Source organism: Telopea speciosissima, chromosome 4 (assembly GCF_018873765.1).
Source record: "Telopea speciosissima isolate NSW1024214 ecotype Mountain lineage chromosome 4, Tspe_v1, whole genome shotgun sequence".
In the NCBI taxonomy this organism is placed as follows: Eukaryota; Viridiplantae; Streptophyta; class Magnoliopsida; order Proteales; family Proteaceae; genus Telopea; species Telopea speciosissima.
This window is the reverse complement of record NC_057919.1, coordinates 29,807,805-29,879,893: the sequence shown is the minus strand read 5'-3', so window position 1 is coordinate 29,879,893 and position 72,089 is coordinate 29,807,805. Positions and strand designations below refer to the sequence as shown.

The 72,089-nt window shown below is 38.2% G+C and overlaps 1 protein-coding gene across 1 annotated transcript; it reads right to left on the bottom strand.

The window, feature by feature from the left end:
- Positions 1-13,798: 13,798 nt before the first annotated feature.
- LOC122659713 (diacylglycerol kinase 7-like) lies at positions 13,799-67,750 on the bottom strand. The gene is made up of 12 exons (XM_043854821.1): positions 67,302-67,750; positions 56,133-56,255; positions 55,451-55,588; positions 55,281-55,366; positions 48,016-48,103; positions 44,968-45,043; positions 39,442-39,524; positions 34,571-34,641; positions 30,166-30,243; positions 24,456-24,543; positions 15,650-15,766; positions 13,799-14,177 (listed from the first exon to the last, which is right to left on the bottom strand). The coding sequence occupies exons 1-12, from the start codon at positions 67,629-67,631 to the stop codon at positions 14,019-14,021; spliced, it is 1,437 nt and encodes a 478-aa protein (XP_043710756.1). The 5' UTR covers positions 67,632-67,750; the 3' UTR covers positions 13,799-14,018.
- Between the last annotated feature and the right edge of the window lie 4,339 nt (positions 67,751-72,089).

Here is a 72,089-nt window from a genome sequence, read left to right as displayed (position 1 = left end):
TCTTTAAAGGACGATTTCTTACTGGTTCCTTTCAAAAAGAACATGGAACTATGGAATAAACCATAGTAACACGGAATATGATCTGAGACGCAATTTGATCAGGATATTTTCTCGATACACCAAAAGATGTACCAATAACAGATCACGAATAAAACCAGCACAACATCCATTTCTCTAAGGGCAACCTTTTGAGTTTTAGCATTGATGATACCTTGCATTCCCTCCATTTCTTGGAATTCTGCTTCCAAAGGGGTAACAATCCTAAACTCAGTAAATCCCTTCGTTATGAGCTTTTCGGTTGGAGAACAAAAACAAGGTCTTTAGAAATTATCACTACATCAGTAATTTCTAAAAATTTCATGAACTGTAAAGCCTCTTCGTCGGTTGAACACCAACTCTGACATTTCTCACTAAATTCTATGCGAAAAATTAGATCATCTGTCATGGTTTTCTATTCCACATTCTCACCGGTCTTCCCAACTGAGAAATAAAGGATTCTCAGCTGGAATTTTGACCTTGAACGGAGGAGGAATGGGGGGTTTTAGATAACTTTTGATGGAGGAGGAATGGGGGGGATTTTAGATAATTTTGGACGGAGGTCTTGGGCGGAGGAGGAACGGAGGGCTTTCAGACAACTTTGAACAGAAGAGGAATGGGCGATTTCAGACAACTTTTTCTTCATAATAAGAGAAAATTTTCTGAAGAACGCCATTTTTCATCCAATACGGGTTCACTCTTCACTCACCAATTATTATAATTGTTTGATTATACTTTGTAATTTTATAGTTTCCTTCCACATGATCATACACGTGTTCATCCAAAGACATGAATGTAATTAAGAAATAGACACCATAGGATTCGTAAAGTAAGGATTTCATACTAACATCATCTGTAACATTTATCATGCTTAACAAGGCAATGACGGAGGTATAAGAATATCTTAATCGTACACATCAATTAAACTACAATATATTCATATCAAAATGATCTCATTATGTCAGATATCGATTCCTCAAGATAGGTTAAGATCCACTCACCTAATATGCTAGTCTGAATGCCTGAGGTGTTGTATGAAGAATCGGGTCCGTCGTAAGTAGTCTATCTTATACAAGTATGTGTATAACACTTAGTACAATTCTAATGGTTATTCAAAACTCTTATTATGCCCTGATTTCCTCTAGAATATTCTAATATGTCTATAGGACAGATCAGAGTAAAATCCTAAAAAATACTAAAATTATTATTTTACCATTTATGACATAAATCTGTTTAATATATATTTGTTTTAAATAGCACATAGGAGGACTGTAAGGCTTAGTATCTATAATTTTATAGGGGCTGATAAGTTATTAGAATATTAACTAGGTTCATATATTTTTATTTAATTTATTATTTTTACAAAGTACAGAGTAGAATAACTTAAAACTCATCATGATGTTTAGTAGACATGGGTGGTTGGACTTGGAGTAGAGTCTAGTCCGTTTAAGACTTACTTAGGCAGTACATAGGAGGGTTGGGGTTAGTTTGATATTTTGATGGGTTTAATCTCATGTGCTCCCGAACTCTATAGATTTCAATTGGCCAAGGGGGTAGGATCGGATCGTTTTGATTTAGCCTATGCATACGTATGCGGATTAGGTTAGTTTGTCATGAAATGGATGGTTGGATAAATGATAATCATATAATTGGATAGCATATACTAACAGAGAGAGTTGGTAGTGTACATATTTTATAAATATCATATCAGTAATTTAACACAATTGTAATGCACATTCATACTATAGTATGCAACAGAACTTGATCAAATTGCTAAAACTTTATATAGTAATAATCACTTTTAAAGCAATATAAATATTTAAATTAATGATAGTCACATATGGCTACATACATCAATGTATAACAATGTACATCATACACTGTTATACTATAAACATCATGAGGATACACATTATAAGCCTTATGTAGACCCATAAAATCGTAGGCATGTTACGTAAGGTGACAATTGGAACCAAGGTTAGAGTCGAATGCTACGCAGAGATGGAAAGAAAAAATAAGAGAGATTTAGTAAGAATGAGAGGAAGGCTACTGTTATACATCAGATTATATACAAGGGATATGCATATGAATTTTAGAGGTATAAAAATAAATGGATCGTTGGTTGTGTTCGGCCAAAAAGTAACTTTATCGTTGTCTGAGTTGAAGATCGAAACAAGGTTAGAGAAGTGAAAATTAACATAAAAATGGAAAAAAAAAAATATATATAGATAACCAGAAGATAAAGTTATGGTTTGAAATGTATAGGCAGACGTAGTTCATCTTAATAGTTTGAGACCTACAAGGGGCCAAGGACAAATAAAACCTACCTAAAATCGTTGACAGATTGGATTTATCTTCTTCGATGAAGGTGTTTTGGATGGCAGATTCTAAGTTATAGCAGCTGTGGTAGGCGACATCTCTTCTTATTATTTCTTCTGTAGTGAAGGTTAACCTATATTTGCTCATAGGTTCCAGATATTGAACAAGGCCACAACACTAATAAAATATGGATCATGTATAATTTTATAGCACGGGATAGTAGTTGTTGTCATCCTTTTTAGAGATAAAATGAACTGAGGAAGCCAAAACAAAGTTAGTGTGCCTACTTTCCTAAGGAACCCCAAAACAGTAACAAAAAACCCAAAACTACCATTCAAATATCAGAAGCAATTGAATTTAAAAAACTAGAAAAATGGAGAGTAACCACCGTCTTGTCACTGATTTCATATAGTGAAAATCACAGTTCAGAGTCATAGAAGGAAAAGGAAAATCATTAAAGAGTTGAATCATGGTGGCTTAAATGATATATTTTCTTTTCAAACCAAACCACGACACAATAAAATCCACCAATAGAAGGTAATCTGTCATTCAAGTTGAAAGTTTAAAATGCATTCCCACCTAGCCCCAGACACTCATTAGGTCCACCGGAGATGATTTGTACCCTTCAAGGCCCGCCTTTTTTTATAGTCCTTGTCTAGGAGAAATGCATTACAACTCACAAATCAATTGAAGCTGGAAGATGGCGTAACCATCGACCACTACTCAGTCCCACTCACCTTTCCCAATTCTCAATCAAAACCAACAAAAGATCTAGTTTAGCATCACTTCCATAGATACACCATCCTCTACTATGGGTAAACACTAACTGTTATTATTCTATTTAAGTTGCAATGATCAGTCAAAGTTTCACATGTGATAACACATGGCGGTGGAAGAAACGATTCGATATAGGAATCCATTACAAAAATTAATGGAACAAGAATATTGATGAACACATGTGATAACAAAATCAAATTGGATTTGTAAGTTACCTAGAATGCACAAGTGGTACTCTTCTCCATAGGAATGCAACATGAGGCTACAATCTCTGTCGACTTACCCAACTCCAATGGCTAAAAGTCTTGCTCTTTTATCTAGAAGAATAATGTTGTATAAGTTATGCTTAGTGTAATTAAGGATTCAATAGTGTTTCTCTTAAATAGAATAAACTAACTTAGTAAATTACAATCTAACGGACAAGATTGCACCAAGTAGTGTGATCCGAAAGGGTAGCTTTTAAATTGTCCTTAAATTCACAAAAAAGATGACACTACAAAATGCGTAACCTGAAAAACCCCAATGGTAGATACTTCTCCCATACAACCAATATCCACAATAAACTTAACTACTATGGAATAAAATTATTGCTCCGTAATTAGGTCCATTGTAAATAATTATAGAAATGTCATGATTAGTGACCAGACCCAAAACAATTTGAAACGCTTTTCAAATATAATTTAATTAATATAAAGAAAGAATTTTTGTAAACTTTTCACAAAACAAAAATCTAGCCAGGACTTTCACTAGTTACAGACTGGCAACTCTCTTAGTTGGATGTTTTCCCTAAATGGGCAATGGAAACTTTATTGAGTGTTATCCTCATCACCATCCATATCACGTACACCGAGCAACCGGTGTATATTAGTTGTATTAGTAGACATCAACTATTGGTTGACCACAAGCGCACAAAATATAAATGTAACAAAAGTGCCTCTTAAGTACGGAAAAAAGACTATAAAAACGATGAACCATCAGGAATTTCAAGTGGATCGATGTTCAACATATTAAAGTTATATTTCAAACCAATCACATTGGAAAAATATACAATATGACAACCTTAGAATAGAGTGTCAAAGTCTGTCCACAATGCTATTATTGGGCTATTGCACAAATTATAACAATTATGACAAGCACATAATGAAAATATAATTAATTAATTTAATCAACTTAAATTTGATTTTGATGGACACACATTAAATGTCAAAATATCCAACAATCTCCCATTTGTACATCATAGCCAATATTTAACTATTCTTGCATCCATATTCTCAACATGTTTACTAAATATAACATTTGTGAGTCCCTTTGTCAAAGGGTTAGACAAATTATTTGAAAATCAACTTTGGCAATAGAGATATTACCATGTTGTATGGTCTCTCATAGATGATATTTGTGCTCCAAGTGCTTGTTCTTTTGACAAGCTCTAGGTTCCTTAGCTTGAGCAATGATTCCTCTTTTATCACATAATAGGAATATAAGGTGTCTAACGAGGTCAGGTACAACCTCAAGATCGATTAAGAACTTTCTCAACCATATGTCTGCTTGGGTTGCTTCATAAGCTGCCAAATACTCAGCCTCAGTCGTGAAATCCCCATTAACTTCTGCTTGGCACTCCCCCATATGACTGCCCCTCTACTTAGCATGAACACCATAACAGAGGTGGACTTCCTATCATTATCCGGCTAGAAGTCAGAGTCTGTGTACCCTATTACTGACATCAAAGTTAAGGAGTCAACTGAGCATCTCAGCAGCGGGGTTGAATACCCAGATCGAATCAAAATTCACGCCGCCCATCCTGAACAAATAGGAGGCATGGGCAACAGGTTGCACAACAGAATCTACACCATAAACAAGAAAATAATCATTTATCCTTCTCAACTACTTCATGATGCACTTGATAATAGTCCAATGTTCCTATCCGGGATTTGATTGTTATATACTTAATATACCAACTGCATGACATATGTCTGGTCTGGTACACTACGTTGCATATATAAGGCTTCTAACTGTTAAAGCATAGGGAGCCCTTTCATAGTCTCTCTGTCCTTCGGAGTCTGAGAAAACTGTGACTTAAAAAATGTAATGTCATGTTTAAAAGGAATTTTTTTTTTCTTAAAATCTTGGATTTTAAACCTTTCAAGAACTTTATCAATATAATTGGCTCACGCCAATCTTAGCATCCTACTTTTTCTGTCTTTGACTATTTTGATGTCTAGTATGTAACTAGCATCACCTATGTCTTTCATTGTGAAATTTGTGGACATCCACTCCATCATAGAAGTATACCCACATCATTCCTACTAAGTAGCATGCCATCTACATACAAGACAAGAAAGCAAATAGAGCTCCCATTGATGCAGGGTTCATCCATGTTCTGATCAAACCCAAACTCTTTGATGGTTTGATCGAACCTGATGTTTCAGCTCCTAGATGCTTGCTTGAGTCCATAATGGACTTCAACAATTCACACACTTTGTTCTCTTCTCCTGGACAAATGAACCCCTCTGGCTAAGACATATAAATGCCTTCCTCTAGATGGACATCCATCTTCCAACTCTCATAGTCAAATGTACTACTATGGATTATAAAATCAGAATGGAATTTAACATCGCAACTGGAGAAAAGGTTTCATCATATTCCACACCCTCACGCTGGGTGTAACCTTTAGCAACCAGTTTGGCATTGAATCGTTCTACGTTTTCTTTGATGCCTTTTTTCCTTTTGTAGATCCATTTGCACCCAATGGGTTTAATACCCTCAAGTGGATCCATTAGAGTCCAGGCATCGTTAGTTTACATAGAATCCATCTAAACTATTAAGTCATATATCAACAACTACATCCTCTATAGCCTCTTAGTAGGTGTTGGGATCCGAATCCGAAGAACCGGTGGGTGAGTTTACATTTTCAAATTCTCCACGTGTTACAACCTCTATAAATCCTCATGAGGGGTTGCAACCAATATCACTCATGGCTCATAACTGTAATCTCATCCATGACACCTCACCCATATTCATAACACAACTACCATCTCTCTCTCTCTCTCTCTCTCATTCACTCACACACACACATACATACAACTCCTTATCTCTTACGGCTCCTTTCTTGCTTCCAACTCAGCAACATCATTTTCCCACTTTTCTCTCTAGCCTGGAAAAGATTGAGTCCCAAATCCAAACACAACTACTCTACATCTTGATATGATCAATCTCCTTCCTTTTGTGTTGCCTCACTTGTCTATGATTTTTATCACTAACTCTCAACCTATGAGTTAACATTTTGGATCAACTCATATACCTATATTGCAAGGTGGAGATAACTTGGAGATGCATCCTGCTACAATGGACACTTCTGAGAATTATGTTGAAATATTAAATGTTGTTCCTACTAGTATGCCTTGTCATGACACAAATAAGAGACCACAAACTATCTCACCCAGTCCCGACGAACTATTGGATGATGAGAACTTAGGTTGTATCCCCATGGTGGCTGAATTTTCTCAACCCTATGGGCAACAATGAAATTTTATAGCTGGAATTGTCAAAGATTTGGTAGACCTTTGACTCTTCGGATGCTTTCTTAGTTCTCCTAATATGATAGGACGTATATTATTTTTTGATGGAGACAAAGTGTAAATGGCCATGTCTGGAACAAGTATGTCATCGTTTGCATTATAATAATCTTTTCACTGTGGAGCATGTTGGTAGTTTAGGAGGTTTGACACTTCTATGGAATAGTTATATCATAGTTCTCATCCCTCCCAGAGAAATTGCCTTCCCTGCCAGCGTTATCAGTGAGTCATGCATTTCGGAATAGATCCCTCCCTCTGGCACCAGGGGGTTCGGGGGGATGTGCCCCCTGATACCTTTCTAAATATATATATCTAGAGGGAGAGAGATCCGATGCATGAGTAACCCGACTGTGCGTTACATGTGCTCTATAGGCTGCACTCAATCTTTCTGATTGCATTGTTTCTTATGGTAATGATGATTCTTTATATATGAATTGTGTTTATTGTGATCCAATTAGATCCCAAAGACAATATGTTTGGGATAAATTGGTGTCATTGGGTTCTTGGAGGAATATGAATTGGTTGTTATTTGGAGACTTTAATTTCCATCTTACATGGTAGAAAAAGCAAAGGGGAATATTAGTTGAGGAAGAGATATGTCTAAATTCCAGTCTATGTTGGATGCATGCCAGTTATAACTTTCGGCAATCATGGCCCTACATTCACTTTGTGTAACAAGAGTTTGGGTAATACAAATGTGAACATTAGATTGGATAGAGCACTATCCAACTATGCATGGAGATTTAACAATAGCAATGTTGCAGTCTTTGCTAAACCTACCATTGGTTCTAACCATTCCTTATTATTTATTGATACATAAGGTGGAAGGTTCAAGGGTCGGCGACCTCTCCGTTAATCAATTTGTTTCCGACCACCCAAATTGTAAATCCATTGCTTGTGGAGCATAGACTGGATTATGTAATGGTACCCCCATCAATGGTCTTACAACAAAAGTTGGATAGTTGTCACACGGATTACATTAGGTGGAATAAGGTGGTGCTTGACAATGTTCAATAAATGATTAAGACCTTGATCCATGACATTGACTCTCTTTAAATACAACCATTAATTGTGGATATTAATACCTAGATTTTTTATCTTAAAAGAGCTCTTGATTTTGAGATGAAAAAGGAGGAGTTATGGTGGCATGAGTCACGTCTTACTTGGTTTCAGGGAGGAGATAAAAATATTAGGTTTTTTCGTGTCACCACCCTACAACAACGACATCATAATCGGATTTTCAAACTTAAACTTATGTATGAGGATTGGACATAGTCAGAAGCGGAAGTGTATCATGAAGTGCTCTCTCATTTTGGTACTGCATTTCATTCAAAGGGTATTGACACAAAATCATTTTCTATTGTTCTTGAAGTTGTCTCTCCTGTTATATCACCAAAGACTAATTATATGATGTGTAGCCCACTTTTTATGGAGGAGATGCATACTGTCTTATTTTCTATGAGTCCTCTCAAATCTCCAGGAATTGATGGCTTTCCACCAATATTTTTTCAGAGATATTAAGATATAATTAAAATATTCATTTAATTTTGTCTCTCCAGTTTCAACGAAACTGTAATTATGTCTCCTCAATTCAATGAAACTCTGATCTGTTTCATCCCAAAGGTTTCTAGCCCAGAGATTCCTGATCAATTTAGGCCTATTACTCTATGCATTATTGTTTGTAAATTGGTTGTTAAGATAATAGCTACAAGAATGAAGGGTATTTTAAATGATGTATTCTCTCCGCATTTGTTCCAAATCATTTCATTTCAGATAATGTTTTTATTGCACATGAGCTTTTTCATTATATACGGAAGCAGAAGAGGAGTAAAAATATTTTTGACTTGGAATTGGATATAAAGAAGGCCTATGATAGATTAAAGTGGCATTTCATTGAGAACATGTTGTTACACTTAGGCTCTAGTTCACATTGGGTGATGATGGTAATGGCTTGTATTACATCAGTCTCATACCAAATACTTATATTTCTCCTACATGGGGGTATTCGTCAAGGTCATCCATTATCGCCAGAATTATATATCCTATTCCCATGAATTGAGTTTTTTATTAATGAAGGCTGATGTTGATGGCAAATTTCGAGGATTAAGGTGCGTAATTATGCTCCATCAATTTCTCCTCTCCTATTTACTGATGATAGTCTGTTGTTCTTAGAAGTTAATCTTGAAGAGATTTGTACTCTACAAGATTGCTCAGCTACTCAATTAATTTGAAGTCTTATATGACTTTCACTCCAAATACACACCCAAAGATGAAGAGATGGTTTTCAAGGATTTTGAAGAGCCCCTATGGTTCGGGACTCAAGAAAATATTTTGGATTACCTACAAGTTTGGTGTATTTAAGGCCTCTTTGTTTAAAGATATTGCCGCCACGGTGGATAATAGGCTATAAGGATGGAAATCCAAGTTTTTTTGTCTCATGCAGCCAAGAAGGTATTATTGAAGTCAGTGGTCTTCTTTATGTCTAATTATGTTTGTATGCACTTCAAATTACCGGCATCTCATCATAAGCATCTCCAACAAGTGACGGCTAATTGTTTCTGGTGAGATAAAGATGGTCATCCAAAAATGCATTGGGTGTCATAGGAACATTTATGCCAATCCATGAAGAAATGTGGCATAGGTTTTCATGATCCTTCAATTCACAACAGTACAAAATTGCTATTGATCTGATATGGATAGATTTGTTGGCTCGTTTCCTTAAGGCTATATACTATCCTATCCTTACACATCATTCCAATTGGTAAAATTGGGACATCAGTCGATTTGGGGTTGAAGGAGCATCATTGAAGGCCAAAAAAGACTTAGAAATTGGGCTGTGCTGGCATGTAGGTAGTGGGGAAGATAAATCAAGGGCTTCAAGGTAACAACTCAAGTCCTAAAGGTTCTTATAATTTCAAAGTCTCACAATTAATTGATCAAGAAGCTTGGGTTTGGTAGCATGATGTGTTGGAAAGTCTCTTTAATCTATCTGATATTAGAGAGATCCAAAGAATTAAACTCTCTTTGTTTCCTCTAATAGATAAACTTGAATGGTATGCTACCAAGGATGGGATCTTCTTGGTCAAAAACTCATATCACCATCTATCCAACTAGATAGCACTTTATAGGCCTCCTCAGAGGTGTCTTCTTGAAGATCACACTCTTGGAGCGCTGTTCCTGAGATTGTTTGGAAGAGAATTTGACATTGCTCTACCATGCAAAAGATTCAAAGGTTTTTTTATGACATTGTTGTGCTTCAAGACTTGCTACTTGTGATGTCCTCCGAATCGACGAATTATGTATGTCGATTCAAAGTGTGGAAAATGTGGTGCCAAAGAATCTATTTCCCATGTCATTCTGGGTTGTTCTTTTGCAAGAACAGTGTAGTTTGGTTGTGAATTGGGATATTTTGCCCCAACTCATGAGGATCCTTCAGTTTTTTTATTGATTGAAGGTTGGTCTTCATTTGCTCACCATGAGAAGGCCATTTCCAAAGGATTGATTTCCTGATATACTAATACGAGATGAGGTGAATATTTTTACAACCTACTTAATGGAGCTATCTTAACCGATAGGATGGATTCAGAAGTGGAGAGGAATAGTCTTGAAGCCAACACAAGTCATGGACATCTACAACGAGTTGGTGAGGCCGAAATTAAAGAGGCCCTACGAAAGATGAAGGTTGGGAAATCACCGGGACCGGCTGAGATCCCAATTGAAGTGTGGAAGAGCTTAGGAGCACGGGGGATATCTTGGCTAACCAAGTTACAAGATTTTGAGTACAAAGAAAATGCTAGATGAGTGGTGGAGAAGCATTGTAGTCCCTATTTATAAAAATAAAGGTGATATCCAGAACTGCAATAACTATAAGGGCATAAAACTAATGAGTCATACTATGAAACTGTGGGAAAAAATCATTGAAGTTCACTTAAGAAGAGAAACTGTTATATCGAAGAACCAATTTGATTTTATGCTAGGGAGAACTAGGACAGAAGCTATTTACTTTTTAAGGAGACTTATGGAAATATTTAGAGCTTACAAAAGGAACATCCATATGATCTTTATTGGCCTAGAAAAGGCCTATGATAGAGTCCCTAGAGAGCTCATTTGGCATGTCCTAGAGAAGAGAAGGAGCTCAAGTAACTATATAGAGATAATCAAGGACATGTATGAGGACGTGGTCACAAGTGTCAAAACTGCAGAGGGCTAAAGTAGTAAATTCCCTATTACAATTGGGTTACATCAAAGATCAACTCTAAGCCCCTTTGTTTGCACTCATAATGGATGATTTAACCAGGCACATTCAAGATGAGGTCCCTTGGTGTATGCTTTTTGCTGATGATATTGTTTTGATAAATGAGACAGTGAAGGGCATTAATGCAATGCTGGAGTTATGGAGATCAAGCTTGGAATCACAAGGCTTTAAGTTAAGCAGAACAAAGATAGAGTATTTGATGTGTAACTTCAGTCAAACCAAGAGAGGTGATGAAATGGTGAAACTTGAAGAACGAGAGCTACCACAAAGTGAATGCTTTAGATATTTGGGGTCAACCATTAACAAAGAGGGTGATATAGAGGATGATGTTTTCCACAGAATTAAAATAGGATGGATGAAGTGGAGAGGTGCATCGGGAGTGTTATGTGACAAACGCATGCCTATTAAGCTTAAAGGAAAATTCTATAGGATAGTTATAAGACCAATCATAACTTATGGAGCGAAACGTTGGGCAGTTTAGAAGAGAAACATAGATAAGATGAGTATAGCGGAGATGAGGATGTTGAGGAGGATGTGTGGCAAGACCAGGAGAGATAGAGTAAGGAATGATTATATTAGAAACAAATTGGGAGTTGCACCAATCCAAGACAAGCTTCGTGAGAACCGCTTGAGGTGATATGGTCATGTCCAACGGAGACCTATGGATGCATCGGTAAGGAAGAGAGTGACCAGGTTCAGTTTGACGGAGCTAAAAGAGGTAGGGGCAGGCCTAAGATGACTATTGGAGAAGTGGTAAGAAATGATATGCATGTGGTAGGGCTCGATCCTAGTATGACCGCAGATAGAGTTGTTTGGAGGACTAGGACCCGTGTAGCCGACCCCTTGTAGGGGAATGTTCCTGGGATGCTGTTTTGACTTTTTTTCCTTTACTTATTTTCTATTCTTCTTTCTTTTACTTCTTGTATTTCTTTTTACTTCTCTTATTTCTTTTACTGTCATAGCCTCTTCGGATCCATGTAGCCAACCCCATTTAGTTGGGACAAGATTATGGTTGTTGTTGTTTTGATTTCCTGATGTACCTTTGTTTGTTGGCTACTCTAGCTGGCAAGGAACGATTATATTTTTTGTTGAGGAGGTGATTCAAGCATCATATCATACTAACTAGGATTATCAAAGTCTCCTATCCCTGTTGGACACTCTGAGATGAATCACCTGGGTTTTCCAAGATCTGATACTGTTGGCTTTTCTGATATTGAATCTATAACACACTCTGGAGGGCAACCTGATGCAGTTTCTATTCATGCGCCATCTATTTCTTGGACCATTCCTTCATCAGATTATGTTAAGATTAATTGTGAAGCAAATCTTATTCCTAGAACAACCAAGGGTGATTTTGGGTTTATTTGTCATAACTCATATGGTCATGCTCTAGCTGTCTTTGATGATGCAGCTGTAGGGGAGGCTATGGCTATCTGCTCAGCAATGCTTGAGTCAATTTCTGAAGGATATGAGAAGATTCAAGTTGAGCCAGATAACAGTGTAATTTCCTATTTACAAAGGAGAGATTAACAGCTTAGTTAGACAATCGTATCTTGTATTTTCATTTTTGTTCCAAGGGAGATTTAACAACTTGGTTGACTCACTGACCAGGAGGGCACTATCCATGACGTGTACGACTTGTATAGCCCAATTTCGATCCATGAATTGTTAAGATGTGTTCCACTCCTGCCATGAGTGACTCAACTTAACATTGAAATAAGTCTTCTTTCTAACCCCCACAAAAAAATAAAAATAAAGTCTTGAAAACTCATTACCAATGTTCTAAACTTGATCTTATTTTATTATGTGAAACAAAATGTCAAGTGGTAGATCTTAAACTGCTACCTATATCTATGCAGCATTTAAAATTTTTTCAAGGGGATCTAGATAAAACTTAGACCAATAAGCATAAACATCCTGGCTTGATTCGGGAGAGGCTGGATATATGTATGGCTACTTAAGGATGTAAATGGATATCCGAAATCCAAATCCAAATTCGTATCTTTTTAAGGACATCCGTATTCGTTTAGAGATATCAGGAAAATAATCCAAATACTCCAATTAAAATCTGTCCAGAAAAAAATCCGGATACCTAATAATAAAATATTAAATAAATAATGCTTTTGAAGATTTTTGAAGATTCAACAGGATCTAGAATATGATGAAAAGAGAATCATGATACAAGAGATATGGATTGAAAGTGAATTGTAACCGCTAAGGGAAGATAGGTCCGGGTTACACAAGGTAGAGATGTAAACGAATGATCGAAAATCCGAATCCAATCCACATTCGAATCCATTTAGAAGTATCTGTATTCGGCTAGGGAATATCCGACTCCAATCACATCCGATCCGTTTACATCCCTAGGGCTACTCCCAATTGTTTTGCCTGTTGGCCTCTAGCTGTTATGCAAACTTGTCCTCCTGTTGGATTTTTTATTTTATTTTTTATTTTTTTGGTAAAATACTTCTATTGGATCGGACCACAACCTTCTATTCCTTTAAACAAATTTTGTCAAGGTCCTACAAAATGCTATTCCATTTCAAGGCCGCTTAGTTTTGCTCTTGATAATTTAAATGCACTATTCTGTCCTGAAAAGATGTCGGTAGCTTATATTTGAAATAACACATCGAACTATTCACAATAGTAAAAAATATGAACATAGTATGATTCCATCCAAAGTCTCCATGCATCTTTGTTCTCTTCCACAACTCAAACAAAACCCAGTTAGGATAAAGGTCAACCATCAATCTACCAGAAACTTTTAATAGGCCCAGTGGCCTATACTCCTACAATATGTGCACACACTAGTAGACCATGCGTAAGTAGTGTCATTTAGTAGTAATTGTTCTTTGCTAAAATGAAATAGAAATATGGAGAATTCACACAAAAAAAAAAAAAACACAAACACCAGTATTTGAGAAACTAGTCATTAAGCAGCAGAACATTAATTACAAGCCCAAGGAGAATTTAAATAGCTTTACATGGTGTCCAAAATTAATTTTAATTTTGAACTTACTTCAATATGTAAACCCTAAATCAATGGTAAGCCAGAAAAATCAATCTCCATTTATCATTAGCGATTGAAAAGGCACCCTTTTTATCTCCACAAATGTTGAGAATTCTCTGTCCATTGGCTGTTTCCATGGTTCCCCATCCATCTGCAAATAAGCTTTTCTCCATTCCCCACCTCTAATTTCTAGCCTAAGTGCAGCAGCCTGAAAGACACGTAGTAATTCCAAAGGAGTAATGTGACATCAGTAATATACTGCTCCCCAACTCAAAATTGCTGATGAAAGTCACAATTATGGTTATTGACTTAGTACTAATCATCAATTCTTTACAACATCAAGCACAAACTTTTGAAAGTTGAGGTCAAAAAATAGTTTCTTAAATATTGGCATGATACTCTTGCATTAAAACATGAAAATATATATTATAAAAGCACCTTGACAACCATAAGAAACTTGTATCTTTCAAAAAATATTGGTCTTTGCATTTAAGAAAACAAAATAATAATTCAAAACAATTAATTTGGGAAGAGCATAAAACAGGAAGAATGAAAAACAGAACTTATTTTGCAAACTGTCACACAGGCAAAACAAAAGAAGATGCATGTTTTTACTGTGGGCACTGTTGTAATGTCTTAATGTACATTTTTGTGGCCCTCAAAACAAAAGAAGATGCATGCTTTTACTGTGGGCACTGTTGTAATGTTTTAATATACATTGTTGTGGCCCTTAACAACTCGAGCTTTTGAGATAAGCGGTTGTAACATGGTATCAGTGCCAGGAGATCGGGTCTTTGATCCCAAGTGCGTGCGAGGGGTTTGTGGTACATGTTGTTGTGCTCCCTTTGGTGCCACATGATGGTGTCACGTGCAGAACAGTGTGTATGTGTGTGTGGGGAGGGGGGGGGGGGAGGGGGCTGTAATGTGTTGATGTACATTGTTGTAGCCCTTACGTAACAGCTCGAGCTTTTGGGATAAGCGGTTGTAACAGGCACAACTTTACTCTTCGTATTTCAGCAAACTTTTCCCTGGGGGAGGGGGGTGGTCTACACACATGAAACGCTTTGGTGCAGGAAAATATAAGGGATGCTCTTAGGACTGTCAGGGAGGAACCAGTTAACCGATTATCCAGCAGGCCAGACTCTGAATGCAAGGTCTGACTCTAATTCCTTTAATGCATCCTGTCAAAAATTTTGTTTATTAGTGAGCTTATTCCTTTGAATACAATTATGAATTGTGTCCCTATAAGGATCGAGCATTCGATAACAAACAAATATACAGGTATATAATATAAGATAACCATCCCCTTCTATAAAACGCAGCCCCTTTACTGATTAAGGAATTTTATTCTCCACCACTTTTATTAATTCATAAAGGTTTGACTTCCCAATCATATGTTTTCACATTCAATTATAATTCATACAGGTTTGAATGGACAATCAAATGTTTTCACAATAAGTCATTCAATAGTAACCCAAAAAATGATACCACTAAATGACCCACTTTAAATCTCAATTGTATATAAAATAGCTATGCTACATAAACAGAACAGAAATTAAGCTTCAACTTCAAGATCCAAATACATTTATTGACCATGAAATAAATTTATGTGCATCATGAAAGTCAAGGTTTCCATGTATCAGACCTAGAATATTCCATACTAAGAGGTGACTGTGGTACCTGCGCAATATGTTTGGCAGAGATAAGCTCCACCATGACGAATGAAGCATGCCATCCTTGCTTTAGGCCAAAGATTTCAAGAAGGCCATCATCTGCATGGGCCTCAACAAAACCTCTCTGAAGAGTAAATAATGAGAAAATCATTAATGACCATTCAATACAAATCAAACCATTTAGTAATAATTCCATGAAAATAAAATGATCCAATTGTTACTAATTTTCTGACGTATTGATCCTTTGGCTGGGAGGAGGAGAGAGATATGTCGGACCAAACATATCAATAAAACTGGGGAACTTCCTGACAGAACAATCCTCTTTCTGACAGAACAATCCTCATTACTCTGGCCCACTTTGACCTACAATCATGAGCTTGACTAAAACCCAAGCAACCATATACCTGGCTATCTTCCACTAAAACCCCAGGTAGTAACACATTCAACGTCTCAAATTTAAAATTTCCGACCATTTCTTCTTAGCATCTGTCTTCCTAACCTTGTTATGATGCAGCAACTAAGAAAAGACAACTAAACAAAATCTAACTGAATGCCAGACAAACAATATTTAAAAGAGTGAATGCCAATGGAAAACAAAACCAGGAAAAAGAAATAGAAGCTTACAATTGAGACAGACGAAAACAGGTGGTGAAGGCGAAGAACAGCCAGCACTTACCAGTGGCCTAGTATGTCCATCAGTGATTCCTTGACATAGGTCAGTCCCACATAGGAAAACAGAGAACATGGAGTGTGGCTTTAGTAAAAATAGGATTGAAATTGGGGTGGTAAGCATTAATAATAGGGAGATACCTCAAAGTAATCATTTTACATACCTAAGACCAATAAAGCTGAAGAGGAAGAAAGAAGGAGAAATAGAGAATGTTGCTGTACATAGAAGTAGAGCAGAGTGGATGAAGTGGACAGGAGCTTCCTGAGCATTGTGTCATCGACACGTTGTTCTAATACTTGAAGGAAAATTTTATATCACAGCTTAAGAGAAAAAAAGATGTGTAGAGCTGAATGTGGGGTGGCGAAGAAACAAATTATCAATAAAATTAACATAGCTGAGATGACGATGGTAAGATGGACGAGTGGAAAAACTAGAAAAGGACAAAAAAAAAAAGAAAAAGAAATGGACACGCAAAAGGTAATTTAGGAGTACCTATGATACATGATTAGTTGAGAGAGTTGTTTGAGGTGGCAGAGACATAGCAACGAAAACCAATGAATGCACAGATTAGGAGCAGCAGCCATGATTCAGATTGGAGGAGCTAAAAGAGCAAGGGGCAGACCAAAAATGACTTTGAGAGAAATGAGAAAAGATATGCATGGATTTGGGTTGACAACAAGTATGGCTTTGAATATTGTTGAATGAAAAAATAGGATCCATGTGGCCGACCCCATTTAGTTGGGATAAGGCCTAGTTGAATTGGAGTAAAGTATAAATATATTTAGTATATATTGGATCTAAAAGTATGAATTTCCAATTTCTAGTGAAAACCTTAGAGATGCTTGAAAGATGATGAGCCAAACTCTAGATAGAGTATCATTATTTCATTTTTTTCCTCTGGTTATTTTAGGTACTGTTATTTAAGTTTTTTCTGTAGTAGATTATCCATAAATTACTTTCCACATGTATCCATTTACATTTGAATCTCCAGTTCTTATTTCTGTGCTTGTTAAAACTCACATTATGATATTAAGTCATAACATAGCAGAAGGCCAGAGCCCTTGTTATTTCTCTGTGTTTAGTTGTATCACCATTGAATTTACTGTAAAAAGTCGCACCAAATCATAACTGTTGAAACTTTACTTTCAACTACAGGATATCCATAAGCATGGTATCAAGTATTGAAACATATTGGCCGTACCAGTCAATAAGTTTTGAGATTGACCATGTTGATACAATATGGAACCGATACATAAAAATATTTATATACAAAAGTGACAAGGGCCGGTCTGATACCTATCCGGACCGATATATTCAATACACAGGCTGCTATAACCCAAAAATCCTAGTTTTAAAAGAATAACTTCTTCCTACTTCGCTTTTTTGGCCAAAACCTAAGTGGATCCCATCTCCACTCAAAAAGGACCTAGGAAAAGTGATTAAACAAGCAATGATTTGCAATTAAGCTCATCAACATCAAAGCCAAGGGTTGAAGTAGGTTAAAATTTTTTTTTTGGCAGGAATCTTGGCTTTTCTTGCTTGTTTTTGTTAAGAGAACTTAGTTTCAGGGGTATATTTGTACTTAGACACTTACTTATGTATTTTATGTGCTATTTGTATTAGGCTAAGGGCCTGAGTGTAATTAGATATTCTTCTCAATATAAGGCTGTTTGTCTCAAGTTGAGAGACATAACAGATTACACCAAATCGTGTTTGAACTTTGCCTCCCTTGGAGCTTTTCTTCTCTCTTCTCTTTCTCCTCTAAAACCTAACATGGTATCAGAGCACTTTCTTCCTGGAGTTTGAAGGTTGTGTGGAAGTCTGGAGTGAGCTGCAATCTCCTTGTTCTTGCTGGTTTGCGAAGGAAACCTTGGGGTATCTTCACCAAGCTTCTCCTTCCTTGTTTGACAACCAAATAGGGAGCAACCAGATGCTCTAGCATCGTTTGGAAGTCTTCTTCCTTATCATTTGATCCTCTCAAGTTTGCTGGTAGCATCAGAGGAGAGAATCTGAGTTTCGGCCAGACAGTTTTTTCTCCCAGTTCCGCCAGACTGATCTCTTGGAGTGATCCAGCTCTTAGTTTGAGCTTTGTTTGCTGCTTTCTTTGGGCCATACAGCATCGTTTTTGGGTAAGGAAGACTTACCCTTGTTGCTCCGCTGCTGTTTGCTGCTTCGTTTGGGTTTTACAAGCCTTTTTTCAGTTTTTCTGGTCTCTGTTTTTGCCTGTTTTTACTGCTGTGTTCAAGGAGCAGCGGCTGTGGTTGAAATACTGTTGTTCGGACTTATTAAGCATTTGATTTGAGTTAAATATGGATGACAAAAATAAGGAAACAGCCTTGCCTTTGTCTGTAGACCCACTTGCTGCATCATCCTCTGTCCCTTCATATGAGAACCCTAATGTGCAGCTTCCCATTGTCAAGTTGGACAATACCAATTACCTAGATTGGTCTCGATCCATGAAACTGATCCTTAGGTGTAGGGGAAAGATCTCTTCCTACCGATCAAGGGTATTCCAAATGGGACACTGAGAACTCACTGGTGATGGCTTGGCTTCTTTTCTCAATGAAGCCTGAGATTGGACGGAGGTTTATGGGTAAAGAGACTGCCAAAGATATTTGGAACAGTGTAGCCCGTATCTTTGATCGTGTTGGAGACTCTACAAAGGTGTACCAACTTCTCCAACAGATTGTTAGCCAACGCCAAGGTAATAGAAGCATCTCTGACTACTATTGTCCTGTTGTGGGCCTGTGGGAGGAGTATGATCACTATAGAGATCTTCAGTTGTGTCCTGATGATGAAGTCAAGGTACACAAGTTGTTTGAGAAGGAGAGGGTATTATTTCTTCTTGGTGGCCTGACTCTTGAATTTAAGCCTCTAAGGGTACAAATCCTTGGCCGACCTAGTCTTCCCTCACTAGAGGAGGTGTGTGGATATCTACAGAGTGAGGAAACCCGTAGGGGTGCCATGGAGACTAGTATCAACACCACTGTTGAGCGCTCTGCTCTTGTTTCTTCCATCCCTCAGGACTCCACTAAGGGAGCTGATAAGAGGGCTGCTAAGGGGTCTTTGAAGAGCCGATTCTTATGTGACCATTGTGGTAAAACTAGACATACGAAGGACTTCTGTTGGGATCTCCATGGGAAGCCCCCACCTGGTTCCACTGGGGGACTGAAGGGACAGCGGAAGAAGGGGCCTAAGGCTCATGTTGGGGTCATTGAAGCTGATTCATCCTCTCTTTCCCCAGCTGACATTGCTGCCTTTCGCTGGGTTGTAGTCCACCTGGACAGTTCACCTGCAGCTCATACTTCTACTGCACTACAGGACTCTTCCTCCTCCGGCATCACACCTTGGGTTATTGACTCGGGCACCACGGATCATATGACTGGTAGGTCCCAGCTGTATAATTCCTACTCTGTTTGTTCTGGGAAAGATAAGGTAAAAATTGCCGATGGTACATTCTCTTCCATCTCTGGTAAGGGAGATATCCAGGTTACACCTTGCTTACCCCTGAAGTCTGTTTTTCATGTTCCCAACTTTGCTACTAACCTTCTTTCCGTTAGCCAATTGACTAAATCTTTGAACTGCTTTGTCACCTTCTTTCCTACCCATTGTCTTTTTCAGGATTTGGTGACGAGGAAGGTGATTGGCAGTGGTCATGAAGCTGACGGCTTATATGTTTTGGAGACTGGTGCTTCCTCTGTTGTACAACCTCAATCCTATGTTTGTGGACTAGAAGGTGGACGTACTCAAGAGGACATTTTGCTTTGGCATCGTCGGTTGGGACACCCTTCTTTTTCTGTTATGAGGAAACAGTTACCTCACTTGTTTACTTCCTTTCCAGTCTCTCATGTTTTTCATTGTGAACCTTGTCTATTTGCCAAAAGTTGTAAAACAATTTATACATCCAATGGTAATAGATCTACTTCATCTTTTCATCTTATACATACTGATGTTTGGGGGCCTTCCCCTGTTACCTCTTTGCGTGGCTTCCGCTACTTTGTCTCTTTTATTGATGATTATTCTCGGGTTACTTGGGTGTACTTGTTGAAACATAAAAGTGATGTCCATGTTGCATTTACAAATTTCTATGAGTTAGTGTATACCCAATTTCAAACCCGGATCCAAATTGTTCGTTCTGACAAAGGTGGGGAGTATATGTATAGTGGTTTGGAAACCTTTTTTTCTGACCATGGCATTATTCATCAGGTGGCCTGTGTTGATACCCCACAACAAAATGGGGTGGCTGAAAGAAAAAATCGCCACCTTCTTGAAGTGGCTAGGTCCCTTTGGTTTACCATGCATGTTCCCAAAACTTTTTGGTCTGATGCTCTACTCACTGCTGTCTTTCTTATTAATCGCATGTCATCTAGTGTCTTACAATTTCAAGTTCCTCTTGATGTCCTACCCTCATGGTCTTCTTCATTCTCTCTCCCTCCAAAGGTGTTTGGTTGTATTTGTTATGTACATGTTAGCAAATCTGCCCGCACTAAATTGGATCCTAAGGCTCTAAAGTGCATCTTTCTCGGGTATTCCTCCACCTCCAAAGGATATAAATGCTATCATCCTCCCACTCGTCGGTGGCTTCTCTCCAGAGATGTCCATTTCTTTGAAACCATACCTTTTTTTCAGTCACCTCTTCAGGGGGAGTGTTCATCGCTTGGTGGTGGTATTGCAGGTGAAGAGGTTCCTGAGTCTGTCTCACTTCCTATCTCCTATCCTGTTCCTATTTCACCTTTTCAGATTGACAAGGGAAAGAGAAGTTCTATTGAGGGGGAGCCTTGTATAGAGAATGTAGTTGAGGGGGAGCATCCTCGTGTACAGGGGAACAAAGAACAGGGGGAGCTACTGGTGTATACGAAGGAAAGGAGAAATCCTACTTCATGGCTGCCTATAAAGAAAACTTGCCAAAATCCTTCTTCATCACCTCATCCTGAGTCTCCATCCATCGAGACAGGTATACCTTCTTCTACTCCTATATCCTCAGACTTGGACCTTCCTATTTCCCACCGCAAGGGAAATCGGGCATGTACTAATCCCATTGCCAAGTTTGTTTCCTATGATTCTATTTCCCTTACAGGTATAGCCTTCTCTGTGGCAATCTCCTCCATATCTATTCCCAAGAATGTAGCAGAGGCTATGGCAGATCCAAAATGGAGAGAAGCAATGAACACACAGATGTTGGCACTTGAGAAGAATCATACTTGGGACCTTGTTGAGCTCCCTAAAGGTAGAGTCCCTGTTGGGTGCAGACGGGTATTCACAGTCAAGTTCAAGTCTGATGGTACCGTGGAGAGATATAAGGCAAGACTTGTCGCTAAAGGTTATACACAGGTGTATGGCATTGACTTTCAGGAAACCTTTGCTCCAGTAGCCAAGCATAGCTCCATCCAGGTACTTCTCTCAATAGCAGCAAATCTTGATTGGCCTTTGTACCAACTGGATGTGAAGAATGCATTCTTACATGGTGACCTAGAAGAAGAAGTGTATATGCATCCTCCTCCTGGGTTCAAGCATACTGGTGACAGTGGGAAAGTGTGTCGTCTTAGGAAGGCTCTTTATGGACTCAAACAGTCTCCTAAGGCTTGGTTTGAAAGATTTAGACAAGCTCTCCTGCAAAACGGATATACTCAAAGTCAAGCTGATCACACATTGTTTATACAAAGGAAGGACAGCACTATTACGGCTCTCATTGTTTATGTTGATGACATTGTGGTCACGGGAAATAGTGAAGCCGAAATCTCAAAGCTTAAACTTTACTTGTCTCGACAGTTTGAGATCAAGGACCTCGGTCCATTGAAGTATTTCCTGGGGATTGAGGTTTCTAGATCCAAGCAAGGGATCAATGTCTGTCAAAGGAAGTTTGTTCTTGATCTTCTTACAGAGATAGGCTACTTGGGATGTAAACCAGTCTCCTCCCCTATTGAGCAGAATCACAGACTAGGGAAAGATTGTGGTGAATCGCTTGTGGATGCTGAAAAATACCAGAGATTAGTAGGCAAGTTAATCTACCTTTCCTTCACCAGACCTGACATTACCTATGCTGTGGGAGTAGTGAGTCAGTTTATGCATGCACCCAAGGTGGGTCATCTTGATGCAGTTTACAGGATCCTCAGGTACTTGAAGTCATGTCCTGGAAAGGGTCTTCTCTTTTCTAGGAATGGTAACTTGAGAATTGAAGTATATACAGATGCAGATTGGGCCGGGTCTATTTCTGATAGAAGGTCCACCTCCGGATACTGTACATTTGTTGGGGGAAACTTAGTCACCTGGAGAAGCAAGAAGCAACCTGTGGTAGCTAGGTCAAGTGCTGAAGCAGAATTTAGGGCCATGGCTCATGGTGTGTGTGAAATCTTGTGGTTGAAGAAACTTGTCCAAGAATTGGGGTTTGAGACGACAGAACCTATGAGCCTATACTGTGACAACAAGACAGCCATAAGTATTGCACATAATCCGGTCCAACATAACCGGACAAAGCATGTTGAGGTTGACAGGCACTTCATCAAGGAGAAGATAGAGTCTAAGACTATTTGTACCCCTTTTGTGAAGACAAGTAAACAAGTGGCAAACATATTCACCAAAGGACTTAGTTCTCATCACTTCAGTTTTATGTTAGACAAGCTGGGTATGTATAACATATACCACCCAACTTGAGGGGGAGTGTTAAGAGTACTTAGTTTCAGGGGTATATTTGTACTTAGACACTTACTTATGTATTTTATGTGCTATTTGTATTAGGCTAAGGGCCTGAGTGTAATTAGATATTCTTCTCAATATAAGGTTGTTTGTCTCAAGTTGAGAGACATAACAGATTACACCAAATCGTGTTTGAACTTTGCCTCCCTTGGAGCTTTTCTTCTCTCTTCTCTTTCTCCTCTAAAACCTAACAGTTTTTGCCAAGTATCAAATATATACTGGAAAACTGACCTATATTTGGACCATCTAGAATGATTTGTGATTTATACTGTATGCGAAGTACTTATTATTAGTAGTTACCAAGGTTTAAAGTATCGGTATCACCTATCGTATAGGTGAGGTGATTTTAAGGGATGTATCGTATCATATTGTATCGTATCGTATCGTATCGGAGATACGTATCGAACATTACAGATACGCATGGAAAAGGTCAAGATACACATAGAAATACACTTTTGGAGCAAAAAACAATTTAAATAAGCAATATTGCAGTTTGTTTCCTTGATTTAATTTTTTTTAGCAAGGAATCAAAGCCCCAATCATGAAATCTGAAAGATGTCAAAAAATTGAAGTTTTGGGTGAAAACTTGTTCGTCCATGTGCTGTTGACGATTTCTGGTTTCTGGAATCACAATTCTAAAGTCACATGTGCCTTTTAATGTGCGTATCATATTGTATCGCAATGTATTGGCCGATACAATGTGATACCTACCAATACTTTAAAAAAAAAATTTCAACCCCTAAATCAATCGTATCGAGAGTATGGATACGTATTGAGAGTGTCGTATTGTATCGTATCGTATCGGCCGATACAATGTGATACTGATTGATACCATTTTTTTCAAAAAAAAATAAAAAAGAGACATCTCATTATATCGTATCAATACCCTACGATAACAATACATATCGGCCGATACGTAATGATACGGTGCGATACTTAAATCCATGATAGTTACATACTACATGTTTGTTTAAAATATTACTAGTAGAGTCGTAGCATGGTTAATGTATATATTCTTAGTGCATGTTACTTAATACTTAGAAAGTTAAAAGTATGTTTATACTTACATATTGCTTGCTTGGTTTAGACCTTATCCTAATTCACAAATAATTTTTCCTTTTCAATTCTTCTTGCTTAATTGCATCTTAATTTATTAGTAGGTTTGATATTGCACTGCCAATGAAGATTTGAATCACATAAATGCTGTAATGACGGAGATAAACTGATATTAGTTAGATATCAGTATTTTTTGCTTTTTATGGTGCAAAATGCTCAAAAACACTTGTTTTGCAATTTGTATGCAATCATGCATCATAAGCTTATCCGTGTGTATCTAGCATCTCCCTGATATGTCTCTAAGACGTCTCTTAAAACCAGCTTTCCGATAAGCTGCCCGAACTGATACTTGACACATTGTCCATAACTCAGTCAAATGTGCAAAGATGCATACCTTTTCCAAATACTCTGGCTTTAGATTACCCCATGGATTCCTTCCACTCCCATAATTATGAAGATTGAGAGCAACTATTGACCTAACACTGCAAAGGAAAAAATTCTTAACAAGTCATATAATAAAGATTTAAGAAAGGAAATTTCTTTGGTAAATCATAAGATTTTTTTTAAAGATGGTAAATTGATAAAAAGTTACAACAAATAACAAAAGTTACCAGAGAGGATGAAAAGAGTTGACCAATAAAAAGAGAAATGACAGATAATACCACCACAAGAAAAAATACTATAGTGTACATTTAGTTTTCCATGGCTATAGTAATTTTTTGATGTATTATGCCTCTATGATAAACAAAAGACCCAAAAAGGAATATAGCAAAACTGAGAAATACATAATACATTTGCATGTATGCCTCTATAGCCAAGGAAAAAAGCGGCCTGGGGCTGGGGGGGGATATTCATCTGGAACACATGCAAATCCAACTTTAATGTTTCAGATGATTAATTTGAACTATCCTTGAAGGATAGAAAGATTCTTTAAGAGCTTTCGATGACCATTTAGGTAAAAATGTCCATATGAAAGGAACTTGGAAGTGCAAGGTTGAAAATTGTCATCTAACAATCATTGTCACTTCTCATAGAGTGGCTGTCTTGGACAGTGGGCTGATAAAGAACAGTAAGAAAAGGTGCTTTACTTCAAATGAGGTTGCACCTCAAAAAAGGGGACTGTTGAATAATGTACACCAGAATACCGTGGGGGGTATTGTGGTCCTTTTTGGGCTTATATTTTTTATGTTTTATGTACTGCCGACTCTACTAGAGTAGGAAAAATTCTGTCCTTTAGGATGTAATTCTGATATTATAAATATATGGCTTGCTTGGTCAAATTGATCATTCAAGCATCCATTAAAATTCTGTTTTGTTAACATGGCATCAGAGCCAAATTCTCCGATCTAGGTTTTCAAAACTTCCCCTCCATCATTTTTTTTCCCTCCCTCCCTCTTATTCTCGATCTCTTCTCCCTTTTCTTCCTTTGGTTCTCTTCATCCAGTTTAGGGCAGCTCTAATGAGGTGATCTTATGATCTAGATGCTGCCCTTCATCAAACCTCTTCAAACAATGTTCTAAATACCAATTGAGATCAATAGCTGCTGCTTCTCCCTTCTGCGATTTTTGGAGTTCTGCCCTTCTTGAAGATCGTGCCTCTATTTGCTTTGAGGATTGATTTCCTTCTTGGAGATCCATATTAGCAGCCTTGAACAGAAACTATCACAGGTTTACACCACAACTGAAGAGTGAAGACAATTCCCCTAGATCAATCTCCAAAACTCTGACTCTTATCGATTTTAGGGTTACAGGTTTCAACTCTTGCTGATTTTTGGAGGGCTTTTTCTTCTACTTCAAGGAGCACTCGGGCAGGCTGGTACCTAATTCTCCTGCAGTTTCGTGGAAGTTTTTGAAGATTTACAGATTTCCCTCCTTGGATCGATTCTGCCGATATCGATCTTAATTTTTTTCTGTTTTGGCTCTTGGCTGGCAGCATCGACAACTTGCATTTTTGCTGCTTTGAAGTCAATATGAATGGGTCAAAAATTACCACTGCTACTTCCAGCATTGATGGCTACCACAAGAATGAATATCTGCCTTATGCTTCTGCTATTAAACTTAATGGGACAAATTATCTGATCTGGTCCCGCTCTACCTATTTAACTGTTGTTGACTGTGGGTTTACTGGGCATCTCCTTGGCACCACTACTGCACCATCTGACCCTGGTCCTCTTCATGACCGATGGCTTTCTAATGATGTCATGGTGATGTCTTTCTTGTCGCATCCTATGCAATCAGACTTATTCAGTGGTTATTTGTTATTGGACACTGCACATCAGATTTGGGCTGCTGCAAAGGAGACATATGGACAGATTGGGAATGATGCTCAGGTGTATGAAATAAGAAAGAAAGTATATGACACCACTCAAAATGAGCTCTATATCTCTCAATACTATGATGTTCTCAAAAGCTTATGGCACCAATTGGATCACTACTGTGCTTTTCAGCCTACAACTCCCGCTGATATTGCTGCCTATAGAAAGCATGTCAATAAAATTCGAGTCAATGACTTCTTGGCAGGTCTGAACATTGAGTATGACCCTATTCGTGTTCAAGTTCTTGGTAGGACTCTCTTCCTTACACTGGAGCAGTCATATGCTCTGGTCCATACAGAGGAGACTCGTAGGGCTGCTATGCTTCATACTCCTACGGATAGGTCTGCCCTACAGGCTGGTTCCAACCCTGCTCCTACTACTACTGATGCTTCTCCTACTGCTGCTACTTCCACCAAGGAACCTGTTAAGTGTGAACATTGCAACAAACCTTATCACACTAAGGCTACTTGCTGGAAACTCCATAGGAAACCTGCTGACTTTGAAGCCAAACGTGGTCGTGGTAAAACTAAAAACAAAGCTAATCACACTTAAAGTGTTACTACTACCCCCATGGTCTCTCCCAGGAAGAATTGCAGGCTCTCAGGCATAGGTTACAGGCTTCTGCTACTTCTACTAAATCTCCTCCTGCCAGTTCTTCCACTGCATCAGGTTCCCACTTTGCCCATTCAGGTATTTCGTTTGCTGGTCATTGTGCATTGGTTGTCTCTTCCCCATGGATTATAGACTCCAGTGCCACTGATCACATGACAAGTTCTTCCAGCCTCTTTCATACATATATATTCTCCTACTTCTGGCAAGGATTAAGTCCGGGTGGCTAATGGCTCCCTCTCCTCCATTTCAGGAAAGGGTTCCATTAGTTTCTCATCATACCTTACCTTGTGTTCAGTATTACTTATTCCCAATTGTACTACTAATCTTCTTTCAATTAGTAGTCTTACTAAAGATCAGAATTGCAAGGTTACATTTTTCCAACCCATTGTGTTTTTCAGGAACTGGACACGGGGCGAACGATTGGATGTGGTAAAATGCATTGTGGATTGTACCTGCTTGATGATGGTCATCTTCCTCCTACAGCATTATCTTCTCAATTGAGTCAGCCATCTTCTTTCTCCTCTGAATTACACCAATGGCATTCAAGATTAGGACAACCCCCCCCCCCCTTTAGGCACTTTATCTCATTTATTTCCAGCTTTGGTAAGAAATTGTAATAAGGAAGAATTTTTTGTGAGGCTTGTGTCTTTGTCAAACAGACACATTCAAATTATCCTATTTCTAATAAAAGATGTTCTTCCCTTTTCATTTGGTTCATACTGATGTGTGGGGTCCTAGTCGCAAAGTTTCTATTTCTGGACATCATTGGTTTGTCACCTTTATAGATTGTTATTCTAGAACTACTTGGGTTTAATTGATGCATACAAAAAATTAAGCTTTTTCATGTTTTCAGCATTTTCATAAGATGGTTCAGACATAATTTAATACGACTCTCAAAATTGTGAGAAGCGACAATGGGACAGAGTATATGGAAGGTCAGTTCCAACAATACCTTGCTGCCCATGGGATTTTACATCAGACCAGCTGTGTTGATACTCCAGCCAGAATGGAGTGGCTGAGAGAAAAAATCGTCATCTCTTGGAGATGGCTCGAGCCCTTATGTTTGCTCAAAATATTCCCTCATTTTATTGGGGGGATTCTGTCCTCATTGTCGCCTATTTGATTAATAGGCTACCTACCTGGGTCCTTGATTTCAAGTCCCCAGTTGACCTATTACATGGTTCTTCTTCTTTTATCGTTCCTCCTAGGGTGTTTGGCTGTGTTTGTTATGCTAGGGACACTAGATCTCCTGGTAAACTTGAGGCTCATGGTCTCCGCTGCATTTTCTTAAGTTACTCTGCCACCCAAAAGGGGTACAAGTATTATTATCCTCCTACCCAACGTACTATGGTAAGTATGGATGTTGTTTTTATGAGTCTCTCTCCTATTATTCGTCCCCACCTCTTCATGGGGAGAGTTTTAGTGAAGATGTGCTGACCATAGAACCCCCCCCCCTTCGGTATGTGCACGATGAGTCTGTTCCTGCTCTTGTTCCTCCCTCTACTTCAGGGGGAGATGTTCCTATACAAGGGGAGATTACAAATAATAATGAAATTCCTGCTCAGGGGGAGATGTTCCTATACTAGATGTTTCCTAGGCATATTTATAAGCCTTTCCCTATTCCTAGGCTGTTTGTTAAGTTTTTTAAATTTTCTACGTATTAGTCTAAAGTCTAGTATTAATCTTTTCATATTCCTAGATTCATGTATTATGTCTTTAATGTTTTATTGGTTTTAGTTTCTAGGTCTTGGGGGTAGTTTTCCATGTCTAGGATTTGGTATCTATGTATGGGAAATTCCAAAGGGGCTTTGGAATTCTAAGAGTTTACTTTAATGCTACTTGATGTACTCAAGGCTTTTAAAGCCTCCCCCCCCCCCCTCTTATATAATGCAAGTCTTGGCTGCTCTCAAAGGCAACCCAGAAATTTTTTTTTTAAAATCCTATTGTGAGAACTTTTGCTTGTAAGACTCAAGTGGCATCAAGGTGGGACTCCAACGGTTAGGCAACTAGTGGGACTCTAGGCTGCCAAAGCTATCTTTTATTTTCTATTTATTTTCTTTCTCTTAATTTCAACTTCATCTATCACCATCATCTCCATCATCTTCAACCTTCCATCAAACCACCTTAAACTTAAACTGTGGCTAGGTGACTCTTCATCTTCCCTAGCTTGCAACCTTTCTATCCCTCTTTGGTCCTACACAACCTGATCTTAATCTGGTTGTCCTTAGAATCGATCCTGCAAGAATCCCTCTTGGATTCTCCATCATGTTTTCCCCAAATAAAGGAATTACCTTGTCCCCTACCCTGTTTGCAAGTGATTTTTGTTATGTACTATTTTGAAGGTTAAAAGTTAAAACTAATATCAACCTATATACATATCTTTAGTTCAAGTGAGTAGAAGAATTGTTAGATCATTTTCTTCAGTTTATACTAGTGAAAAAATTTTGGTTGAGTTTTCTTTTATTTCCCTTTTTTTCCTTGTTCTCCTACGGGGCTTCTAGAAAAAAGGCAAGATCCCATCTGATGGTGCATTATGGGGTGATTTTGGAGGTCATGCTCGTATTTTTCAGAAGATGCATCCTTTTGTGAGAGAGTTTCCCGTTTTAGCAAACAAAAACTCTGGAAGAGTAAGATTAGTTATGATGGTTGCTTATGAACAATCTTAATTCAACTAGTACTCAGAGCTAAGGGCAGGTAGGTTGGGGGATTACATGGACAATAAGTAAATAGTTCCAAACACTTTCTGGGGTCAATGGAAGTGAAAGATTGCTTAGCATTGGAGGCACTTACTCCGAAGAAGCATCTAATATCTTTTGATCATATTTTGCAAACTCTTTTAGAAGAATAGGGTTCCTTTGGTGGAAATTTCTGGGGCATTAGCAAATAAAATGATCACCATTTAGAACTTTAAAGAATAAAAGATCTCTTCTGTAAACCCATATGCAAAGAGATACATATGAGGACAATCTTCTACATAATTTCATATTTCAAAGTATATTCTAGCACAATAGACTAGGGAATATTCTCCAACATTATAATTAATATATAATTATAAATAAAATTGTTAAGGGTAAGAAAAAAAACAGTAGGGAATTAAAAATCGCAAACAGTATACTTGAACAAATGAGATTCCAAATCTAAAACAGTTAAGCGAAATTGTGGAATAAATGAAACCTACCCTGAAGGAACTCGAATCTGCTCCCATTCCGAACAGTTGACCCTTTTAATATACATACGTAGAATATTCTTGAGTCCCCTGCATGTATTGATTTTGCAAAGTCATTTCAACACAGATTTGATATAATTCATGTGTAAGACCCGTAAAGGCCGAAAGATATTATAATGGAGGCACTAATGATTTACTGCAAAAGTTATTATGAAGGAAAAGTGAGAGAAAATGCATTTCAGTCTAGTCAAATTCATGTGATTTATCATTTATATGCACAAGGTAAAACGACTAGTTGCAAATAACAGTATAATCATCCTTGCAATTGCTGAAAGCTAACAAGCAGGTGACTCACCAAGTGCCAACTCTAATATACTTACAGAAAATAATTCAAATGATGCCTCCTAGGAGTGCAGAGCATAGCATTGCATAGTCATAATCATCATTAGGCAACATGGCGGAGCTGGAAACCAAGGTCTTTATTTTGATTTATGTCCAAGTCCCTTGGGAAAATAATATTGCGATTCTTGGTGAAAACATGTTAAATTGTACAAAATTACGAAGCCTAAGAGTAAGCTTAGATACCAACCACCACATAGGTGAGTTGTTATATACATATTTGTGTGTGAAGGTGGACCGTGGAAGTCTTGTGATCAAATCTTTGGAGGTGCTCTAAGTTGTGGGAAATGCATAATTGTCATGCACAATTATCATATCTGGAGATGATGTGTTGTCATATTCGCTAGCGTTTCACCTAAAAGCTCAAACTGTTAGGGAAAGGAAATGTAAATGTATAAATCAACATGTTGATGACATTATCATATCTAGAGATGATGTGTTTAATATTGCAGAAGTAAAATCTTATCTACATCAGCATTTTCAGATGAAAGACTTTGGTGCTCTCAAATACTTTCTTGGTATTGAAGTCTTACAAAGTAAGCAAGGGATTAGCCTATCACAGAGGAAATATATATTAGATCTCTTTCTTGAAACTGGTATGCTTGCTTCTAAACCAGCTGATACTCCTATGGATCCAAACCAGAAATTCGAGACAAGCGATGGTGAGGAATTTGATGACAAGAACCGATATAGAAGATTAGTTGGGAAACTCATTTATCGTGCGGTTACTAGACCAGACATATATTTGCTGTTGAGTTATTAGTCAGTTTCTGGAGTTACCTAAGAAAACTCACTGGGAGGCAGCATATCGAATCCTAAGGTATCTCAAGGGGGCTCTAGGTAAGGGGCTTATTTATTGACCTCACCAACATTTTGATTTGGTCGGCTATTTTGATGCAGACTGGGCAGGCGCGGATGGTGATAAGAGGTCTACCACAGGCTAGTGTATGTTTATTGGTGGCAATCTTGTCACATGGAGGAGCAAGAAGCAAAGGACTGTGGCTAGATACAGTGCTGAAACTAAGTATAGGGCTATGGTTCATACTGCAGCCGAGTTGATATGGTTGAAATCACTGCTTCAGGAGTTGGGATTTCTGATTATTAAACCCATAAAATATGTTCTGTGAGAATCAAGTTGCTATTTGCATTGCCAGTAATTTGATGTCTCATGAAAGAACCACACATCTTGACGTTGACTGCCACTTTGTGAGGAGTGCAGTTATGAAGAAGTTGATTGTTACTCAGTTTATTTCTTTGGCAAATCAATTGGGTGATATATTTACCAAGCCTTTATTTAGCCCTGTTTTTCGGAAGGATTGTTTCAAGCTAGGCATGGGTGATTTATATGCTCCAGCTTGAGGGGGAGTGTTGAGATATGTACCACCGCAGGGGTCTAACCCTGTGGTTGTGTTGGTTAGGTGTTAAACCAAGATAAGGGGAGTGTCCCTATTGTGGTTTAAGTTAGGTAATTAGAGTTAGAGTGTGTCCAGGTGAGTTGTTAGCTATTTGGTTTATTTAATATATTATTCCCTGTAATTAGTTGTATACTTAGTAGGATTCCTATTAAGGATCTGATTCTATTGTTACAAATATTAGTCATTGACCATGATAGGAATTCACTGAATCCTATCGTGGTCTATGGGATTCTCCTCATCAATAGTCTCTCTACATCTTCTTCTCTTGTTCAAAACAAGGTTCTAAAACTAAGGTTTCAACCAGGTTTCGACCAGCTAGAAACCGAGATATGGTCAAAACCTGTGATTTTTTCCTAGCCAACTTGACCTGGTGGTTTCGAGGCCCAGAAATGCATTTTTTTATCTGATTTATTGTATACAACCTATTTTTGACATTCTAAATACAATGCATGAATTATTTCACCAAAAAAAAAAAAAAAAACACACACAGAATGGTACTTGTGGTTTTTTACCCAAGTTTTCTAGTGTACACACAGTGTACTGAGAATCATAGTTGTCAAGACAAACACTTATTTATGCCAAATACATTTACTTAAGATATTATTCATAAATAAGCAAATACCCCCTATTGGAATCCAATAAAAATAGTTAAAAACCAAATTCCAAAAGGATAAAAAGTCAACTCTCCAGTTCAAGAAAAAAACTGGATTTTCGGTGGTAGGTGAACTTTTCAACTTTTTAATGTTGAGATAGAAAGCTTTGTTTTGATAGCTTTCCAACAAATCCAAGATTGCTTAAATCTGATTTAAATTGAAGGAGTTATGTTCTGGTCAAAGTTAATTTGGTGTGCGTGAATGCTGTCAAAAATGGCTCTGAATGAAAATAATTTTTATAACATCAAAACAAATGAATATTTTACCGCACTTTTGGTTTTTACCAATGTTTTACCATATTAAAATTCAGGGTAAATTACACGTCACCCCCTGGTTTTCAAGCAAAACTCAGATCACCCCCTAGTTTTTGAAAAAATTCAAATCACCCCCTCTACAATAACGATGTTAGTCTGCAGTTAGTTATTGGTGTGAAAAGACTATTTTACCCTTGTACTAAAATATTAGAATTAAATTTACAATACTACCCTTCATCTTCAACATTGTTTAAGGGCAGTTTAGGGATTTAAATTTATTTAACTGGCTGACATCATCACTTAACATAATTCTAACAGTAAGGACTAATTTGTCATATTGGGGTCCTAACCAGGGGTGATTTGAATTTTTTCAAAAATCAGGGGGTGATCTGAGTTTCGTTTGAAAACCAGGGGATGATGTGTAATTTACCCTAAGATTTATGGAATTTATAGATTTGAGAAAAAACCCAGCATTAGAAAGTTGAAAATTTCACCTACCGCCGAAAATCCAGTTTTTGTGCTTGAACTGGGGGGGTTGACTTTTTATCCTTCTGGAATTTGATTTTTAACTATTTTTATTAGACTCAAAAAGGGGTATTTGCTTATTTATGAATAATATCTTAAGTAAATGAAATAATATTAGGCATAAATAAGTGTTTGTCCTAGTTTCTGTCATAAATAACTGTCTGTCCTAGTCTCGAGCCAGGTTTCCCAAGTTTCGATGGGCATGAATGTCGAAACTTGTGAAATATGGATTGTTTCAGTCGAAACTGGTCGAAACAAGTGACTTTTTAAAATCCACCCACATCTCGTCTTGATTTCATGCGAAACCGAGATATCTCGGTGGTTTCGACAGGTTTCGACCGAGTTCTCTTTCCATGGTTCAAAAGACTGGTTATTGAATTCTCTACTTCTACAACTGTTACATATTTAATAAACGTCATGAGACTCAGACTAGGTGCATCATTCAATGCCTCGACAAAGTAACTTTGAGAAGAAGACACCAAATGCCATGCTTAGAATGCATAACTTGAACAGACCTTCAGATTGCTTTGGGCCATTCAGGGCTTAGGCTAAGAATGACCTAAGTAGCACCTTCACCAGACTATAGGATGAACCCATATCAAGGGAGCAAAGAGTGAACCACTACATTACATTGTGACGGAACAATTTTAAAGATTCCACATAATTAGTAAATTTCATTTGTCATTAGTACATTACAGAAATATGAGCATCAGTGATACTTTTAAAAAGTCTGTCTACCACACTATAGAAGAGGAAAAATAAATACAGGTTCCAAGAAGATGACTGAGATAGTACTTATGCAATGAAGTGAAAAATCAACCAAGGAACATATCTTGAAGAAACGAACAAATTTCGAAGACCATAAAAGGGAAAAGAATATTCTTTCTGGATCATGTCTTTCTTTTTTTTTTTTTTTTGGTAAACTTTCTGGATCATGTCAATTCCAAATAAACAATAAGTTTATGCATATAACATGCACCCATTACATTTGCCACATGATCATCTAAGAATGATTGAATGTGAAATAGAAGCAGTTAGATAACAGAAGGAGAGAAAAAGTTTTCAAACAGAAAAGAAACAATCTTTCTCCAATAATATATCAAATGAAAGGCAGAGACATACCAGTATAACATGAAAACTAAAATCTAATTCAATGGAAGAGCTGGCTAACCTTAAACTTGGATCACTGATGCAAGGTGTGCAGAACCAACCCTGGGTGCAACTATATCCGGAATAGATCAACTGTCATAAGAGGGAGCTCAAATGAAGTCCTTTTATGTACATAAGTACATTTAGCATAATAAGTATCTACAGATCGTAGACCTTCCCAAGACCACGCAGTGGCGGGAGCCTTGTGCACTAAGTATGCTCATTTTTTTTATAGATAGTACACACATACATATATGGAGACAAACGCTACAATCTTATGTTCTTAGCCAGCACACAACTAAATATATGGTAGAATTACAATGGGATGAAAATAAAACCTGCAAGACTGTGAAGCACAAAAATAGATATTATTTCAGTACTGTTTAACTGACAACAATATCAAACACTTACAAAGAAAAAGTGTTCATTTTTTATGTTTAAGTACATTATTATTGTAAGAGATGTATTACCATACTATATCATTTATATGGGTGTATTATGAGGGTTTGAGGGCACTTTGTCATTTGTGGTTATTTTAATATAATAAGTAAAGGGGTAGACCACATTGGATATGAGTTCACTTTCTTCCAACAGGTTCTCCCTCCCTCCCTCCCTCTCTCTCCCCTTTTATACTTATCAAATTCCGTCTACATGTTTGCATACTTTAGACAAGAAGAATCAAAACCGAAGAGTGCAGAATAAACATTACCATCCTACTGCACGAAGTACAAGTTGCATTAGCAAATAACCAAAAAGCTTATCAAATAATAATAAGACCTACAACCTTATTACCTTAATATGTAATCCAAGTTGAAATATACCAAGTTCAAGAGTAAACCACATATCACAAGTTGAATGGCACCCCTCTGGTGTGCTCTCCTCAGTCGTGAGCCCCCGAGATATGGCCTTACCACTTCCCTTTAGCTTGACAAATGGCACCCCTCTGGTGTGCTCTCCTCAGTTGTGAGCTCCCGAGATATCTACTCCTCTGGGCTTGACAGATGCTCCTTGGTGGCATCCATCATTTCTAGAGGTGCCTGGTCCCCCCCCCCCCCCACTGAGGACCTCTGGAGCTCCCTCCCCCTCATCCCTTCTGGACACCGTGGCAGAGGTGATACGATTCTATGGCTCCCATCCCCTTCAGGCTGGTTCAGCTCCCACTCAGCTTGAGATATGGTCAGACACAGAGGCACCCCCTGTCCTTGGAACAAAGTTGTCTGGTTCAAATGGCACATTCCTCGCCACAGCCTCCTCTTGGCACACCCTCACCAACTGCCTCCCGACTCAGGCTTTCCTCATTCACCGACACATCCAGGTCTCCCCCCTATGCTGTCTTTGTTGGAATGGACAAGAAGACACAGACCACCTGTTCTTCTCATGTCCACTGCTTCCTCCATCTGGAAAAGAGTGGTAGGACAGAAGAAGACCCCTCCCTCTTCATCACGAGTGGCTTTGGCTTGACATGACTTTTGGAGGGAAAACCATATGTGACTCAGTTGGCAAGCTCGCCTTTTGCGCCTCTATCTCTCATCTTTGGATGGAACGTAACATTATAAGATGAACGGACTTCCACTCTTGCTCCCTAGACAAGATTTGGAATGCCATCTCCTTTGATGTTTCTGCCAAACTTGGCTCGCTCCCCCTTGCTCCTGTAAAGGATTCCCTAAGGAACAAGCTCATTGTTGTATCCTGGGGTCTTCCTATCTCCCTTTCGCAACCTGATCTGCACTAGGCTTGCTTTTTTTTGTTTTATTTGGGCCTTTTGTCTATTTGGCCCTTGGGCTTGTATATTCCCCTCTTTTCTCTTGGTAATACATTTTTTACTCATCCCAAAAAAAAAAGGTAAGCCTTCAAATATAGAAAAGATAACACCGTCCACCAACGGAAAACTAAATTTTTTGCATGGACTGATTCCAGAAATAACCTCCCAGGCAATGTAATGTCACGTTGATGAAGAGTACTTATGATATCTTTGGTGAGAATGTTGGCAAGCTGATCACCAACAACAACAACAACAACAACAAACTCAGCCTTATCCCAACTTAATGGGGTCGGCCACATGGATCCAAACACAACAACGAAAACTGAGTTCTTGCACGCACACACACACACAGGCACAAAAACGAGAGAGAGAAATGTAAAATGGGGAATGCCAAATGAAAGATAGTAAGAGAGGGGAGAAGCCCAACCCAGCACGACAAGAGAATCTCAGCTAAATGGGATCCGCAACATGGATCCTTGCCCTCCAATAGGCCCTATCCGAAGTCATAGTTGGAACAAGACCTAGGCTATGCATGTCCTTCCTCACCACTTCTCCTATGGTCATTTTAGGCCTGCCCCTAGCTCTTTTAGCTCCATCAATCGGGATCATATCACTCCGCAGGCTGATCACCAGTCCTTACATATTAAGTACATATCAACAATATACAATCAATTTCTGTATGCTTTAGCATTGGTGACAGCATTTTCATTGCAATAGAGATGGATGGACCTAAAAACAAAGAAACTTACCATAATTTGAAACTTTGCCTCAGAACTCAATCAGGCTACCAAAAATGGATCTTGCTTCTCCAAGGTAAACTTTAACAAAAGAAGTACTAAAAGTGGACATCCAAGCAGATCTATCATCTATTAAATACAGACCCAACTTATTAAGTCTTACAGCAGAATATGCTTTACCAATGAGGTGTCCATTCTACTCAAACAGACAGAAACCTGGAAATGACTTGAAGTATCTAAAGATCCATTAATTTCTAAAAATAAGCCGATTCAACTAATTTGTCCTGATCCTAAATGCACAAACTGATAAATGACAGTCAGCGCTTACAAAATATAAGGGTCTGAAGATAGAAGGATAAAATAAATTATTTGGGTATGTAATAGAGAGCTTTGGTTTATACTGCCTAATGCAGAATCGATCTCGAACCAATAAAGCCCACAAGAGATCAATTGCAACAGGATCATATACAGGGACAAACCAGGATTAATAACAAAATAGCACTTTTTTTTAACATATGAAAGAAGAAATAAAAAGGATGTGACCAAGGCTTCACCACCTGGCCGCCGGGGATGGAATCACCACCACACCCGACCTACTGAATCACCACAATAAAGTCTAATTGGAATCACCACCAATCGGGCTCTTGGAATCACCACCAAGAGGTGTTACAGCCTCACCACTGCAACCTGTCCAGATTCATCACTAAACCAAAGAAAAACACACTTTATTTCTTCTATTACAGCAGTACAGTGTTTAAATAAAAGACCAAAGACCGAAAATAGCAACTAACTAGAACCTTCCCTACATGGACAGCGCTACTCAAAAAAAGGAAACAATAAAAAAAAGTAAGTAACTCTTAGTACTCTTTATTAGCTATTAATTTAGAAACTAAGGAACGAATACAATAATAGAAGATAGTAACTACTGGAAAGCATTCCAGCATATCTTCTCATAGGACCCCACCCAATTTTCTATAAGATATCACACAAGACATACGCAGGCCAGCCTGACCCTGGTTTGAACCAGGACCAGAACAAGAATCGTGGGAAGTGTCTGGACCCAGGATCTGGCCTAGGACCTGAGTTTGGGTATGTTGTTTTCTTTTCCTTTGCATATAGATCTTAGGCTCTGCATCACTGCCTCCATGCCACGACTTAAAAAGCTTCCTTTTTTGTTGCTGATCTAAGAGAGAACAAAAAATGCAGGAGCATCCCAATGAGTTGTCTCATATCTGGATATACTTTACAGAGCATTGCATTAGCTTTTGGTGATTGGGAACATTACATCACAAAATGTTAGTTTATTTCCATCACTGTCCTTTGAAAACACTTTGGGATGATCAAAACTTTTCCATTTATGCATGATGTTGATGTTGCTTTAAGGGTTATTGCATTACCTGTCTAACGAGACTATGAACTTGCAATTCTAATTTGTTTCGAGAGAACTATGACCAATTTACTGATGGGATTTCCTATTAGGGAAATCTATTGCTTAGGACTTCTAATTAGTAGTTTTATTTAATTGGAATTGAAAAGCGGTTGAGCACTCATGCGAGTTGCTATATTATAATAAGATTCATATTAGGAGTACTTAATATTAAAGAGAGTATATTTCCTAATAGTTTTAGGATTTCGTCTTAGAGCCAAAGTCTAAAGTCGTTTTTGGGAACAACTTTATTTGTGGAGTTGAGTAAACAAAATTGAGGCTTGGGCTATTGGTATGGGCTTGGAGTAAGAATCGTGGATGACTTCTCCTTCCTTATTCACTGTATTTCCAGGGAAGGCCTGGTTGACTTTGCGTTTTATTGCTGGTATGGATTTCTAGCTCTCTTTTGCTTTTCTAATTCATCAACATCATTACTGCTGTTTCTCTACTTTTCTTCATTAATTACATCATCTTTAAGTTCTGTTATAAAGTTTTCTTCCTCAAATTTCCTTGAGCCATTATCCGCAGGCAGAACAAGGGATTTTATCTCCCTTGCCTGTATAAGAGAGAGAGGACTTATCCCACTGCCTCTTCACCCAATTTGTTATTCTATTGAAACAACAGAATCAGATGGTTCAGAACCCATCATAACAGCCTTCTCTGAAACATCAAGACATACGTTCTCCAAGAGATGATGGGTTTCGCTGACTTTAGAATGATGCCAAATAACAGAGTCCAATAACCACTCCAATTTCTAGTTCCTAACAGCAAAAAAAAACATTTTTGACGGGGGGTGGGGAATTTATATGCATAAGAAAAGGCCAAGTTCAATCACATAATCTGAAGTTGTCTTGTGAATTCTCATCCCGATTGGAACATGGGCAGCAACAAATTAGCCTTTCAATTTCAGGAGCAAGAACAAAGGCAATGTGAGAAAAGTCAGAAAACTACCAAACAAATATAGGTACCTTATTTGCTATAGGACCATGTGCAAGATACGGTTTCTCATTACGCAAATGGTGGAACCCATAAGCAACTTGAGCATCCATTCCTGTATGAAAGAAAATTTTTAAATATGAATCTCCAAAAAAGGACCTAAAGATATATTATGGGAATAGAATTAAAGAAGAAAAAGAAAAAGAAACATAAAAATGAAAAATGAGCCAACAAAATATAATATGCAAATTTTTATCATCTCCAAGAAAAAACACTTGAAATTAGTCAAACCACCACTGTCATCACTAAGTCAAGGAACTCCCATTCACTGGTGATCATAAGCCTCTCTAAATCAGTCTTAAAAATCATGGCCACTGCAAATTCAGCACACCATACAGCAAATAAGATATGTCATCCTGATACTCAGGTCCTTTGGTAAGGGCCAACCTAACCACCTTGTTCAATCTTGCTACCAAAATGAAGTGCTCTGTGCTCATTGGCGTCTACAAAAACAACAGCTCAGCCTTATCCCAACTAAATGAGGTCAGTTACATGGATCCTTGCCCTCCAATCAGCTCTATTCGAGGTTATACTTGAAACAAGGCCTAAGCTATGCATGTCTTCCTCACCACTTCTCCTAAGGTCATTTTGAGTCTGCCCCTAGCTCTTTTAGTTCTTTCAATCTGAATCAAATCACTCCTATGTATTGGAGCATCCAAAGGCCTCCATTGAACATGGCCATGCCACCTCAAAAGACTTTCTCATAGCTTATCATGTATCGGAGCTACTACCAAATCAGCTCTAATATGATCATTCCTTACTTAATCCTTCCTAGTTTTGCCACTCATCCATCTCAACATTCTCATCTCCGCTACACTGAGTTTATCTATATGATGCTTCTTTAACTGCCCAATATTCCGCACCATACATCATTCGTATGACTGTTCTATAAATTTTTCCTTATAGTTTTAAAGGAATACACTGATCACACAACACTCTGGACGCACCTCTCCACTCCATCCATCCTATTTTAATTCTATGTGAAACATCGACCCATATATGATTGAGAATATATTCTCCGCTTTCACTGCCTTAATATCACCCAAGACCTCTTTATTTATGATTGAGAATCTCCCTCTTACTGGCGTCTACAACTGCTATTTATATTCAAGACTGGTTGTATGGTTAATAACTATTCTTGTTGTTCCAAGCTGGAGTCTTTTGATAGATATATATACTCCAGCTTGAGGAAGAAGTATTAAAGACTACTCAAGAAAGGGGTAGCGTCCCTCTGCAAGTACTGACTACAGATCCTGGTTTGGTTACAAATCTTATTGCCAACACTTTCGTCACTACTTTATACGTGATCAACACCAGACTGATTAATCAAGTAATCTTCTTCCTCTCCATCTCTGGTAGGTACAATGATATGCATAGTTAGAGCCCCATTTCAGAAACCCAGAGCATAAAATTGACAAACACCTGAATCAAGTCCTGCACCACCTCCAAACTAGCTTTGAAAAAGATAAGTTAAACGTACCTGGACCTCGCGATTCTCCGCTTTCACTGCCTTAATATCACCCAAGACCTATGCTAATTTAAATTCCCTTCCAGCCATACCCTACTTGTCTTTAATAGCTGTTCAAATCCCATGTTAGATAGTTGAGCCCTTAGAGTTTCCTCAAAATCATATAAAATTTTTCTAATATTTCAGCACAACTTCCTCAATTTTTTATTTCTTTTCATCTCACACAATGTGCAATCCACCTATATTTTGTGTATATAAACATATTGCTTATATTTCTCCTCCCATCTGAAAATAGTGGAAAAGTACGATCCTTTATAACTTTCAAGTGTCACTAAAATTGAACCATCTATAGCTTCTGTATTCTTTCTTACTCTCTTTTTTATTTTATTTTAATATTATTATTATTTATTTTTATTTTTTTTGAAGGGGAGGGGGAGAGGAGAAAGAGAAGAGGCAACAAGATCTCCTCAAGGTTTCCAATATACTAGAGGCACAGATTCCCCATAGTGAAATCATTGAAGCTGTTTCAGTTGGGCACCAGCAGTTGGAAGCACAAGTATGAAGTTAAGAAGATATCTGAGAATCAGGCCAATCGATTTTTCTAAACATGTGGGTTCTGCAGTTATGGATACGACGTACAGAGTTGAGATTGGAAGAAAAAACCCAACTCATCGAACCGATTGGTGAGAACTCCTGAAATTTTGTAGGCAGAAGTGCAGAACTAGAAGTAGAAAGGAGTACTTAGAATCCACATAGCAGTGAAGGAAATTCATCCTTTAAGGCACCATGAATCCACACAGACAGAAAATGCTCACAGTAAATGCTGAATAAAATCAATCAGATTCATTGACTGGAAGGAGCCGGTTGCATCTCTTTATAATGACTGCTAAAACTCGAGTTCCTACTCATCCTAGGAATTCCTATACCATATAGGAATAAAATCTCTCATTTAGAAATGCAAAGGGAATAGAAACAGATAATAAAAAAAAGGCCTCAAATTCTACTTCTGTTAGGATTGCTTATGTTAAAACAAAACTTATGAAAGCAAATAACTACAAACAAACAACTCCTAATCTCTGGCAAAATTACCTCTTCAACCAACATATCCTCTACTTCAATACATCCGACACGAAACACCTTATCTCTTCCAAGATTTCAACAATCAACCACCCCTTTCCTAGTCCTTATCTATCAACCAGTCCCTTCTCCCTTCCAACCATTCCTTTTCTCACTCTATTACAAAACACTAACCTCTTCTACCCTATTCACCTCTAAATCTATTTGTCAGCCCTAGTTTTCTCTTTCCAAAATTCACATGACGACCCCTTCTATTCCAACCATAAAAAACTATATTTCTTATTCGTTAAACCTTATATTTGTTATTTTCCAAAACCTTAAACTTTTCTATGGTCGTGTCCTTTTTATATGTCAGTATATCACTATAAATTGTAATAGAACTGTATTCTCTAACTTTCTCAAAGCCAGTTGTCATCCTCTGAGAATCTGCCAGGACTTGGCCAATTCTCTGTTGGGTTGTCTAAGATTGCGGAAAGACATAAAGTTCAGGTAAACTCAGTTAAAGCCTCCGTTACTAAACCAGAAAGAGGATGTCAAGATGTTACAATGTCTATTGAGAAATATAAATAAAATAAAATAAAACAAAAAGATATAAACAGAGAGGGTGGATGGAAGGAGAGAATGAGTTCCAACTTTTACAAGGAACCTAAACAATGGGTAGAGAGAATGGTTGAATTGATGAAGGTTTTAGAATTAACAAAGTCTAGGGAAGAAGGGGCATCTGAGGGTGTGGGAAATGGCCAGAAGGGAAGATCTCGGTGAAGGTTTTCAGTAAGATGCTTCCTAGTGGTGGTAGTAGTTTCCCTGATAAAATTTATTAAAGTCAATGGTCCTGCAAGAATATCATTCTTTATGTGAACAATTGTTTTGGAGAAGATTTTGACGATGAGCAATCTGATTACAAAAGGTCGGTATTCAAGAAAAAGATTTAGATTGTGTTCTGAAGATGAAGATGTGTCACATTTATGCCTTAAATATAAGGAAGGTTCAAAAACTCGTTTTGTTTCGCGATTTCGGTCAGACCAAGATGAGCGAAATACTGAAATTTTGCTGAAACAGTATATTTTTTCCCATGAATTTTGGTTGGCCATTTTGAGGGACAAACAGCCAAAATGAGCAAAATACCAAAACGAAATGACCGGAATTTTGACAAAACAATGCTTTTTTTAGACTGAAATTTCGAGGAAACAGTGTTGATTTCGTTTTGCCTCCTGTTTCCTCTCAGATATGTCGAAATTACCAAAATTAGCGGAATTTCAGCAAAATTTTGAACTACGGATATAACTCTGCTTCTAAGATATAGGTGAGGTTTTTCTCGAAACTGGGTTGTGGATTAGTCTTTCTTTTTTCTGACTGACTATATCTGTTTTGGTGGAATGGGGAGCAGGACCAGTGGCGGGGAGAATTAATATTATGGTGGTTCAACTTTTGTGATATGCTGGCATGTTAGGAAAGAAAAGAATACCCGTATTTTTTAAGTCAAGGAAGAAACAGAAGATATGGTGCCAAGCTATGAGGATCATCTCTATGTGATTTTTGGTGGTTCCAGATTTAGGGGATCAATAGTTTTAGCATCTGGGACAACTGGGTAGATTTTGTAAATGGGTAACGTGGGTTTTGATTGTCATAATTTTATGCATATGAGCAGGGTTGGGGTCTTGAAATGTAAAGATGGAAGGGATTGATTTTTGTAGAGGGTCCTAATGTGAACCTTTGATAAGTGTACAGCCCCCCTGTACAAATCTTTTCACTTATTTGACAAAAGAGATCAGCAGAAGATCTCATTTTCTTATCTACTCCTAGCTACCCTTTCCTGCTCTTTTTCATTTATCTCCCTTTTTTCTTTTCTTTTCTTTTCTTTCCTTTTCTTCACCTTGAATAGTTTCCTCCACTTCTCTGCCCTATTTTCTCTTCATATACACTCATTTCACATTGATTCGAACTTTTTTCTGGTTAGGCATCTGCATTGATTGTTGGTACAAGAAATGACTATAAGACTCGAGGACGGGAGCATCCCACCAAGGTGCAAGGTCAACTAGCTGTACATTATGCAACTTAGGAGGCTTCAATTCATGGATACTCCACAAGCTCCAGAAGCCTCCCATCACAAGTTTTGAACCCAGTCCCTCTCTCAAAGGGACTATGCCAGAAGGCCCATAACCACCAGGGCAAGCAACTGCAATCTAAAAATGACTCTTGCATAAATTAAATTAAGGTGTTTAAGAACAGATACAGCCATACAGGTTTCCACCAGGGCAAGCAACTGCAATCTAAAATTACTCCTGCATAAATTCAATTAAGGATTCAAGAACAGATACAGGTTTCCAGCCCGTGTAAATATATACAAGTCAGAAGCTTCATTTACACACTATTTTTGAAGGATCAAAACTATGAAGTCATGCTCAGAGCCTATGCCCTAGACTATGGTGCAAGGTTCAGAGAAGAACCCTCCAAACCATGTCAAAAACTATTGCATTCCATAAAATGACACTTTTCCCACACAAACACACATGAATTCAGCCTGTCACATGACACTGAAAAACACAATAAAATTTATTTAAATAATTAAAGGGAAGTGGTTCTCTGTCTGAGAGTGCGGCCTACGCCAGCATTTCCTGTGTCTATCTCTCTCCCCCCTAAACAAGGGGTAGAGATGTCTTTTCACAGAGAGGGGAGAGAAAGATAGATTCATGGGAGCACTGGCGTAGGCCATGCTCCCTGACACAGTTTTTTTTTTTCCATAAAACACAATACAATTTATTTTCCATGATCCCACTCTGTTCCATGATTGGGACACCAAGGATATAACCACATCGAAACCTAATATTATCCCATACACCATGTTTATTCTTCCAATAAGGCAAATATAAGAACTTCATATCACTAAGTTAACTTAGGTAAAGCCCTTCATATCAAAATAAATACAGCAGTTAAGAAATACAGAAAGACATACCTATGCTAAAATAATTATAAAACACGCCTTCAAAGCAAGCAGATTTTTCAGGTAACTCGCCGTCAACAACTAAATCCTGCCACAAACTCAATGCAGTCACCAACAATTAAACAATACAAGTGAATAATTGGATACAGTATCTGACTCGAGACAGTAAGCTTCAAGTAAAAGTAAAAATACATGTAAAGATTGAAAAACTGAAAGCAAATATAGTAACTGGTGCAAGAGAGAGAGAGAGAGAGAGAGAGAGAGAGGCAAATCTGTCAATGATACCGACTTCGATCCACTCACATATCACATGTAAAGTCAGAAAATTTTTAATAGATTTGTCACATCAGAAGATAACTTACTTTTGATTGCATATTGTATATTCATGCTTCACTTAGGGGAAAAGGTTTCTTTTAAGCCACAACAAAAAACTATCAGTTATTTCTAAGCACTCACTAACATCTATTTTAGTATTCAGTAAAACAATCTGACAATCAATCAGTTATTCCATGTTAAGGAGGATGAGTGCAATGCCAGTGGGATAAAATTAGAAATTAATGCATCGGAGGGAAACTATAAGAGGCACAAAAAGTAAAGGGAGAAGAGAAAGTTCATTGAAATGGTTCAGTCATGTGCAATGCAGGCAAAAAAATGCATCATCAAAGGTTATTAGTGCAAGTTGAAGGCTTCAAAGAAAAAGAGGGAGGCAAAAAAGGGAAATTGCGGATTTGATTATTGGTTCAAGTTCTACTTTCTTATTTTGATTAAGACAGTGCTATCCAAGTCCTAGTGATGCAGATTCATCACCGAAATGGGCTTCTTTTATTAGGAATAAGTCCAGGGTTGGGTTATATACATGTTGGGCCTTTGATCCCATGGGTTTTCTATGTAATAGGCCACTTTTATGGGCTTAAAGTTGGGGTACATGAGTTGCATATGGGATTAGCCCTATACTTAGTTTATTTTCATGTTTTTAGTGTTTTAAATTGAACCAGTCCAAAGCTGGTTTGAACTAGTGGTTCAAGTTAAGTGATTTTATTAGTTTTTCTTTTAGTTGTTTAGTTGGGCTGGATTAGGACTCTATTTTGAGTCTATTTCAGTTTCCTAGTCTGTTTAAGTTACCTAGTAGGTTAAGGAATGGGTTAGGCCTTTCCTTTTTAGTGTAGGAGTCTAATTTTGAGTCTTTTATATAAGGTTGTAAGGGGGCCAAGTATTGAACACGAATTTGATTAATAAAATTAGTTTTTGCTTGCTGCCACTACTGCTGCTGCCCTGATCTGTTGAGTGTTGCCTTGTGACTCATATCAAGGTGAAGGGACTGATGGATCTCCAGCTAACTCCTTGCGTCTTGTAGACCGGGAGGATCTGTTATAAGGGATTGGTGGACCTCCAATCGACTCCTTGCATCCTATAGATCGGGAGGATCTGTTTCTAGTTGTCTTCAAGCTGCAGCCATTGAAGACCTGCAACTCCAGTTAAGTGTTTAGCACTATTCATCATTCCCCCTTCTTCTCCTAACCCTCTACAACCTACCCTAACATCCCCCTTCTATTGTATTTGAATTCCCTAAACCCTAATTCACTTAAACCTTACTACCTTCCTCATCCACCATTAAAACCATAGATCCATTAGAACCCTAAAACCTGCAACTATTCTTCTTCCTTTTTAGGTCACATGCAAGGTGATTTTTGTGAGAATTCTGCCCAGCCAAATCTAACCGTTAGAACCTGCTAAAATTTTGATCGAATCTTCTTCAAACCCTAAAAAAGACTATTCAAATTTCAGCACCATCCACCCAACCAATTGTCTGAAATTACAGTTTTACCCCTCTCTCCTACTTCTACTAGGAAACCTCCATAACTCCAGATCTAACCATCTAATTTAGCTGTAACTTTCAGCATACATTCCCCTCCACCCTACCCACACTCGACCTAAATATTAAGCCCATTCAACCAGCTGATTCCCTGTTATTATAACCCTAGATTCCATCATCTTCCCCCTTTCAAAACCCTAATCCTAGTTGTTGCCCAAATCTATCTAACCTAATTCTAACCATCCAAAACTTATAAAACCTATCTCATTAGACTCCCCTACACATGCCTAGCTTTACCATATAAGATTCACTTTCATTACTCTAAAACTAACCCTAGTTTTGACCTAATTTCCTCAAATCTGCCCCCATCGGCCAGCTGTTTAGGAAGGTCGTGGTTATTGGCTCTTAGTGGATTTATCATCTATCTAGGACTGCATTACCTAGTAAGAGGATTACTCCTTCCCAGCCCTATTAGGAAAAGACTTCTATTCCTAATTTAATTTTCTTCTACCCCAGTAACATTTCTCTTCTTGTGCTTAATATTATTTGTTTTTTCTTTTATTTTCTTGCTTCGTTCTTTCATCTTCTGATTCTCTAGATTATTCTTACTGTTATTTGATCCTTTTGCCTGAATCCATGAAGGACTACAATCTTCTACAGCAAGGTTTACTACCCACTGATTTACCCCCAAACCAAAGTTTCCAACATCAATCACATCTCCTTGGACCATACAAAGAAATGCATCCCGATATCCTACAGTAGTAGTATCATTCATCTATCCAACTTTACACAGAAAAAAACCTGCAGTATTGAATCAACAAACCCAAAAACATGAATACCTCATAAAACCTACCATACTCCAAACAGCCTACTCTTCTACCCTCCTACACTAGAATAACTTTCTGAAACCCCTTTCTTTAATTTTCTAAAAAGAGTAAAATGAAATGAAAAAGGAATCCATATTCTGTCAGACAAATATCAAAAGAGACACAGCTAATAGTGCATTGCAAAAATCAGCCAATGATCATATAACCAATTTTCTTCAAAACAATATCCACATTCTTATATGAAATATCGATGCAACTGTGTCACAAATGAAGAAAGAAGTTAGCACCAAACGTGAAGCTGCCTGATAAAATTACAAAGTGTATGTTAACAAAAAGGATTACAGATGACCAGAAAAAATATGCACCCACAATAGCAGTCAACCAACTAGAATATAGAAACTCAAATTTCATGCTATCAACCTGATCAAGTGGACATTCCTCTGTATACTTCAGAGAATAGGGAAGCTCTATATTTTCTCCAGCTGGTGTTGAGACCACAATATGCCAACTGCATCAAGATAGCAATAAATTTTCGCAAACACTGATAAGTTGATCTCATACAGGAGAAAGCAAAATAAGGGAAGTGCATAGAAATTGGACTCCAAACAACTGAACTAGTACAAAGTTGTTACAGAAATGACAGAAAGTAGGTGATAAGTGAGTTGCGACAAAATTTGGTGCGGCCAATTGTCAACTCAAAACAAGAAAAGGGAGATAAACTTTTTTGGAGAAATCTAGTTCCAAAACTAGACATATTAGCTATTCAATTAAAATAGCTACATGGGGTTGGCTACATGGATCCTTGTAACGACCCTATCGGGTCTAACAGACACATTTGCATCCCAATATCCCATATTAACAACAAGAAACAACAACTCAGCCTTATCCCAACTAAATGGGGTCCATTACATGGATCCTTGCCCTCCAATCAGCTGTATTCGAGGTCATACTTGATACAAGGCCTAAGCTATCCATGTCTTTCCACACCACTTCTCCTAAGATCATTTTAGGTCTGCCCCTGGCTCTTTAGTTCCTTAAATTTGAACCAAATCACTCTTTCGTACTGAAGCATCCAAATGCCTCAATTGAACATGGCGATGCCACCTCAAACGACTTTCTCATAGCTTATCATGTATTGGAGCTACTCCCAAATTTTGTAAGTAGATAATATACTCAAATTTAAAATAAAATAAAAACAAAAACAAAAATATATATATTTCAATGAAAACCATGCACTTTTAGATAGATCAAACCAACTAAACTGGTGCACAGTATCTGGTTTTCAGAAAACCACTTCCAATAGAAACTCGTAATAAATAAACAAAGGCTCAAAAAATTTAGAACATTTAGATTCTGAAAGTAGATTTGTGTGTCTTAACCTACAGGCTTTCAACTTGATCTAAGTCTAACTATGGTTTCAAGAGCCCACAACCAAAGCCAAAAATAGGGCTCCAACCTGTCAACAAACAGAAAAAATATAATAATAAAATAAGGCTCTAGGATGCCTGAACGGGGCTTCTCTTCATGATTTCTTCTAGTCAAAAAATTCATAGAAATCTGGTTACCCTGGCCTTCAGATATTCCAGAATTAATTTTGGATCAAACTAACTAGATTTTCCTTTGGAACAACTGTTTGCATGGCAAAGTTTTGCTTACACGGTTACCTCTTTCAACACTTAGCTAGACTATGTGCTTCTAGCTTATCCCCCAATGAAGCTAACGACTCCACAGAAACAATCATAGGTGCTCAAATAGAGGTATAACTATACTCTTTAAGAAGAAACTCGATTTCATTCCAAGATGCCCAAAACATGTTCATAAGTGCTCAAATGTAACACTAGTTTCTAATTCTAGAAAGTGGACAGAATAGAAACTAAAGCATCCTTCGGAGTTACTAATTCAACTTTCTGAAATTTCTAAAGTATCAGACTTGAAGAAATGGAAAAATAAAAGGATAAAAATCAAATCAAATGAGTCACAACCCATAGGAAAAAAACTGATTGTTTGCCTCTTTGGCTCTTCCCCCTCGATGGCCTAGTTTCTCCATGTGGGAAATATTACAATCTAGCAACTCCAATGAGTGTTTCATCACACTTTCTCAAAAACAATAAACTATCAAGTCAGGAAAAATGCTTCAAATCATATCTCTATCTGTAACTTCCTAAAATAGAAATTTTCTGAAGGGTTTACACCTTACCAGTAAATTGCCAAAACTTTCACAACAGAGACCAGAATATCAACAACTATGGATTTTTAAGAATTAACTGCCTAAGCTTTCAAATGGAACTAAAACCATGCAAAATAACAAGTTTTTGACAATCCAAAAATAACCCCAAATAAAAGTGACAGAAATAACCGTATTATACATTTAAAAGAAAATTGGTCATGTTATTCAATATATGCACAACCTCTTTTGAGTTAAATATGGACTTTCTAGAGAAGAAAAAAAACTTATTTGAGGTTCAAAATGTTCCTTCCTCATTTACTCAGTGTATGTTCATGCATACATTTGGCTTTTGAAAGAATATCACATCGAAATCAAAGAAAGAACAAGAGAAATAGACAAACAAAGAAAAAAATGTGGAGAAAGACAGAGGGAGAACTTGCTGGAGAAACATAGCAGATAGACAGATGGAGGGGTAGTAAGAGAAGGGGGAGATACCTGAAAAGGAACTCAGAGTTGCAGGGGAGGAAGGGAATAATGTAACCACACAGTCACGTTGAGCAACCCAATCAACTTTCTATTGCCAACCTAACAACTGAGTTCGGTTACAAGTATATAAAGAATAAAAACAAAGACTCCTAACTCAAAACTCCATCTCTTGTCTCTTACGTATTAAACTCAAAACAAAACATGAGAAAATAAAAGACAACAAATTAACCCTAGATAATTAACTAAACTACTACCAGCCCTTATTAGACCAAAAACCCGGGTTGGGTCGGTTCCGCCTAGGTTTGGGTTTCCAAACCCAATCATGCTAGTCCAACTAGTCGAGTGTTAATGCATCAATTCTCCTCCTCTAAAAAGAACTCGACTCCATTGAGTTTGGATAAGGACCAAGGAAGCCATCTGACTCAACACGCTGGAGGAGGAATGATCGCACTACCTTCTTGAGCTTAATTTCAGGGAGATCTTTAGCGAGAAGAAACTTCATTCTTTATTGTCGTGCTTGAAAGAGAGGTATTCGCATACCCACAATGTTGTGTCTTCTTATCAAACAACCACAGTAGACCAAGAAGAATGTAACACACCTTCAGAGGGAGGACGTCACATTGTATTGTATCCACGAACACACCAATAGAATATATGAGCAAACAGTTATTAGTAATCTTGAGATTGGTGTTGTTCACACATGCAACTTTGTAGGGATTTCGATATGGCTCTATCTGCAATCCAAGCTTATGAAGAGCGTTTTTAAAGACGACATTAGTGCAACTGCCCCCATCAATCACTAAGTTGCATAATTGGTCATTTCACCCGGGTTTGGAAGATACTATTGTGGCACCAATCTTCATCCTCAGAGACCTTGTGAGTGGTCAAAATAGGACGAAGAACATAAAAAGGTTGTCACTCCCCAGGACCCCATCACTGTCATTGTCATTAACTTCAACCGGCTCACACCCTACCTCCAAATTAACTGTCTCAAGAGTCAGTTGCTCTTCCAGGGCAAAAGATATAAAAGAGCCTTATAAATGTAAGCTACCAAACAGTTGGGACATTGAGCAGTAATATGTCCATACCCCCTTTACACGTAAAACACTGGATGGTAGCCTTCGGCATTACAGGAGGTCTGTCGGAACCATGCCGAGGTGGAGAATATGATTGGTTAGGTCGTGAAAATGCCATAGACGAACCACTTTCCTGTGGCTTGCTGAATGACTTTACCTAGGTGATAAGACTACTGCTGACTAGGACTATCACCCCTAGGAAAATTATCTGAGAAAGTCTTCCGAGTATAAGACCTATTCATACTCTCTTAAACCTGATATGCTATCTATATTGCATCCTCCATTGTAGGCAGTATACTGGATGCCAATGCAGTACTGATCTAAGAGTACAAACCATTGCAGAACTGTGCCACCAATACCTCCTCATCTTACTCAAAATCAAATCAAGCGGCTAAATAGCAAAACCTGGCCACATATTCCTCAACTGTCATGTTTTCTTGTCTCAATTGTACAAATCTGAGGACATGTGTTGCTTGTAGTAGTAGGCAGGAATCTTCGGTTCATGGCTTCACAAATCTCTGCCCAAGTAGTGACTAACCCAATGCCTTGAGTCTGATTCTGTTGCTGGCACTTGATCCACCAGACTCGAGCCGTGCCCTTGAACTTGGCCTCTACGAATAAAATCTTTCTGGCCTCAGTCAACCTGTACCATCTGAAAAATATCTTCAAACTATGAACCCAGCCAAGGTACTTATCTGGGTTGTTATCCCCATAAAAGTTGAGGACGTCCAACTTTGCTCCCCTTTCAGCTCCATAAAAAGGATCATCATATCGACCAGCTCCATATGGTGGTGGTGGTGTATGATATGGCAGTGGTGGTGGTAGTGGTGGCGGTGGCTGTGGTGTAACATGAGACAGGCCCTGTGGGACAGAGTTGTAAGAATTTCCAAACTGCATGGTACTCATTCCATTATCTGAAACCACTAATCGATCTATGGAAGTTTGCATAGATGTCATCATAGTCGGGATGGAACTGACAGTTGGGGTAAGGGCATCAACATGTTTAGTGAGGGTGTCAATTTTTTTATCAGTTTCACCTTTATAGGAGTTGAATTGTTGGAGAACCTCACTATTGGCCACTATGGTTAGGATATGGATAGAATCCCCAAATTGGTGGTGATACCGGGGCCTACACGAAGGGTAAAAATCTCAAATCAAGTGTAGAGGCAAAACAGTAAATAAATCAAAGTTTATAATAGAATGGCAAAAGTATAATTAGGAGAATTTTAAATGGCTATTAAAGAATGGAGGGTGAAGGGATATAAATGGAAATAAACCTTTAAATGCACTACCATGGGTTACAATGAGTTATATAGGATGGCGGTAATTCTGGAAATAAAATAAAATAAGACTCACAGGGAATAACAAGATAAAGTAGGGGTACTATTGGAAATAGATGTTAAAAGGGGGTATATCGTATCGAGGGTTGTCTTCAACCTCCTAATTGAGACCAGGAGTCGTAAAAACAGAATCCACAACTCCTTCAACTTCTATGGGCTGGACCTGAAATTTCAGGCAGTAGAATCGCCACTCCAGGATCTACTGATTCCCTCAAGCAACTAATTGAAACATAGACCAAAGAATCAAGGAGATTGATCAGAAATAGTCCCTGGCGGCAGGAAGAAGTAGCAGACCTGAACTTCGGATGAAACTTCCCAAATAGATCAAAAAATCGGTTTGGGCCAGTTCTGTCTGGGTTTGGGTTTCCAAACACAGTCATGCTGGTCCAACCAGTTGAATGCTACTGCATCACAGACCCTGCATGCAAATCTTTATTTATACCAATGAAGTAAGATTGAAAAAATACTCCCGCAGTACAAATATGATGACAATGGAATCTTCTCATAGTTGTCCACTTTTTTTACCACTTGACTATATAGGTTATGGAAAATTGAATGCTGCCTGGTCGTGTGGCCCCTGCACCCAGACACTTGAGCACGGAAATTACCACTCCGTCCCCGTGAAATAAAAAATCCCATCCATGTTGATGCCCCCTGTATGCGCTCTCATTGGGCCCTGCGCTGGTGCAGGGGCCATGCGACCAGCCAGCAATCTCTTGCCCATAAGCTATATATGATTCTTCTTAATGAAATTTCCTTTTCCACCATTCAGAGAAAAAGATTCTAGTATTTCCAGTCACATTATATGGGATGCCATATAAAGAAGACAAATCTAGGCATTTGATTCATATCCAATTGCACTGGTCAGAACTTAGTATGCCCATCCTATAAAACATTATACTTTAAGAATATCAGGATCACTATATGGATGAAATTTCAAATGGCTAACATGCAATTGTGAAGTGAAAGCTTCTTGTCAGTTCCCTACATCAACCTGAACTAACATTCCTTGGTGTTCTCCAGACCTTCGCTCATGGTTGGCAGGTTCAAGACAGTTTTGCTTCTGATTTTTCAGTTTCCATAATGACAACAGATTTGGGTGATCAGATTTCAAAAACCCCTGATCAAGGCACTGCAAATATTAGTGACTCAGCTGATGATTTTCGTGAATCTGGTGAGAAATCTGATTAGATGTTGAATTCATCGAAACATTATGGTAACAGTTCAAGATTAGGTTCCCAAAGTTTAATACAGAATGCCAGAAGAAAATGAAGGTGATAATAATTTAATTGGTTTTGATGTGACGGAGAAAGTGAGAAGCATGTCCACAATTGAGATTCTTCATGGAAGAAGCTGTGCCAATATTCAAGAACTAGAGGACGAGTTCCTTCCAATTAGAGGGGACTGATGTAGGACAGAAATCAGTAGGTCAGCAAAAGTCAACCGCTCAGATTTAAAATCCAACAGAAGGAGTCCGAGATAGTTCAGATTTATCGCAAATCCAATTGGAATGTAGGATTAAAAGCAGCAATTGTTTTCTTTCACTACATGGAAGATTAGGCCCAGAAAGAGGCGTCAGTTGGTCACAAGCTGAAAGAGACTAGGAGGGGTATCATATGTTGAAGTTTCAGAAAATGAGTCAATTTCATCACTTTTCTTTAGGGTGATTTTTAGGTGGTCAAAACTAGCCTGCTTTGAGCATTTTGGAGGTGTTTCAAAGATTATTAAGCTGCCTGTCTAACAAGACTAAGATCTTGGAATCCAAGTTCCATCAGGAGAGTAATGACTAATCTATAAAAAGATTGTTAGCCTGTAACGTGATCTATATTTGTAGATGTTTAGTTAGTTTAGAGTTTGAGTAAGCATTGTTGTCAAGATGTGCCTTGATGTCCAAGGGGACAAGTTGCCTTAGGTTCCAAGACGCCAAAGCCCAGATGATGAAGAAAATATACCTGTAATATGGAAACATGCATGAAATACTGAAAATTATGTGGAATATAAAATATATATATATATATATATATATACCTGCAACATGGTGCTCGCCGCCTCGCCTTGGACAACTATGTTAGTAAGTATTATTTTGGTCTTCCAAGTTATTAGTAGCTCTAATTAGGGCTGATAGGTCTATAAACATTTCAATGGACTAATTTACCCTTTATTGAAATTAATTGACATTCTAGTTGGATCATTCCCATCCTCTCCCCTTTGGAGGGTTATCGTATTTACTGTTTGGGTGCTACAATTTAAAACCTAGGTTTCTGACGGTGATCAGAACCTTTACTTTGGATTTTCTTAGATTTCAGCCTTAGAAATCAAAGGGATTGCAACAGCATTCAAATCCTACAGGCTTCTGCTACATCATGACAGCTATTTCTGACTCTTCTACAAACCCTTAGATTCCATCTTTGATTCTAAACTTGCATGAATCCCCTCAAGAAATTCAAGGCAACCACATGTTTTTGTCTAAAAATGGAACTAGTATTACGTACTTGCACGATGCAACGCACTCCTCTTGACAAGAAATAGACGAGTAGAGAATCAATACAGAACTTACCCATGAAAAAAAGGTTGCAATAAACTCAGGCCTGTGAAAGGACAACAATCAGAACATACCTATCAAGACGGCAAACAGGACCTCTGACAGCTTTATACAGAGATCTCTTGACAGCAGATTTCCATGCAAAAGGAAATGAACCACCCTGAAGAAACAAGAAGCTAACAGGTAACAAAAAAGTAATGTAACAATAAGCAAACGGGAAAATTCATGCAACATAAATTCTTACCCAACCAAAACTTCTAGACAGGTCATTGCCCGTACCAAGTGGAATGATTCCAATTGGAGGAATTGGCAATCGATTCTGCTTATGTAGTTGAGCAATACTTCCTAGAACCCAGCCCACTGTACCATCACCCCCTGCAACCTGCTCAGAACAATCTAATAACTCTTCCCGTAACAATAAAAAGCAAACCAGAAACCATTGTGACAGTGGTATACATAATTGTGATGACAATAATCAAAGGTGAATATTTGTTGGAACCGCTTCCTCTAAAAGGCCAACCGTGTAGGAAAGGGAGGAAACAATATGTATATCACACAGGAGCTCTAACACAGCGAACTATCCAAAGGGGACACGGGTGGATAAATAATTTTTTAACACCAGCCCGCTTCCAGGAGGACTCGATACTGTGACCCCTGCCTGCTCTGATACCATGTTGGCAGACCTGAATTAGAGAGTAATTGCTTGGATGATCAATATGATCAAACAAGCATTGTATTTATAATATGAGAGATTACACATGAATAACAAAATATACCCCTAGTACAGCCGACTTAACTAGGAGGAACAAAGAAGTAAAAAAATACAACTGTAAAATGACCAGAATACCCCCCACGGTATTCTAGTGTACATAATTCAACAAAAGCACTACATGAAAATCAAATATAGAGAAATCGAGCAAACATACCATAACCCTCATCTTTTCACGAGTCTCTTTTGCACAATTGTCGCCAAGAGCAGCCAGATTCTCCAAGCAAGCCAATCCATATTGTACAAAATCAGTTGGCTTCACAATTGAAAGATCAAAAACCTGCATTACACATGATAATAAGCAATTTGGAGATCCATATTGGCAAGACTTGGTTCTAAAATGAATATAAAGGCATGAATGTTTATGCTATATACAAACTGGATCCAAGAGAGACAAGCTTCTCTATTAACAAGTAATAGCATGATACCCCACCATCAACAAGTTTACCAAATAGTTACAATCCTATGGTAGAGTTGGCAACGGGTCAACTCTGGTAGGCACATTATGCATTGGAAGAAACCCTTGCACCATAGACACACCAAATCCAAGCACACTTCAGAATAGCCAACAGTAACACAATAAGAAAAAGTTCCAACCGAAGACAATCCAATTCTTTACAAGGATTTGGGCAACATTTATTTGTCCATTGACAAAATCAATGCATAAATGAAGTTTACCAATAAATTCTTTATGGCCAAAGGTTTTGTGCACGGTCGTGCACAAATCCATTGGATGGAAACATGTCCTGGGAACCCCGCCACTCTCCGATCGAAGGACGAAGAATAAAGAACGTCTTGCCTATGCTCAAATTTGTATTGAGGTCCCTGCCGATGCTCCTCCACCCCCCCATCCATCAAGATTGCTGAAGAGTCTAGTTTCTCCTTTGTGCAGTAAGTCCTCTACGATTGGCTGCCTTTGCACTGCTCTTCTTGTAAAGCGTTTGGCCATTCAACTGTCTCATGCTCCTCCGCTGTAACCCATAATGTAATACCCGTGCCCAAATTACCCCTTTTTACTTTAGCCGCAGATTCTATGCCGGTAGTTATTTGAGGATTTTGACTTCGTTGATCAATCACTTAAATTAGAGGTGGGTTGATGTTAAGAATTTTGGGATTAATGTGTTAGTGCATGATTTTATTAAGGAGTTATCCAATGTACTGTCAGTGTAGCTAAACTTGACTTGAGTAGTTATTTTGTCAGGCTTAGTAAACAAGTTAACAGTTGGCCTAGTGGTTGTGACTACATGAGTATTAGGTCTAAGGTTTATTTTGATTCCTAGTCTTTGGTGGGCCCCACTTTGCAACTAACTACTAAATTGGATGGAGAGCTGTGCGTGCAAGAGAGGGGGAGATTCTTGAAAATAGGAAAGTTTCTATAAAGAAAGAGGGAGTCAGAGTGAAAGAAGGAAAAGAAGGAAGAGAAAGAGAAGAGAGAAAGAAGGAAGAAAGAAAAAAAAGAGAAAGGAAAAGGAAAACCATGGAAAAAGAAGAAGAAGAAGAGTAAGAAGGATCCGATCAAACGAACTATTTGAGGTAAGTATTTGCATCCTGGGTCTAAGACCAAATTACAGTATGCATGTCATTAGAATTACTTGATTTTACAAAGGGGATAAGCTAGGATTTCAATTATTGAACTGTGTGGACAGATTTTGCCATTCATGGGAGATTGACTATACCTCCCTGTAGACCGAGAATTTTGATGTGAAAGTTTTAGAGAACGTGGTTGACATGTAGATAAATGGCTCGGCTGAATTTGGGCTTGATTTGAGTTCGTTTGATAGCGTAGAAAAATACAGGACCCTGGACTGATGTACTAGGATCACATACTAGAATCCGATTTTGGAAAAATTATAATTGGACCTATACAGAGAATTTTAATGTGATTTTTTTTGGATGGTATGATCCTTTTTGAATTAACATTATCTCATAAAAATTTTGGGAAGTTTTGAAATTGGGAAGTATGGATTCTGATATCATCTTATCACTGTATAGAAATAGACTAATTTTGGACATTGTACTCTAGGGGATTGGATACCCAACAATGTAGTCCTAGATTTGAATTGTCAAACTAAGAACCAAACCAGGATCTGTTATCCAACAGGTACAACCTTTGTAACTTCATGGTATACCCACGGATTGGCCAGTTCCTATTTGGAAGGTTGCAATTTCTTAACAGCCCGTTGGGACTTGAAAGCCATGGTTTGCAGGGTTGGGGATCAAAAATAGTTTCAACAGTGATAGGGATTGAAGAAGCTGAATCAGTATAGGGTTCAAACAGGTGATAATCGGCTAATTTAGGATTAGGGTTTAGTGGGATTTAGGGTTTTGAGGTTAGGGTTAAGGTTATGTATTAGGTCTGATTATTTCAGTGATGATTTAACTGGAAAAAATAAAAAATAAACCACGGACTGTTGGACAGAATCGGCAGCAAGGTTTTAAGAATTTGAGGAAAACTAGGATTAGGGTTTGGAATAGGGGAAGGCTGGTCGAGGGGTTTTGGCTGATCAGAACCCAACCAAGTTAGGAACGAATGTCTGATCTGGCGAGGGGGAAATTCGACCAAAATATGGGCCTGTTTCTAAGGCTGGTTAGGGCTGGGTGTTATGAGATTTTTGGAGAATTAAGAATGGAGGGAAAACTTGAAATAATGAGATTGGCTGGGCAGAATTGGACCAGCTTTGAATCGAGTTCTCGAAGGGGGCAGAGGAAGACTCAATCAAGCTTTGGAAAGTTTTTAATGGCACTGGACTCAAGCTTGAGTCCACTGGACCCAATTTTCTTGGACCATCTATAAATAAAGGGCCCCTCTTCCTTCAAAAAACATAGTTTGACAGTGAGGAAAGCTTAGAGAACCTCTGGAAAAATCCCAAGAAAGTCTTGAAAATCTGGAAATTTAGAGAGAAAAAAGAGGTTTTGGTCCCAAGAGAAGTTCTTTCTTTTTTTTAGGCTTTAGTTTCTGTTCGTTTTAGCCCTTGAGGGACCTGTAGGAGAGAAGAAGAGAATGGCTAGGGTTTGGATCATATCTTAACAGTCCTCCTCAAGCTGGAGCATACAAATCACCCGTGCCCAGCTTGGAACAGCTCTTCCAAAAAGCAAGACTAAACAAAGGCTTGGTAAACATATCACCTAACTGATCTGCAAAAGAAACAAATGGAGTATCAATCAACTTTTTCATTACTGCATTCCTCACAAAGTGAAAATCAACTTCAATGTGTCAAGTCCTTTCATGAAACACCGGGTCACTAGCAATGTAGATAGCAATTTGATTATCACAGAACAACTTCATCAGTTTAGTAACAGGAAACCCCAACTCTTGAAGCAATGATTTCACCCACCTCAACTCGGCTGCAGTATGAGCCTTAGACCTATACTCAGCCTCAGCATTGGATCTATCCATAGTCGTTTGCTTCTTACTTCTCCATGTGACAAAATTGCCACCAATGAACATACAATAGCTTGGTAAATGAGCCCCTTTTCTATAACCCCCTTAAAATTTGACATGTTGCCTCCTAGTGAGTCTTTTTAGGCGATTCCATAAATTGATTAATAACTCCAACAGCGACAGATATGCCAGGTCCAATAACAATAAGGTAAATGAGTTTTCCCTACTAGTCTCCTATACCGGTGCTTGTCATCAAATTCCTCACGATCATTTGTCCAAACTTTTGGTATAGATCCATAGGAGTATCAACTGGTTCAGAAGCAAGCATAACAGTTTTAGAAAAGAGATCTAACACATATTTTCTCTGTGACAAACTAATCCCTTTCTTACTTTGAAGCACTTCAATACCAAGAAAATGCATGAAGGCACCCAAGTCTTTCATCTGAAAATGGTGTTGTAGACAAGATTTCACCCGTGTTATCCCAGATGCATCATCCCCAGATATGATAATATCACTGACATACAACCAATACAATCACCTTAGAATCCCGGCAACAAACAAATACAACCAGAATAACATTGTCAGAATTCACACTGAGTAACAATCGAACTGAACTTATCAAACCGGGCTCTAGGTGACTATTTTAAACCATAACTTGCCTTGTGCAACTTACAAACTCTATACGCATTCTCCACGTGAGCAACATACCATGGAGGTTACTCCATATACACCTACTCATGTAGATCACCATATAAGAAAGCATTCTTGATATCCAACTGATAGAGAGGCCAGTCTAAATTCACAGCTAAGGAAATAACCACACGAACCGAATTAAGACGAGCAACAAGAGAGGTCTCAAAATAATCCACACCATAGGTCTAAGTATAACCCTTCGCAACCAAATGGGCCTTAAGTCGTTCAACTGAGCCATCTGGATTGTACTTAATAGTATACACCCAACGACATTGCACAAGGTCCTTACCTGGAGGTAAATCCACCAGAGTCCATGTCTAGCGAGAAATCAAGCCATCAAATTCCGTTTCCATAGCCACTTTCCACCCAAGATGAGATAAAGCCTCATGATTAGTTTTAGGAATGGATTGAATAAATAATGATAAAGCAAAGATATCTCAGGGAGATGGAAGGTGAGATAGAGAAACAAAATATTCTATATGATAAGCAGTTATGGTCTCTAAGTGCAAGAACGGATACCTTTGCAAAAAGCAACTGGTAAGTCAACAGGAGACGAGGAGGAAGTAGGACCTCCAGCCTGAGAATCAGATCATTTGGTGAGTTGTGGAGCAAAACGACCGAAGAAGGCTGCACTGTCTTCTTACACAACTGAAACACTTTTAGTGGTGCAATCGTGGTAGTGGTTGGAGCATCATCAAATGGCACAAGTAGGAATAGGAGGTGTGTGAACATCATTTGTGTTAAGGGAAGAGCTAATGGCAGGAGGTGAAAAATATGGAGCATTTAAAAAAAAATTAAAAAAAAAGTAACATCGGCACTGACAAACTGCCGATTAGTAAGGGGACCATAACACTTGTACCAAAATAAAAATAAAAAAACACTTGACAGCCATGGGAGACAACTTATCTACCTGAGGTTGCAAATTATGAACAAAGCATAGATATCCAAAAACTTGAGGCAGCAAAGAAAATAAGGAAGATCTTGAAAACACAACTGAAAAAAGGTAATCAGTTATCCAGTACAAAAGAGGGCATTCGGTTAATCAAATAACAGACAGTGAGAATTGCATCACACCAAAAATATTTAAGAACATGCATATCGGCAATCTCTAATAAATGTTTGTTTTTTTCCGTTCAACAACCCCATTTTGTTGGGGTTTATAAGAACAACTCGTTTGATGGATCATACCATGAGTAGAACAAAAAGCAGATATTTCACACTAAGTATATTCAAGTGCATTATCAGATTGAAAAACTTTAATAGAAGCATCAAATTGAGTCTTTACTTCACTATAAAATTTTTAAAAAACAGAAAGAAATTATGAACGATCTCTCAGCAAATACAACCATATCAGACAAGAATGATCATCCACAAAAGTGACAAAATAAGAAAAACCTAACCGATTTTTTAAAGTGTACTAAAGAAAATAAAGACAAACTTCTAGACATACTAAGAGAAGGGAAGATGACCAATGATGCTTCCCGAGTTCACACACTTCACACTCAAGACGAGACACGGATTTACGACTAGGTTACCATATGCTAAAGTTTTGATAACGACAGATGCCCCAAACGAAGTACTATTGAATAGTAGAAAAACCACCAGAAGTATTATTAAAGTGCCTAGATACATTGTGCACATGTTCCACATGTTAGGATAAGGATTGGGACTCATCCTTACCTAACATCCCATATTTGTATTCCCTTCACCCATCTATAAATAAAGGTGCCTCTGTCATGCCAGACAAATCAAATCATTCTCTTACATTCTAGTTTTCAACTTGGTATATAATTAGAGACCAAAACCCTAATGTGTTTTTTTTCCACCACCAGTAGGTTCACCATCACAAGTTTTAGAGGCTCTTGTCTCTCCAGTCAAGCACAGTAGACTGAACATGCTCCCATGAATGCTGAACCATGGATGATTCACTAACCATCACTTACCACTGCTGACCATCTAATGTCACACCACCACCACCGCTATCACTTGTGCCCTGCCACTATCGCCGTCGGGTCCTAACGACCTCTTCACCATTGCCGCCTAGTTCCAACAGCCCTATCGATCTCTCGCCTGGACCCCAGCGGCTCTGCCAACCTTACTGCCCTTACCAGGCCCTATCAATCTCCCGTCTAGCCCCTAACGGCCTTGCCAACCTCCACCTGGCCCCTAGGTGCCTTGGCGACCTCCACCTGGTCTTCCCAAGCCTTACCAATCTGCACATGGCCTTCTGATGCAGATTCATCACCAAAATAGGCTTGTTTTATTAAGAACAAGTCTAGAGTAACGTTATATACATGTTGGGCCTTTGATCCCATGGGTTTTCTATGTAATAGGCCACTTTTATCGACCTAAAGTATGGGTAATAGGGTTACATACGGGATTAGTTGTTTTAGTTCCATAAGTAGTTTTATTTTGGTGTTTATGTTCATAAATTGAACCGGTTCAACCAATGGTTCAATTTAAGTGATTTTAGTAGTCTTCTTTTAAGTGTTTAGTAGGGCTGGATTAGGACTCTGTTTTGAGTCTATTCCAGTTTCCTAGTCAGTTTAAGTTACCTAATAGGTTAAGGATTGGGTTAGCCCTTTCCTTTTTAGTATAGGAGTCTATTTTTGGGTCTTTTATATAAGGTTGTAAGGGGAGCAAGTAACACGAATTTTGGTACTAATGAAAAGCTTTTGCTGCTCTTCTTCTCCATTGGAGATTTTAGTCTTGTGTTTGATCATGGCTGGTGGGATCGGTGTTTGATCTGATTGACACCTTATGGGGGGAAGCCCGGGAGGTTCGTTGGTGGGATTGGTGTTTGATCAATTGACACCTTGCCGTGTGAAGCCCGGGTGGTTCTTTGAAGCTTTCTTTCAATTCTTTGAAGATCTCCTTCAAGTCCAAGATCAAGATTCAAGATTTATTCAAGATCCCCTAACCAACTGAGCTGCCCTTGCAACAACAGTAAGTTTGAATCATCCCATTAATACCCATTCTTCTCCTAATCCTCCAAACCACCTCAAAACCATAATTTTCCCACCCATCTCCCAAAATTCTTAATAAACCATTCAGCTAACAATACCTTCACATAATTGGATTGAGTATTCTCCTGCCCAATTGGAATACTCGAACCAAGCTGTTTTCCCATTATACCATTCAAACTACAACATCCCACTTATTTCTGGAGATCATCCCATTACCCAAATTCTTCACAGACCAATCCAACCATCAGAAACACACCATACCTTAATCGAATTTCATTCCCTACAGGTAGGAATAATCTATCCAAACCTTGGCACCAAATTCCCATCCTAAACCCTAGATCCCCCTCTTCCTCTTTTCCTCTTTTCCAAAAGCCGAAACCCTAAACCTAAGTTATTGCCCATTCAAATTTACACACTTCCATCAATCAAAACATCTCAGGACCTTCACTGATAGACACCACTACCTTGACTTGACATAACCCTAACATCCCTAAACCTAACCAAACCCTAACCCTAATTTCACCAAAAACCCTATTTTGACCTAGCCGATTCACCTGTTCATAACAGATCCTAGTTTACTGGCTCCTAGTTGGTCTTCTACCAATCTAGGACTACATTAAAAAGACATCTTCTCAGTATTACCATCTGACATAGCAGTATTAACTAATTGTTGAGCCCATTCTGGTTTATCCGGTTTAGCCCAACATGTCTCAACTATATAATTGGGCTTGCCACAAAAAAGAACATTGTCTGGAGGATCGATCAGTCTAATGTCCACCTATACCACGACCTCTCCCAGGAATGATAAAACCTTACCCACGACGAGCCACAAATGCTGAGCCTTCCTTAGGAGAGGGTGAGATGTCAACTCTAAAAGGAGAAACAATACGCTGAAGACAAGAGGTCTCATCTAGGGAATTTACCCTCTTCCCAGTAAGGAACTGGCTCTTAATAGACTGATAATTAGAATTTAACCCAGCCATAAATTTGCATCTTGAAATTTAGTCCGTTGAACCTTCAACTGTTCTAGATCAGCGGTGAGAAGTTGATGAATATTGAGCTCCTCGTTGAACCTTCAACTGTTCTAGATCAGCAGTGAGAAGTTGATGAATATTGAGCTCCTCCCACATTCATTTAAAGGCATTGAAGTACTTATTCAAAGATTTGTCCCCCTGCTTGAAATTAAAAATATTATCATACAGATCATAAATACGGGACATATTCACCTGGGAGAAGCTTTCCTTCAAGTCATCCCAAACCCCTTAGGCGGTGATGTGGAACATGATATTTGCTACAATAGCTAAGTCCATATTGTTCCACAACCATATGAGAATAGTGTCATACTATCATTCTCACGCATCCACTCCTCATAGTCTTTTGAATCAGAAGAAGGCGGTGTAGACTTGAGATACATCATCTTTTCCCTCTAGCGTTAATATAAATCTCAACTATCTGGACCCACAGCATATAATTAGAAACTCCATTGAGTTTGATAGTAGTAATTTAGACATAAACATTGTACGAAGTAGGTTTGGGATCAGCCATCGTGATGAAGATAAAATAACCAGCAGTGTAGGAAGATGCAGCAATCAAAGCACATAACACAGAACAGTACTGCACAGAATAATAACCCAAAATATATCACAGTAATAAAAATCCAGCAACACAGAAGTCCAACTCTGAAATTAGAATTACAGATTCTGGGAGATTTCAGGCAGTATTAAATCCAGGTGTCAGATGGATACCATATGCTGGTTGAAGGACTTAAATAGAGAGGGAATTAATACCCCAAAATATTATGCAATTACAATGGAAAGATTCAAAGTAATCTCAGATATCGACTCTCTCCAGAAAATCAGAGAAATGGAATATTGCCAGTCTCGAGAGAATGGAAGCCACAGTAAATCAGGGGCTGATTAAGGTCGAAGGACCTTACCAAGGAGGGCAATAATTCCGCAGAAAATTAGGAGGATATGATGGTCAGATCCTGAACTGGAGTAGATATCGATCTGCCAAAAAAAACCTCCAAAAAACCAGAGTAACAGCCAGCTTTAAAAATCGACCAGAAAATTCTAGATTGTGTGAGTTTCAGGTAGAGAACCAACAAAAGGTGAAAACTGAATGTTAAATACTCCAGATTTGTGGTTTCTTCAATCTAGATTCATGTTGTAGAAGATCCATGCAAGAGATAATCAGTAAGCAGATGATAACAGCAACGAAAACAGCATAGGGTGCTGCAAACCACAAGGAGAAAACTCCCAAGGGAACTTTCAAACCAGAGAAGTGATGGTAGATACTTATTTAGATTGCTCTGACATCATGTAATAATATCCAAAACAGAAACCAGCACTACCAAAGCAGAAGAAGAGAGAAGAAGTGAGGAAGAAAGGAGAAAATAGACTGCCGCATGTCCTCACCCCACACTTTATTTATAGACAAAATAGATAAACAATTACAATACCGCAAGGACTAGAAGATTCTTCAGTCCTTGCAGTAGTAGACGACTAATTAGACTAAAACATAACAGCTAGGAACAACTAAAACTGATGTCCTACATTAATGCCCCTGTGGTACCACATGCATATCTTAACAAGGGTGATCCAAGAGATTAGTCGGAGCTCATGACTTGGGAAAGCTGTAAAGTGTTAAGTGCAAAAGGCAGGGTATTGTGGAGTTTGTGCTGCCAGCCACAATATGTCGGAAACTTAAGTGAGAAATGAACAATTGATCATTTGAGAAGTGTTCTAATTTCCAAGCCAGTGGATGCTGTCGTTAAGAGGGTGACGGAGCTCATTTTTCTGGTAATTTGCTTTGTAAGGTCCAAATGCTCCAGAAGGGGATCTATGGAATGATTTAATTGTTAGGAACAATAGGCTGTTTCCCTTGGGGTCTTTCACTGTGGATTTTTAGAGTTTGTTTTTCCAGCTGTTAGAGTGTTAGTATCATAGTTGTCAAGGCAACGCCTAGGCACCTTGTTGATGTCGCCTTGATGACCAGGCCCACTCCAATGCCTTGGGTTGCCTAGACGCCGTAACAACTATGATTAGTACGGCTGTAAGTCAGTGCCATCAAAATAAAATCTACTTTCGGTGGTATCTCACTGGTCCTTCTTAGTAGGATTCTCTTGTTCTTCGTAATAAAAGAGAGAGAAAACAGATCACCCGACTCCTTTTTAAGACATTCCTCCTGTTCAATAAGGGAAAAAAGTCCCAACTTCAGACAGTTAGCGTATAAGAAGGGAACTGACCACATCGCTTCTTCGAATCTCCTACTCTAAGAGTATTATACTTTGGACATCATACACACACAAATAGCACTTTGGAAGCTGCAAGGACCATGAAGATTAATTACCAAGCACACAGGCAATGCAACTACTCGAAGGTTAATGACAGAATTCCAGCTAAATGCTGTTCAGGAAGCACTACCACCAACATTGGAGAAAAAAAATTCAAGTCCAAATCACCTGCCATTCATTGTGGAACACCCCCCCCCCCCCTCAAAAAAAAAAAGCACAACAAAACCCTCACTTTCTTGACATTGCATATCCAAACTAGTTGTGAGGAGTGTGATGGTTAATTACCAAGCACATGCAAATGGTGCCCAGCAGACTACCGATTTCAGGTGATACCTAACTGTTTGTTGATTCGTTTCAAATCAACCGAAATGTTTGTTTGGGGGATGGGGTACTCAAAATTATTATTAAAAAAAATCTCTTTCCGAAATTGAAACATCCACCATAATCCCTCTGCAAGCTAAAAAAATAGTAGCCCTTACGAGTTACGACAGTTCACTAGATACCAAAACACCCAATGTGTGCACTATAGGTAGCGAAAATCCTAGGTTGGATTCAACTAGGTAAGTACTGCTAGAATACCAGAACAAAGAAATACACCTCGCCTTTAACCAACCCCACCTCCAAAAAACACCTCAGAAACTGAACATTAACATCAAAGTAGCCTCAATACTTAAGGCAGAAGCTTAATTACTTGAATTCGTAACAGTAACAGTAACAGATATCTCAAACTACACAATCCCCTCAGCAAATAGCACATCAGAACTTGTTCTTAACAGGAATTAAAAATTTATTAATACCCAGATACATATCAAACCTCCTGATTACATCGATACTTCTGATTTCATGTTTCTCTGTGTAATTAGTGAACTTCTTACACTAACTAAAACTCTAAATTTGTCAAACAATAGCTCAAGTTGTACACAAATCGATTGAACTTCAAAACAAAACAAAAAAAAAAACAGGAACTTGAAAGCATTTAAAGCCCTAACCTGTTCTTCACCCATCAATTCCTGAAGCCTCCCCTTAAGAACCAGACCATGTCGACCACCACTCTTAGAATTTACAAACACAACCATTGGCGCCTCCGGAGCTGCCTCCCCTTTCGCATCCGCTGCATGTTGCTCACCTGCATTCGGATTCTTGAATCGAATCGCATCACGCATAGCAAGACGAAGGTATTCAGTGATCAAAATACTCCTCTTAAGGTCTTCCTTCGCGATACGCATCCCTTTGAGGCCACATCCCTTAAACGAATCAACCAGCGATAATCTACTAGCAATCCGAGTCGACTCACCATCCGGTGTTGATGGTGAATTCATGCTGTTCTTCTGTCCAACCTCCAAGCTCGCCAGTTCCTCTTTTTGAGCTGTTCAAGAATCTTACAATCCCTTCTCCCTCTCTGTCTCTCTGAAAGCTTTAATTAATCGAAACCATTATAAGATCGTTTGCAGAAATCGTTTTCATGAATAAAGAACGAATGAGATTTCAGAAACAGAATCATTAAAAGCGATGCCTTTGTCTTTATTATTTGACTGTGGTGGTGGTGGTGGTGCTGGTGGTGAAATGGTGGGACAGAGGCATATTGGCCTGGGTGTCTCAGGCAAGAAATCCTTCCGGCGAATATTACAGGTTTTAATTCCTTTTTCCTCATGTACCAAATTACTAATATACCCTTCTTGGTATCATTCATTTACCATATTAACCCCCCAACGGGATGAAGCTGCTTACGTACGCAAGATTTCATTCTTAGTGTATCATTCCTAACTGAAGCATGTGGATGCCAGGTAATATACTTGCAGCTTTTAGTTTTGACGACTGTTTTGGCTTTGGAACCAATAATGTGGTAGACAAAAGGATCTGAATAGTTTCAGTTAATGTTTGATGCTTTTTTGTTTCATGTTATTGGATAAAAGTTATTATTATATTAACACAGTGGACCAGAGAATCATTAATGAATCTTGACAGAGAACTGAGCAAAAAGGGCAGTCACATTCTCGAGGGCTACCCAAATAAGAGTCACATAGGATACCCGGTGTTTCTATATTTACACAATGAAGACGACCGACACATGCGCGTGGTATTCACACGCTTTTAAGCGCGTACTGTTTTAATGCGGGATCATGTACTCAGAGAGTAGAGGCCAAAGTTGGCGAGCTGGGGAGCGAAAAGGGGATTTGGGGATCTTGATACCCTGCAATTCCTTATCCGGTTCAGTTACCCTAGTGCCCCTAATAAAGAGGCGCAATGACCATTCCACCCTTGCCCAAACACTCTGTCTAGATAGGATTCACCCCCCTTTTATTACAGGCACTAGGGAATTAGATCGGCAGGGAATTACAAAAGATAATTTTTTAGGGATTTGGATCCTCTGCGGCCTAGGGTTGAGCGCCATCGTGTTGTGCTCAATTCCCAAGCCGCCACATCAAATTTCATGTCGATCCAATGGTTGGTAGATGAGCCCAATTCAAAATCTAAAATTGTCACTTGAAATTCAAAATAGTTGGAACTCGTCTACCAACCATTGGATCGACATAGAATCTGATGTGGCAGCCTGGGAGTTGAGCGCAGCACAATGGTCGCTCAACCCCAGGCCGCAGAGGATCCAAAATCCCTGAAGAGATGCTTGCGGATAAGGAGAGAGAGATTTTCGGGAGAAGAGATGGAAAGAGAGAGAGACTGTGGGCTGACATCATGGTTCTTAACCCCCAAATTGGTCAAGGTCAATATTGATTCGGATCGGTCAAAATCGGTATGAAGTTACAAAAAAACTGGCTAAAGTTGGATCCGTTATCCGTCAAAATAATATTAAAATTTTGGAAAAAGTATAAAAAAATAAGAAGAAAATTTCCAAAAAAAAAAATCTACAAAATAGGAAACAAAGATGGGAAAAACCTTGATCTCGGTTGGAAAGAATAAATGGTTGAAGATGTCTTTTGATCTCTAAAATGAGCCAATCTCTTCCACAGGTCTTGCCTTAGAGGAATTCCCCACTTAAAAAAAAGTAAGCAACCCTCATTTACTTGTGGATATAATCATTCCAAAATTGAAAATAAAAATAAAAATATATATATATGAAAAACCTTGAACTCGATTGGGAAAAAGAGGCGTTGAAGATGCCTCTTGATCTCTAAAGGAGTCAATCTCTCCCAAAGATCTTGCCTTAGACGAAACCACCATTTTCTCGTGGATATTATCTTCCCACAATAATTCAATTGAATGTTTTTTTTTTTTTTTTTTTTGTGCAATTCAATTGAATGTTAAGTTCACATCTATTTGAATAAAAAAATAAAACATATAACCTTACAATTATTATAAGAATATATAATAATAATCAATTCAATTCAATGCTAAGTTTAAATCTATTTCAATAAAAAATTAAAAAGAAAAAAAAATTGAAATATAGAATGAAGATTTCATTGTATATTAAATTTGAAACCTAAAAAAAGCATTTTTTAGGTTTCAAAATTTCCACCTCCCATCTCTTTAATTTCCCTAGTAACCAAACAAGCCTCAAAAGTTTTTTTGGTAGAACCAAACAAGCCTCAAAATTGAAACATAGAATGATGCTTACATGCATGAATATCCAAATCCCCACTACCTTCCAATTCATATTTCTGATCCCTTAGAATCTTAGATACTAGATTTGATGCAGACATACATGCATGAATTGGAATCAAATCCAAGGGAAATAAGTGAAGAGGAGGAGAGATACTAGATAGGCCTAAGAAAAGATGAATTACACCCATTGGGAAAAGGTGCGGGTATTTTCGATGTTTCTTTGAACAAAGAAGGGCACTTTGGTAACCAAAATATTAATGATTGGAAATCTGTGAACGCGTAGTACTCCAAGCAGACTTAATTGACACTCAAATTATCAAAAGAAAGAAGAAAAAAAAACCAAACTTAATTGACGGGGCTAACACCGGACTTGAACTGCCACAAGTCCATCGGACCCCACACGCCTTTTTTTTTAAATTAAACGACACTAACCACGTGCTTATGCCTTATAGGTGGTTGGTTAAGAAGAAGAAAATTATTGCGGGTCCCACCATTCGACCAGAAGAACGTACAGAAGAATCCATTGGTTAATCAACTTGTTTGCCTTGTCGGTGATCCTTTACGTATGGGATAATTTATTCCCATACGACAGAAAAAACACGTGGCATTCACGCGGGGTTCAAGATTACCCACCATTTCTAATTCCCGTGTGGAAAATTTCGCATTCTTTTTTTATTCAATTTTGACGTGTGGATTTCAATCGTAACAACTATTAAAGCATGAAAGGAGCGGGTGCAGGTCACAATCTGGATTTGGATTAGCTTTTCAATCGAATGGTGGTATCCGATTCCAAGCCGGATCCGAACCAATCCGATCCGATCCAATTGCAAAATTTAAGTCCTGGCCTCCTGGGGGCTCTAGCCTAAGAGTAATGTTGAAAACCTTTTATTTTCATGTGAATAAGGGTGTCAAACGATGCGGTTCTGGTTATTCAATTTGGTTGTGGTGCGGTTTACATTTTGATAAGGTGAAATCAAAATCGAACCAAATAGGAATTAGGTAAAATCAGAATCGTTTTGAATACGGTTCGGTTTAACAAGTTTCTATTCGATTTTCATTATCCAATTCACAACCAGTTTACATGCGGTTTGTGTAGTATCGTTTTGGGAAATAGTAATGAAGATAACCTTGGTTTTTAAGGTCTTTATATTCCCGTGTTTTCCCATTCTCTCCCGGTCTCCCTCACTCATCATATTTCCTATACCTATGTGATAAAAATAAAAAACTTCTCATCTTCACCTGTCCTTTTCCTTTTATATTATTTCTACCAAAAAATAATAAAAAAAAATTTCTCATTTTTTTTTTCTTCTCCACTCTCACATGATAAACAAACTATTTCTTCTATTAAAAAGTAGGATTTTGTTAATCCATTTTAACATCATCCATAATTTTCAATTCATACTTGAACAAATATAATACAAAGTTAACCCATGACATCTTACTTATTTTATGTTTCATGTTGATGCAATAATTATATTTATTAAATTAACTATATGTTATTCATTAATCTAATTGATGCATGGGTTAGTATTAAAGTAAGAGGTATCTATTTCTATTTGGTTTTTCCAATTTCTTATTCGGTTTAGAACTGCGATTTTACGGTGAAAATCAAAACCGAATCGAAAAGAGAACTTATAAAATCAAAACCAATCATTTATCTGCAGTGCAATTCGGTTCGATCGTAAACGGTCAGTTCCGATTCCAATATTTGGTTTCGGTTCCATTTTGACATCCTTATATGTGAATAGTGAAAACTTTTCTCCTTTTTAACAAACAAAAGGGGTATATGGGAAAAAGAACTCTGTCCAGGAATGTGGTCCTTGAGTGTCTCTCTCCTCTCTCTATAAAAAGACACATTTGCCCCCTTGTTTTAAGGAGGAGAGAGTATTGGCACACATCACACTCTTGGATAAAAAACTACCTCCCTGAGTATTTTTAGTGGATTGTTGTTCATCTTCTAGCGCCACTGATGTCATTTGGAGATTTGGGATTCCAGTGGTTTGAGGATTTGGTAACGAATCAACAGATTCGTATCGATATCAGTGGAGACCGATACCAAATTTTGGTCTATTTCTCATCAATGGATTGGTACAGACAATAGTAAAAAATGTGGGGGGGGGGAAAAAATCATTTTTTCAATGGAAACAAGGGTAAATTTGACCGACCTACACCATTCAAAGCGGTATTGGTCAAGACCATGGTTTGAAGTATCGGTAACA

Coding starts and splice junctions, on each gene's coding strand:
- LOC122659713 (XM_043854821.1), bottom strand. CDS start 67,631: ATGAATTCACCATCAACACCGGATGGTGAGTCGACTCGGATTGCTAGT. Junction 56,256..67,301: donor AATTGATGGGTGAAGAACAG/GTTAGGGCTTTA, acceptor TGTGTAATGCAG/GTTTTTGATCTTTCAATTGT. Junction 14,178..15,649: donor CTGCCAAACATATTGCGCAG/GTACCACAGTCA, acceptor CGTGTCTTTCAG/GCTGCTGCACTTAGGCTAGA.